Consider the following 72,089-nt stretch of genomic DNA (forward strand, 5'->3'; position numbering starts at 1 on the left):
TACATTAAACCAACACGTGAAAATCCCTTCCAAAATCGCCTAAAATCGAGCTCTCTAACTCAAAAAGTGAAAGAATATCAAAAGACCTCGAAATAGAGTACATATAATCTGCCCAGTGATTTACTCATCACGACCGCAGAAAAGAACTCGCGATCATAGGGACAAAATGATAACTGCTGAAATATAATTTAGTCCATTCTTTCTTCCAATTAATTTTCTTGAGCTTCTAAGTTATTATTACATCGATCATAGGGACAAAATGATAACTGCTGAAATATAATTTAGTCCATTCTTTCTTCCAATTAATTTTCTTGAGCTTCTAAGTTATTATTACATCAAACACTTTATTTCCCATGCTAATTTTCATTTACTATAATTTAGTCCATTCTTTCTTCCAATTAATTTTCTTGAGCTTCTAAGTTATTATTACATCAAACACTTTATTATTATTATTGACCTGGAAAAAGTATTTTACAAGGTCCCTAGGGAAGTTCTTTGGAGATGTGTGGAGGTGAAAGGTGTTCCGATGGCTTATATTAGAGTGATTAAGGACATGTATAATGGAGTTAAGGCTCGGGTTAGGATATTGGGGGTGACTCGGAGCATTTTCTGGTTGTTATGGGGTTAGACCAAGGATTTGCGCTTAGCCCGTTCTTATTTGCTCTGGCGATAGATGCACTGACATATCATATTCAAGGGGTGGTTCCATGGTGTGTGTTAACTAGAGGTTGGAGGTTTGGAGACAGACCCTTGAGTCTAAAGGTTTCAAGCTGAGCAGGACTAAGACAGAATACATGGAGTGCAAGTTCAGTGGCGGGTCGGGAGAAGCGTACATGGACGTGAGGCTTGCCTCTGAAGTCATCCCCAAGAAAGGGAGCTTCAAGTATCTAGGTTCGGTTATCCAGGGGATAGGGCGATTGACGAGTATATCACACACCTACAGGGGTGGGGTGGATGAAATGGAGGCTAGCGTCTGGCGTCTTCTGTTACAGGAAGGTGCCCCCCAGAAATTAAAGGGAAGTTCTATAGAGCGGTGGATAGACCGGCCGTGTTGTATGGTGCATAGTGTTGGCCAGTCAAGAATTCTCATATCCAGAAGATGAAAGTTATTGAAATGTGGATGCTTAGATAGATGTGCGGGCATACTCAGTTGGATAATATTAGGAATAAAGATATCCAGGTGAAGGTGGGCATGGCTCCCATGGAAGACAAGATTCGGGAAGCTAGGCTTTGATGGTTCGGGCACGTGCATATGAGAAGCATGGATGCCCCGGTAAGGAGGTGTGAACTGTTGGCCTTGGGGGGTATGTGGAAAGGTAGAGGGCAGCCTAATAAATACTGGGGAGAGGTGATCAGGCACGACATGGTGCGACTGCAGATTTTCGAGGACATGGCCCTTGATAAGAAGTTGTGGAGGTCGGGTTGTAGGTTAGGATATAAGAGGCTAGTCTGATAGTGTTTTGTTTTAGGTTGCTAGTGGTTAGGTTGTGTCCTTAGTACAACATTAGGAATGTAGGTTAGGTTGTAATAAGCTAGTCTGGACGTATTTTGTTCTAGGATATTAGTGGCTCTTGTTGCGTCCTTATTATTCCATCGCGTTTGTGGTACTGTGTTGTTGTTACTGCTTAGTATTATTACTTGTATCTCTATTTTCTGGTTATTACGTTACTGGTGTTATCTTTCTGGATTCCTTTGTTGTTACTGCTACATTGTCTCGTTTCATCTTATTGTGCCGAGGGTCTATCGGAAACAGCTTCTCTACTCCACCGGAGTAGGGGTAAGGTCTGCGTATACACTACCCTCCCCAGACCCCACTTGTGGGATTTCACTAGGTGGTTGTTGTTGTTGTTGTTGTTGTTATTATTATTATTATTATTATTATTATTATTATTATTGTTATTATTATTATTATTAATTCTACTACTACTAGTACTACTATTGTTATCAATTTTATTATTATCATCCTTAGTGTTGCTACTACTGCAGTTTTAATTTAATTATTAATATCTACTTAATATATGATTAAAAAAAGTTAATTAGAAACCCGGGAAATTGATTTGAAGAAAGAAAAGGGCCATAAATTCGGCCAAGACAAGGCCCAATTGTTCCTCGCCAATTAGTTTGAGGAAATAACACTAAATGCCTGTCACTCCCAAAATATTTATCCAGAGTTTTCCATTTGAAAATTAATTACAACTCTTACCTAGGCATTCTACACTTATTACCCGTAAATTCACTTACCTTTCCCTTTTAATTTGCTTTACGCTTTTACCTAGCATGAGGGGCAAATTGAAAATGTAAATCTTTTTTTTCGTTCTGTTTTATTTTATGACTTGAATTCCAAGACTTGTGACTTTTGCAAAACATTAATCTGCCATTGGAGGACCTTACAGCTTGAAACTCATAAAATTGGGTTTGTTAAGTTTGTGGTAATTTTGATCCGATTCTGACTGGGTAAGTTCGAAATGTTAATTGGAGGATGTGGCTATATTCCGAGTCAATTTGGTAAAGATTTTAGAGTAGATTTTTAAATTTTGGGTTGAAGTTGAGTTGAACGAGCATAGAAGACAGATTTGTACTGTATACCAAAATGCTATATTGTATACTATATTGGTATATAATAATTAATTCAAGAGTGTATAATTAACTACAATAATATACTACTAATTATTTTTTGAAGGAATGAACCAATCCTCTATATACCAAAATAACATATTATAAACCATTTTGGTTAATTCAATAGTGTATAATTTATTGCGTTGAACTAGAGAAGAAGAATTTGTAATGTATACCAAAATGATATACTATATACCATTTTGGTATACAGTTCATTCCAATGATATACTATTATAGTACACTATATAATGTAATGGTATACTCTTACAATTAGATCCTTTTAGAATTCTTTTGAAAGTTTTATTGACAACTGATATTTTTTCAGTTTAATAATTGAATTAAAAAAATCCTTTTTAAACTCCTTGCATACAATTATATACCCTGTTGGTATAGCTATATACTATACTTGTATCATATGTTAGTTGGAACATTTTTTGGTTGTATTAGCTACATTTAATTGGCACACTATTTGATTTTTTTAGTAATAGTAGAATAGTACAATATCCTAATTTTTTTTTCCTTTATGCATGTATATTATGTATTCATTTTAATTTTTTCTTTATGCGTTTATTTTATATAATAGTATTATAGTATAATATCTTGAAATACATAATTATATTAATATATGGTACACTAGTTTTTTGATTTTTCTCTTTATGCATGTGTATTATGTAATAGTAGTATAGTCATATATAGTTGCCTAGAATTAATTAGTAGAAATGTATACCCTATTGGTATAATTATATGTCATATTGATATCATATGGTAGTTGGAATATATTTTGGTTGTTTTAGCTGCATTTTAAGTGAATTCTATTCTGAAATGATTTATATGATCATTTTTTGTTGTGTTGGATTTTCTTGTACTTATGGACACGGATTTTGGTATTATGTAATAGTTTTTATAGTTATATGCAGTTGTTGGAACGATCTCTTACAACTATATATATCCTATTAGCAAAGCTATATACTATATTGGTATCATATGCTAGTTGAATTATTTTTTGGTTGTATTAGCTGCATTTATTTGGTACACTATTTGATTTTCTTTTAATAATAGTAATATAGAATAATATCTTGAAATACTTTATTTTATTAATATGTGGTACACTATTTTTTTATTTTTCTCTTTATGCATGTGTGTTATCTAATAGTAGTATAGTCATATAGTTGCCGGGAATTAACAAGTAAAACTGTATACCATATTGGTATAGTTATATGCCATATTGGTATCACATGGTAGTTTGAACATTGTTTTGGTTGTTTTAGCTGCATTTTTAAGCGAATTCTATTATGAAATTATTTATATGAACATGATTTGCAGTGCTGGAAATTTTTTGTGTCGATGGACACAAATTATGTGTATTATGTAATACTTTTTTTTTATAGTTATAGGCAATTGTTGGAATGACCCCATACAACTATATAGCCTGTTAGTATACAGAATGAGCAAGTTGCTTTGCGAATATTTATCTTGCAATGTGAGTATGTAATTTTCTCATACTTTTATTGCACCCTTTAATGCTTTGGTACAATAGTATAGTCACAGATAGTTGTATCAATATTCTAGAGCAATCATATACTCTGTTGGTATACATGTATACCATATTGGTATCATATGGTACTATAATTCTTTTTTTCTACTTATACTTTTATTGCAGTATCCAATATTTTATTATCATTTCTATTCTAACTAGTATATATAGAGATTTGGTGACCGTAAATTATGTTTTCTTACTCCATAACTGGTTATATTGGTAGAGTGTGTACTGATATTTGTAGGGAAGGAGATCAAGGTTTGCATGAAAATCACGTGTTGATTCTTAAAATCTAATTATGTAATCTATGGTGCTCAGCAGCAGCCAGTATGATATTCAATGAATTAGATCAAGCGACAACTGAGAAAAAAGACAAAAGGTATATTATACAAGTTATATTTAAAAAAAAGTGAACAAATTTTTACTATATCAGTTATTTTTCTTATTGTATAAAAATAAGAATAATAAAAAATAGTGAAAAGAGTAAATGTCATTAGATTATGAAGAGAAAAGTAATATAAAAAAAGAAGTTCAATGAAATTAGAAAAGGAACAAGAAATAGAAAAAAAATAAAAAGAAAAAAAATAAAAAAATAAATAAGGAGTCAAAAATAAATAATACGATTTGGGAAAAAATAAATGAATAGAAAAAGAGAATAAAGAAAAAAATAAGAAGAAAACGAGAAAAAAGAAAAGGAGAAATGAAAGAAAAAAGGAAAAAAGAAAAGACTCATAGAAATAAAAAAGAATTGGTGAAAAAAGAGAAAAATCGCAACAAAAATTACTATGGATAGAAAATGTAATTAGTTTGATGGGTAGAAAAACAAATGGGTAGGTAACGATAAATATTTTTATTTTTGTGGATAACTATGTCATTCACACTATTATTTCCTTTCAAGCCCACAAACGAGCCCAACAAGATCTGCCCAAAACTTAACTAGGTTCTCCCTTTCATTTTGATTTTTTCTCTTCAAAGCCATTCCCACCATCTTCCTCTCTCCTCTTCTCCTTCTTCCATTTTTATGCAAGGTCAAGCTTTACATTAGCCAAGGACAAACCTCTTCCCTTCCATTTTTGAGCAAGTTCCTTGTCTCCCTTTTGTCTTAAACGATTTAGTCACCACAAGATACCAAAGAACCTTTTTTTCAATTCTAATTTTTATGCAAAGAATCACTAGAGCAGAGATTTAAACGGCTCTTTGTGAAGCCCAAGATCGACCCGTGATCCTTCCCTGCCAAGGGATTTTGTATTTCAAAATCAAGAGCATGAACCCTAGATCTACATCTCCTATAAATACTCACATTCGAGAGGGTTTAGACACCCTTGAGCCACCTTTACTGGACACAAGAATCATAAATACCATTTTATCGCTCACATATGATATAGTCTAAAATACTCAAGAGTCGCTGACAAAAACCTTTCTTTTCTGTCTCGGTGTACTTTAGCCGTGACAGAGATATTGGAACTCATTCGGTTCGAAGTTCGGATATGACTGGTTCTAAATATGTGTTCATCTAAATATTTAGGCCTAGTGAAGCAGAATCTCAGTATGGAACTTTTATAAGAAATACTCTTATACACCAGTAACTAAAAAGCTTAACGAGCTATGTTCTCATATACGTGCTAATTTATGATAACGATTCCATGATACCACTACTTACTTTATTTCTTTTCATCTTCCGTGCCTGAGTATGTATGTTGGCTTTAATGCCTATCCTCTATGCCTTTTTTTTATTTAAAAAAACAAATACAAAGTCATTGCATGATTCTTCTTCGAAAAATCTTATATGTTCGTGTATTGTTGTTTAATGTTTTGATTTTTGTATTTTTTTGGGGTAAATTTTCTTTGTTCAGTAGTTGATATCCCCAAGTGTTATCATTGTTCATTGTTTTTACGTAAAATTCGTGTAATAACCCGAGCGGTCGTTTTGAGTATTGTAGTCCGTTTTCCCTATTTAATATTTATTTTGTGCTCATTTGTTGTTATGTGACTTGCCGGGGAGTTGGTTTAGTTCCGGGTGATATTTCAGAATTTAATGGGACACTTAGTCCCAAAGTTGGAAGCCAAAGTTGAAAGAGTTGATCGGATATTGACTTATGTGTAAATGATTCCGGAATAGAGTTTTGATGGTTCCGATAGCTATGTATGTTAATTTTTTACTAAGGAGTGTGTCCGGATATTGATTTGGAGGTCCGTATATGAATTTGGCTTGAATTGACGAAAGTTGGAAAAGTTGAAGTTTGGAGAGTTGAATAGTTTGACCGAGAGTTGATTTTGTGGTTACAAGGCTCGAATTTTGGTTTCGGAAGTTGGAATAGGTCTATTTTGTCATTTATGACTTGTGTGCAAATTTTGAGGTCAATCGGAGTTGGTTTGACAAGTTTCTGCATCGATTGTAGAAGTTGAAAATTCATTAGTTTCAATAGGCTTGAATTGGGGCGCGATTCATATTTTTGATGTTATGTGATGTGATTTGAAGCCTTAACTAAGTCCGTATGATGTTTTAGGATATGTTGGTATGTTTGGATGGGGTCCCGGGGGCCATGGGGGCCACGGGTGTGATTTGGATTATGTTCGGCTCATTTTTGGACTTGCTAGATTGTTGTTATGTCTATTGTTGGTTTCATTATACGCGATCGTGAGTGGAGGTCCGCGAACACGAAGAGTTGTTTGGGCGACTGGTGAAAATTGTTCTATGCGATTGCGAGAATTGGTCTGCGATCGCGGAGCTATGGTCAGTGGTACCGCGTTCGCAAAAAAGGAAGGAGAGGTGGCTTGGAAGCCACACGTTTGTTCATCTGGATCGCATGAGGAGGCGTACGATCACGTACATTTGAGTTTTTGTGCACCGCGTTTGCGTTGTTTGTTCGCGTTAATTTGGAGGGCAGTGATTTTTGTTCTTCTCGATGGCGAGGGGCTTTCTGCGATCGCGAAAAGGAACAACTGGGCAGATTATTTAATTTCAAAAAGGATGGTTAGAGTATAATTTCACATTTGAACTTTGGGAGCTCGGATTGAGGTGATTATTGGAGGGATTTTCAAGGAATTGATTGGGGTAACTGATTCTAACTCGAATTTGGTTAATATATATGAATCTATCATTGTTTTTACCATTTAATTACTATTTTAAGTTGGAAAGATTGTATAAGCTTCATAAATTGTAATTTGAGGATTTGAAGGTCGAGTTGAGATCGGAATTGAGTAATTTTGTTATGGTTGGACTCGTTGTTGAATGAGTGTTAGGATTTTGTAAATTTTATCGAATTATGAGACGTGATCCCAGAGTTGAATGACTTTTGTTAAAGAACCTAGCTTTATCATATGGAACTGATTCTTATAGGTTGTGTTGATTATATTAAGTTGTTTATGGCTAGATTTGAGTCGTTCGGAGGCTGATTCGAGAGGCCAGAGCTTGTTGGAGTAGATATTTGCACTGTTTGAGGTAAGTAACACTTCTAAACTTAGTTATGAATCCCTGAAATATGAGTTATGTGGTTAGTGTTGAGGTGACGCACATGCTAGGTGATAGGCATGTGGGGTACACCGTGGTAATTGTGAACCAATCGATTCCTTGGTACTATGTAGTTATCCGACCCTCTTGATATTCATGTGAATCCTATGTATTAGAGTAATTGAGCTGCAATCCATGTTAGAAATCATGTTTACGCTATATGCTTCTTCTGTTGGGACCCGCTGGGGTCATTTCTGCTATTGATTTATTTGCTTGAACGGTAATTATGTATTCAGTCACATCCATCATTTTCATATCATATCTCAATCTTAGTTGCTATTCATTGTTGCATCATGTATCAATGTTTAGGTTGTTTGGCATGAGATAGGTGAGCCCGAGAGACTAGAGAGATTGATGACTAAGTTGGGTCCTGCGAGCTTTATTGTGAGTGAGGTGTGGATCGGGTTGTACGTTGCAACATGCCTTCTTGGCTTTATATATATTATTATTATTATTATGGATTGGGCTGCACGTCGCAGCAAGCCTTATAGTCTATATATATTATTATTATGGGATTGGGTTGCACACCGTAGTAGGCCATATTGGCTTTATAGTAGTGCTTGGGCAGGATCCACCCCTCTGGAATCTGACATACCAACAGTGAGCGCATGTACCGTAAAATGCTGAGTGATTGAGTGTGATGAGTGAGAGTTGAGACAGTCAGATTGAGTACTTTGAGAGTGTGAGTACATGAGGTTATAATTGTGATGCATTACATGTGACATGCATATTTGACATGTAGATATAGAGATGTAACATTCCTCATTCAGTGACACTTGGCATATTTTATCTGTGTTGAACGTAAACTATTAAACTTGAAAGCATTTCTACATTTCTGTACAACTGTTCTATTTTTCAAGATAGTTATATTAGAAGTTTCGACTATGTTGATATTTAGTAGCTTATGTATTCAGTGACACCCGAATTTTGGGAATTTTGTATTTGAGTTGCAGTATTTCTTGTTGATTATTTATGAGAGTTATTACTGTTAAACTTGTTTCATCTTGTTTTCAATTAAACAATGCTTAGTTATTTGTGGTTGTCGGATTTCCTAGTACTATGATAGGCGCCATCACAACATATTTAATTTTGGGTCGCGACAAGTTGGTATCAGAGCCTAGGTTACATAGGTCTCATGAGTCATGAGGGAGTTTAGTAGAATCGTCAGGACATGTGCTACCAGATCGGGCGGACGACCATCAGTACCACCAGTTAGGGCCACGAGGGGCTTGGGCCTTGGTAGAGGCCGATGTGCACCTCGTACATCAAATAGAGCAGTACCTGTAGACCCACCAGTTGCTCCAGCTTAGGTGCAGATTCCAGATGTGGTCGAGCCGGTGAGACAAGCTTAGGTACCAGTTGTGCCCATTGTGATTCCAAGCGTTGAGGAAGCTTTGGCCCAGATATTGATTGTATGCATTAGCCTTGCTCAATCCGTTTCAGTTCCATCCGTGCCAGCCACATCTCAGACCGGGGGATGTGCTTAGACTCTCACCTCCCATACTCCTAAATAGGTGGTTTAAGGAGTTCCGACACCGGGGATACTACCAACCCAGCCGGTTGCAGTTTCCCAGGCCCAGGTGGGTCCACCGATGAGTGACGAGGAACAGAAGAGGCTGGAGAGATTTGGGAGGCTCGGGCCTCCAACATTCAGTAGGGCTGAGTTAGGGGATGCTTAAGATTTCACAGACTGATGCCAGCGGTTTCTTCGCACGTCAGGTATTCTGGAGACTAGTGGAGTCTTATTTACTACTTTTTAGCTTTCGAGGGCATCCTTCAGATGGCGGGAGGGCTATGAGTTGAGAAATCCAGTCGGTGCTGCACCATATACGTGGCACGAGTTCTCTTTTATCTTCTTGGAGAAGTTTGTTCGACAGACCCACAAGAAGGACTTGCGTAGGCAGTTTGAGAAACTACACTAGGAGGGTATATCCATGACCCAATATGAGATTATATTTTCAGAGTTGGATCGTCATGCAATATGGTTGGTTCCCGCAGAGAGGGAGAGTATTAATATGTTCATTGATGGCCTCAACTATAGACTGCTATTTGTTATGACTCAAGAGATTGCATCGGGTGATAGGTTGGACGAGGTGATTGATATCGCTAGGCGGATAGAGCAGGTCTGTAGCCAGGAGCTTGAGGAGAGGGAGGCCAATAGGCCTCGTGGTTCGGGTGGTTAAAGCGGTGTTTCTTTTGGAGGTCAGTCCCACCACAGCAGGGGTCGCCCTTATAGGCCCGCTCAAATGACTCGTCCGGTTTATTGTGGTGCATCACCTAGACTTTGTTCATACAATGCTCATCCGAGACAGTCATCTCTCAGTGACCTCCCAGCTCAGAGTTCATCTCGTGCTCCATCAGTTTAAGGTTTATCTGTACCAGGTTCTTCTAGTAGCTATTCTGGTTCTCGGGGTCTGATTCAGTCTCCACCACCATTGACGTTCGTAGTTGCTACGATTGTGGGGAGTTTGGATATGTGAGGAGGTATTGTCCCTATTTCTTGGGAGGTCCAGTTCAGTAGAGGGGTACGGTTATGACTTCTGCACCATTTACTTCATCACCCGCCTAGCAAGCTCAGGGTGGGACTTAGGCAGCTAGAGGTCGCCCTAGAGGGGGAGGCCGATTAGGTGGTGGTCAGGCTCAATGCTATGCTTTCCCTTCCAGTCCATAGGTTGTTTCTTCAGACGTAGTGATGCCAGGTATTGTCTCAGTATGCCACAATGATGCTTCTATATTATTTAATCCCGGCCCCTCTTATTCGTATATGTTATCATATTTTTCTCGTTATCTGGATATGCCCCGTGAGTCCTTAGTTTCGCATGTTCATGTATCTACGCCGGTAGGCGATTCTATTTTTGTGGACCGTGTGTATTGGTCATGTGTGGTAACCATTGGGGGATTGGAGACTAGAGTAGATCTCTTATTGCTTAGTATGGTTGATTTTGACGTGATTCTGGGCATGGATTGGTTGTCCCCATGTCATGCTATTCTAGATTGTCTCCTAGACTGTGATGCTGGCGATGCAGGGGTTACCTAGGATCGAGTTGAGAAGTTCTCTAGACTATGTTCCCAGTAAGGTGATTTCATATATGAAGGTGAAATGGATGGTTAGGAAGGGTTGTTTGTAATATTTGACTTTTGTGAGGGATGTTGATGCTGATACTCCTACCATTGACTTAGTTCCGATAGTGCGAGACTTTATGAATGTGTTTCCTGCAGACCTGTCGGGCATGCCACCCGACAAGGACATTGATTTTGGTATTGACTTGAAGCCGGGCACTGGCCTAGAAATCCCACTTTGTTACCGTGATTGCGCCTAACATTTCACTTGCTAGGCAAGCCAACGTTACAATCATTTATCCACTTTTAACATTTCAACTTAAATAATAAATAAGAAACCGAAATAACTGAAATAAATTCAGAAGTAAGGAGCGGAAAACGTAACAACTAAATTCTCTACTACAGCCTGAATCTGGTGTCACATGTGCACGAGTTAAGGGTACAAATAAATTCACCCTTATTTCACCATATTAATCAATCATCTATGATTAATGGATACGAAGCGGAAACAGAAAGGGAATCTCATCTCAAATTAAGAATCTACCATAATGAATACTAAACAGCAAGACGGTTCAAATAGATGACAACTAAGGGTACAAATAAGTCATTTCAAACAGTAATAGTAAATCATGGAAGCACGGAAAAATCTAACATTCTTAACATGAGAGTAATAAGTGACAAGTAGAAAATAAGGCATATGAATTAATTAAAATATGTAACAATTAAGGCATGTAATGAAATAATTCAGGAAATGCGAGACAAACAGGGAAACAAGTATTTTGGCGACATATATACACTTGTCACCTCACATTTACGCGGCAACACATGAATTTCATATAGCACATAACTCAAAGGTTCCTAATTTCCTTAAATCAAGGTTAAACCCAACACTTATCTGACTCCACAATCAAGTCAAAATTCAATCACGACCTTGCCTTTCGAACAAGCCTCCAAACTAACCAAATCTAGCAAATTATTAACTAAACAATTCAAATTAATCTTTAGAAACTACTCATGAATGAAAGATGTTCAATTTAGATCATTATTGAAAAAAAACAAAAGTCAACCCCCAGGCCCGCTTGGTCAAACCCGAGGTTCGGATCAAAATCCGATCACACATTCCCCACCGAGCCCGATTACGCAATTTGTTTCGAAATCCGACCTCAATTCGAGGTCTAAATTCAAATGTTTTTAAAATCATCCCTAATTCTACCTAAATCCGCAATTTCTACCATGAAAGTCCTAAATTAAAGGTTGAAATCTTATTAAATGTAGTGGGTAATAGAAAGAAAGTAGGTTAGAGTCACTTACCAATGAATTGGATATGAAAAGCTCTTGGAAAAATCGCCTCTAGGGTGTTTAGGGTTGAGAATTTGAGAGAATGAGCTAAACTCTCGTCTATATCAGCTTTTGACCAGGTGCAGATGTCGCAATAGCGACATGGGGTTCACAATTGTGAACCTTGCAAATGCGAACTATGGTTCTTCGCAAATGCGACCCTTTTGATCGAAAATGCGACCTCAGCTGACCCAACCCCTCTTCGCAAATGCGAAGAGTTTCTTCGCAATTGCGAACTTAGCATCAATTTAGTTTTTCGCAAATGCGAACATTGACCCTGCAATTGTGAGGTCAGAGACCTGCACAAGAACAAATTTTTCACCAGCTATTTTCTAAGTCTAAAACCACTTTAGAAGCCTATCGGGAACTCACCCGAGCCCTCGGGGCTCCAAACCAAACATGCTCGCATGATCAGAGACCTGCACTAGAACAAATTTTTCACCAGCTATTTTCTATGTCTAAATCCTTTTTGAAGTCCAAAAACATCATAAAAACTCGCTCGCATGATCAAAACATCAAAATAACACATAGAACTACGAATCAGACCCAAAACCAATGAAATTTTTAATAAAACTTAAGACCTTTTATTTTAACGACCGGACATCCGAATCACGTCAAATCAACTCCGTTTTACACTAAAATTTGCAGACAAGTCATAATTACAATAATGATCTAATGCTAAGCTCCAGAACAAAAATCCGGACTCGGTAGCAATAAAGTCAAACTTCTGTCAAATTCATAAATTCATTAAACCTTTAAACTTCAAATTTTCAACAAATTTTCATAACTATGCTAGGGACCTCTGAATTCGATTCCGGGCATACGCCCAAGTCCCAAATCACGATACAGGCCCACCGCAACCGTCAAAATAAGTATCCAAGTTTGTTTGCTCAAAACGTTGATCTAAGTCAATTCAAATAAATTTTTAAGGCACGAATTCACATTTTAATCAATTTTCTCAAAAAAGCCTCCCGAAAAAAATACGGACTGCGCACGCAAATAGAGGAAGGCTAAAAGGAACTATTTAAGGTTCTGAAATACAAAATTAAGGGTTAAAACTCTAGATGACCTATCAGGTCATCACAAGTGACTTGTCACATCATGAATGTTGTCATGTCAGATATTGACGAGATATTGGGTCTAGCTCTATTTGATCCGTATTTTTAGATAAATTCTACCGGCTTCCATGTAATTACTAGATTGTGTTATAAGTTAGAAAATTATTATTTAATTGAAAAATCTTATAGTATATATTTAAAATATGTCTACTACAATTGTGTTGTAAGTATTAGTTTATTTTTTAAAGGTCAATAAAGTGATAGTGGAGAAAGGATGACATAGTGGAGAAATGATGATATTTTGAAGATTGTGACCGAACTTTGTTTTTCGAGTTGCCTACATTTCTCTGGTTGCATGAGAATCAGGTCGCAAGTAGTTTTGGAAGATTGAGTGCTACTTGTGAATTGTAGCCTCATGGAGTGGAAGACAAATATTCGAGGATGAAAGGTTCATGTGATATCGACATTGCTTCCAAGATTTCCACAGTGTCAGACTGTGGTAACACTGGCACATAGACGTTGAATGATGGACGCATTGATTGAATAGATTTTTGATGTGGATACAGCCGGGCTCTGTGTCGAGTTTTCCTACATATCTCGGATGTAACGAGAATTAGGTTGGTTGTAGTTTGAGATAAGGTTATTTGATTTTTGATTTTGATCTTGAAAATTGTCCCAACATCAGGCTGTGATAACACTGTGTATTTTATTTTTACCTTGGGGGTTCAGATTACCTACACACCGCATGTCAAATGGGATGTAAGAATGATAATTGGGGACATGTCGCTGATTACTATTGGACAGCTCGACGTCCGTCCTATTAATCTACCCCACTTTATTTGCTAGAAGATAATTCCACGTTGTGCTACCTCTTTGATCAGTAAAGTTGACGATGTGTGGACTACGCTTCTATTTGACTTGAGAAAGATGGATATGTGATATTTGGACGAAATAGGGTCCCAAATTGGAACTCTAATTCGAAGGAGATCCGGGCTAGATACCAGTATGAAGTGATCAGAGCATTTTGGATTTTTGAAGGAATTCCGAGTTGGGTAACAGTATGAAGCAATATCGGAGCACTTTGATTGTTGAAGGAAATCCACGTTGTATACTGGTTCGAAGTGATATCATAGCAATTGAATATAAAAAGGAAATCCGGGCTATGTACCGGTCTGAATCAATATCGGAACATTTAAATCTAAAATGCCCATATTAGAAGGTGGGTGCTTGTAAAATTTGAACTTGAAATGAAATGCCCATTGTTTAGGAGTCCGCCTTGAAAATTTGACTTGAAATGAAATGTCCATTGTTTAGGAGGGTGCATGGAAAAGCAAGAAGCTATATTTTTCTATGTAAGAAAATTGATGAAAATGGTTTTGTTATTAATGAATCAAGTAGGTAATAGATGCAAAATGATAGAATTTTTAAATGATATGGCCAGGTCTGACTAAGACTGCCTACGTATCCTAATGGAATTAGACCAAGATGTAATTCGATTACAAAAGATGACTGAATCTGATGTGGATTGCCTACGTATTCCTACCAAAGGAAATCAAGTCACGATGTAGTTCCAAATATATAGATATAATTTTTGGTTTTCTATAACAAGAGGGGGACCGAACCCTATGTGGCTTGCCTACGTATCCCCTTGTGGGAACTCAGGTTGGAACGTAGTTCTGTTACAACAAGGCCTAACTGTACTGTCAATAAACTTGACTTTTTTTTCTATGTCTTTTGCTGTTTTGTAGATTTTGTAGAGAATATTATAGAGAAAGACTGTTATTATCTTTATCGATTATCTTTTGACTTGAGTTTGGTTGGTACCAACCATTAGTATTGTGCATTTCCACCATATTCTTTCCAACAAACCGAGATCAGCTTATGTGTAATTCCTATAGCTTAGAGCGATAGCTCGTGTATACCTAAGTATCAACAAGATTTGTTCTTCTTAATTCAATCAAAGGTTTCGAATTCTACTTAACTCATGTGTCATGTTTCCTCACCACAAAGAAAGTCCTAATTTTCACACACATATTTGATGTATTTGTTATTATTTTAGGACATTTTGAGAAGTACAGTCACACTCAAAAAGATATTCAATGCATGCGATCAAGATACCATATGCTTGACCTTTATGTGAGTATCCACTAATGTGAGAACTCTTAGAATAGGATCATGTAGGGCTTTGCTATTGGCTTGTTAATGTAGGCTTGGGGACAGATATGATATTCATTAAGGATAAAGAGTGACTAAACCCTCCATGAACACTGCACTATATCTGTGTCTTTGGAGTTCAAACCATGCTTCGACTCTTGTTCTTGTTTGGCTCGATGTCCCTTTCTTTTGTTTGGCTTCTTTTGAACTCGTCTTCTTGTTGGAGGTTCTTCTTCCTTTTCAAGAGATTATTTTTTCTTTTGAACTTTCACCCGCTTTGTAGGAGGTTTTTTCTTCTTTTGTTGGAGTTCCTCCTCTTTGAATTTGTAGAGTATTCCCCTTTTCTCATTTTTGTTTTTGATTTTCCTTTGAATTTGCAGAAGTTCTCTCCTTCTTGTTGGATTCTCCTTTGAATTTGCGGAGTTTTGTCTTTCTTTTCTTGAAGCCATGTCTTCGATTTTCCTGGAATTAGCAATTTTTGCCTTTTAATATTTCTCGCCTTCACTTTGGTCTTCATCCGAAGTTACATATTTTCAGTGCACACATGGAGGTTGGGCTAAGAGAGGGATGGCACATTTAAGCACATAGAAGCGTATGGGCTAATAAATGGTTGTCCAAATAAAGGCTTAAGTCTGAAATGGGGAATGCTAGGGATTAATGTCAGGCTTGAAAGGCTCAAATGTGTAAAAGAAGGCCTACGATCCTTTTCCAAACCAAGCGTTACTCAGGATTTTGCTTCAACAGACATTCGGGCCAAGTTCTAGATCTACAATGCAATACAATAAATTTTAATCTAGGCTCACCACAAAATGCACATGAAACGATGAGGTCGGCTTTGTTCTTACCCCAATTATAAGCACGACTTCGTGAAGATTAGGCATAGAGGAAGATGTTTCAGATTTTTGAAGTTCCTCAAGGAGGAATTATGCAAGGATATGATTTTGGATTTTGATTTTTCTTCGACATTTACAGAAAGACATTTAAGCAACAGGGAATGACCCGTTCGCAAGGATCTTTGGTAAAGTGTGACCCAAGTGGCCATACTTGACTAAATCATCCAATTAAGGACGAGGAATACCAGACCTATGATGGGTTGCCTATGTATCATAATACAAGGTTAGGAATCAGGTACGCGTAGTTTGTGAAGGTTGGAGAGTATGAGATGTATGATTTTCAACACTTCTTTTACTCTCCTATTTCAAGGCGTTGCAACTAACTATATTAGTATATAAAAGATATGTATGAAATGCAAGGGTATAGATAAACTCGGAGCTATGCTTCGTTGTACCCATATTGGGTGTGGTATTTTTGGAGTTTAAGAGTGACTCCCTTCAAAAGGCGTGCCCCAGTTGCTCCTTCGAACAATAGCTTCGATGCCTTTGACTGTTTGCGATACAATTGTTGTAGTTGTATCCCAATTGACTGCATGGATGTTTTGTTGTGACCTTCCAATTGTCCATTGTAACCTTTTGGTGAGCGTCCCCAGCTATTAGCCGGGGCGATTATCTGATGGAATTAAGAATTATAAGTAACACTCCCCTGATTGTTCGGTTGATGTACAATGTCGGATGTTATTTCCCATTCAGTCCCAGGATGACGAACGTTTCAACTGTCCATAGGAACCATTTTACGATCGTCCCCGATTGAGAATCACAAATGATGGAGTTCATCGTAAAACTACTACTCCCCTAATTATCTGAATGATGCTCCACCAAGTCTGAATCCAGATGATATCTCCCGTGAAGGGCTCGGGATGTTATTCGTGCAAATCTTAGAAGAGAAAATGTTAGAGTCTCTCTCAGGTAAAGTTATAACATTAAGAGGGTGTATAGTTAGGCCGTGCAGCTAGTGGTGTGTCCGATAGTGATTAGGAACGCGATATCGGCATTACATGATGGTTTCAGAGATAATGTCCTTCCTATGTCCAAAGAAGTGTTCTTAGATTTCAGGGAAGGGAATCATTTTGTATTGATTCGAGGCTGTGCTTTTCCTTCCTTGTTTATCAGAGTCGTGCACAGTCCGGGCGTGTTTCCAGAAAGTGTTTATGTGAAAAACTGTGAAAAATATGAAATTTTGCTTTGAAAACCATTTGAGTTGACTTTGGTCACCGTTTTGAGAAAACAGACCCGGATTCATATTTTGACGGTCCCGGTGGGTCCGTATCATGATTTGGGACTTAGGCGTATGCCCAAAATCGAATTCGGAAGTTCCTAGCCCGATATATCGGACTTTGTTGAAATTTGAAAGTAAAAGGCTTAATGATTTGAAATGTTTGACCGATGTTTGACTTTTTGGATATCAGGTCCGTATTTTGGTTCCGAAATCTAGTATAGGTCCAATACCATATTTATGACTTGTCTGTGAAATTTGATGAAAAACGGAGTTGGTTTGACGTGATTCGGACGTCCCGTTGTAAAAATAGAAGTTTCAAAGTTTTCTTGAAAATTTCATTTGATTTGGTGTTCAATTCGTAATTTTAGGTGTTATTTTGGCGGTTTGATCACGCAATCAAGTTTTTATGATGTTTTTAGACTGGCGTGCATGTCTGGTTTGGAGCCCCGAGGGCTCGAGTGAGTTTCAGATAGGCTACAGAGTGAAAATTGTACTTAGAGCATTGCTGGTGTTTCTGTTTCTGGTGTAGGCCTCTGATCTCGTAAATGCGAGATCAGGCATCGCATTTGCGACCTCTACAGGTTCCGCATTTGCGATCTATTTCTCACATTTGCAAAGAATAGCTGGGCCTCATGACTTTCGCATTTACAAACAATCCTTCGCAATTGTGAAGTGGGACTAGGGAAGGGAGGGATCGCAAATGCAATCGTTTGGTCGCAATTGCGGAAATGGTCAGGCTCGCATTTGCGAGATTTTCTTTGCATTTGCAATGACAACAGGAATGTGGAAACCTTCGCATTTGCGATTAGGTTCTTCTCATTTGCGAGGGTCGCATTTGCGAAGACTTCTTCTTCCCCAATAAGTATGAAGACTAACATCGGTGGAGTAGTGACGAGGTATAGTCAAGACACTCACTAGTCAAATAACCTGTACAATATAACAGTATACAATAGTATTGAAAGACAACTAGCAGGGATAGCAACAAAAATCATTGGTAAGTGATTCCAACCTATTTCCTTTCAATCTTTCACTACATTTCACAAGTTTTCAACCTCAAATCTAAAGTTTTCATGGTGGAAATTGAGGGTTTTGGGTAGAATTAGGGATTTTTGAAAAATAAGGATTTAGACCTCAAATTGAGGTTAGATTCCAATACAAATTACATAATCGGGCTCGGGGGTGAATGGGTAATTAGGTTTTTGTCGGAATTTCAGGTTTGGACCAAGCGGGCCAGAGAGTTGACTTTTGTTAACATTTTCAATAATGGCCCAAATTGAATTCTTTACAATCGTGGGTAGTTCCTAAGGATTAATTTGAATTGTTTGGTTGGTAAATTGATAGATTATTTTGGTTAGGAAGCTCGTTTGACAGGCAAAGTTGTGATTGAGCTTTGAGTGGATATTTAGAGCGAGGTAAGTGTCGTGGCTAACCCAGACTTGAGGGATTAGGAATTGGTTATCTAATTGCTACATGTTTAGATGTTGGGTACACCGTATATGTGAGGGGGTGATTACTTATGCGGTGTTGTCGAGTTCAAGCATGAGGGTGGAACTTGTTCCTTATAGTTTATTGCTTACTTGATCTTGTTATCCATGCTTAGACTAGTTACTTACTAAATTGATCGTACTTATCGTGTTTACGGGTTTTGTGATAATTTTTTATTGATTCCAGAGCTGAGATTTGTATTGTGGAACCATTGTGGAAGTAAGGCTTATTTTTGTTGATTCTATCTCCCTGCTATTACTTGTTCATTGCTATGTGGTAAGGGAGAGTGTTAATGCACGAAGGGTGATATCGTGCCATATTGTGAGTGTTAATGCAGAAGGGTGATGCCATGCAATAATGTGAGTGTTAATGCATGAAGGGTGATGCCGTGCCATGTTATGAGACTTAATGCACGAAGGGTGATTCCGTGCCGTATCTATTGATTTACATTGTGAGACTGAGAGTAAAAGCACAAAGGGTGATGCCGTGCAATATTCTCCATTGTATTTAGTTGTTTTCACTGGTTAGAAGCATGTTGACTGTTCTAGTTATCATTTTCACTGTATCTCCTATATCCTGTGCCCTTTAGCATGTCCCCCTCCTTATTGTACATGTTTAGCGGTTATTTTTGTTTTCTTGTACATATACTGTTATCTGCACAGGTTTATTATGTGGGTGTCTTGTCATAGCCTCGTCACTACTTCGTCGAGGTTAGGCTCGACACTTACCAGTACATGGGGTCGATTGTACTGATACTACACTCTGCACTTCTTGTGTAGCTTTAAGTACCGGTCCTAGATGACCGTGAGGCTTAGCAGCTTGGATTTGCTATCAGGAGACCCAAGGTAGATCTCCTGGCATCCGTAGACCCCAGAGTCTCTTCATAGTTTTATCATTTACTATTTCCTTACTTCAAAATAGTGTATTTTTCTTTTTCAGACTCGGTTTGTAGTAAACCATAGTAGCTCGTGAGTTGTGATTCTAGATACGAGTTGTAGTAATTAATTAAGTTTTTATATCATTCCGTACTCGCTGAATTTTATTTTAGCTTATTCGCTGTTATTTACTAAATTGAACAAGGATTGTATTAATAATTCCCTAATGTCGGCTAGCCTAGCAAGTGGAATGTTAGGCACCATCACGGTCCCGACGGTAGGAATTCTGGGTCGTGACAGCCCCGCTCTGCTTTATTAAAAGCAAGGACCACTACTGGAGGTCAAACCAAGGATATACTGGGGAAAAGATCGTAAAGTTCCCTACCGAGACAAACTCTCAACGGATCCTCCGCACGCTGGGAATACCTCTTCCGTGCGTCTTTCTTGTAAGAGAAAGGCTTACTAGTGGATTGAGTAGCGTGTTTTGAGGTAAGTGTCTTGACTAATTTTGTATGGGTGAATTACTCCTTAGGATTGGTGTTGGTTTGTGTTAATTGTGATATGTGGAAGCCGTGTACGCAAGGTGACGAGTGTGTACACGGGCTAAATGTGGTAGATGCCAGGTTTTAGTTATATATATTTCTTTCATGCCTTTAATTGAGTTACCATAACATGTTACATTCATCATCATTAGTCTATCTTCACATGCTCTAATTGTCTTATATCTTACTTGTTAATTATCTTTACATGTTTAGTTGAAGTTATTATTTCCTCTATTCCTTATTCATTATTTAAATGCTGAGTACTTTACTTGGAGTTGTTATTCTTGGAATATCTTGCTGTTGAAATTGGTATCGAGTTATAAAGGTCATGATTCACATTGAGGCAATGTTGTAAAGTTGTGAAATACTATTCTTGTTGCGTTATTCACTTCGAGTTGTTATTGTTGAGACTCTTGTGCATATTGTGGTTGAGCCATGTGCTATTTATTGTGAAAACACCATTATTGTTGACTTCTCTGGAAAGTTGTGATATTGGGCACTTGAGGTGCGAATTATGATACATTGTGATATTGATACGCATGCGGTGGTATAAGGATTTGGGGTTGAAATGCACGCGTTGAGATAAAATGGGCTTGATACGCGTGTTGCTAGTAGGGGAACTACTTGAATCCACGTGGTGTGATAAGGTGGGCTAAAACATAGGAAGTTATTTCGGGACCTGAATTGTTTTGTGGTTTGAGACTACGAGGCGGTACCTCGGTAGTGATTCTTCTTGATATTTTTCTATTACTTCACTTGTGTTTTGGTTGCTTGGTTTCCTTGGTATATCATTCCTAGTTTTCTTCCGTGATGCATTATTTGCCTTTTTCCAGTGCAACTAATCAAGGTATATTTCTTTATTGCTTCAATTCCATTGTTATCATTATTATATTGTTATATACTTGTTCCATTTCTTATTTATTCTAGTAGGGCCTTGACCTGACCTCGTCACTACTCTACCGAGGTTTGGCTTGGCACTTACTAGGTACCGTTGTGGTGTACTCATGCTATGCTGCTACACATCTTTACATGTAGATCCAGGTACATCCTACCAGTCCAGGCACCAGTGAGTCGATCTCAGCTTCGGAGACTTCAAGGTATATCTGCTGGCGTCCGTAGGCCTCGGAGTCATGCTCTATCTAGTCTACTTCATTTCCTTCAATTTTTTATAGACACTGTTGTATAGGGATGATCAGTACTTACTCGTATAGCATGTGACTTGTTATCACCAAATTTTGGGAAGTTTATTTATGCGGAGTTGCGATGCTTCCTTTATGATACTTGTTGAGTATTTGAGAGTTTTATTGTTATTCCAGTGATATTTTGCATGCATATTAGGCTTACCTAGTCTTAGATACTACGTGCCATCACGACATTCTATGAAGGGAAATTGGTGTCGTGACAAGTTGGTATCAGAGTTCTAGGTTCATACTAGGTTCATAGGTGTTATGAATCGCGGATCGCTACGGAAATGTCTATACTTATATTCGGGAGGCTATGGAACTGTTAGGAAAAGCTTTACTTATTTGATTCCTTATCATGCTAATTTGTTTACTTCAAAATTCTAAATCTCTGTCTTTCTGATCTCTCGCAAATGGTGAGGACACGCATAGCTGGATCTAACGATCAAACACCTGCGCCCCCTGCTAGAGTCGCGAGATACCTGGGCGAGGGAAAAGGCCGAGGACGAGCAGATGGTGCAGCCAGAGCACCTGCCCAAGCAGCTATAGAGGAGTCCCCAGTAGCTCCAGTTAGGGGCAGGCAATTGATGCGTCTGTTACTTCCCCTGCACTTCAGGAGACCCTCGCCCAGTTTTTAAGCATGTTTGGAACTCTAGCTCCTGCCACTCATACCCCATAGCAGTGAGTCCAAGTTGACCAGGTCTTAGAGGTCATATATTGTAGACGGTTATCCCATTTAAGCCCGAGGTTAGGGCAACAACATCTGAGGGGGAGGTGCTCAGGCTCGAGAGGTATCAGAAGTACCACCCCCTACTTTTAGAGGCTTAGCTTAAGAGGATGCACATGGTTTTCTTGAAGAGTGTCACCATATCCTCCGTACTATGGGTATTGTGAAGATGAGTGGGGTTTCATTCATAACATTCCAGCTTAATGAAATGGCTTATCAGTGGTGGCGAGCATACGAGTTGGGTAGCTCGGCCAAGGTAGCTTCACTCACATGGGCTCAATTTTCAGATATGTTCATGAGGGAGTTTGTTCCCAGAGCCTTGGGGACACATGGCGCATGGAGTTTTAGTAGTTGTGCCAGGTGCTATGACCATGTTGGAGTATGCTGTCAAGTTCAGCGAGTTGTCAAGACATGCACCAGCCTTAGTCTCCACAGTTAGAGAGCGAGTTTGTCTATTAATCAAGAGGCTTATCTATGGTATTAGATTCAGCATGGCTCGAGAGCTGGAGACCGATACCCCATACGAGAAAGTAATAGAGATTACTTATAGATTGGAGGGTATGTGGTGTTGGGGAAAGAGAGGACGGGGGGCCCAAGAAGCCTCGAGATTCTGGCACATATAGTGGCGTTTGTGCCCCAGTTGCAGCCCGTCTAGGTAGGGGCTGTGTGAGACGCCCAGTTTATTCGGCACTTCCAGCTTGCAGTGGTATTTCAGCTACCTCAAGGTATCAAGTTGCCCATCATGCACTGCCACTGTCTAGTGAACCTCCTGCACGGTGTGCAGTTACCGCACTAGTTTCCATTCCATTTGCATATCCAACTAGAGGTGGAGTTCGAGTGGGTAGGGGTCACCCTAGAGGGGGAGTCCATGGCAGATGTTATGATCTACCGACTAGAACGGAGGCTGTTGCATCAGACTCAGTCATCACAAGTATTGTTCCGGTTTGTCGTGGAGATGCATCCGTTTTAGTTGATCTAGTCTCCATATATACCTATGTATCATCTTACTTTGCTCCATATTTGGGTATATCCCGTGATTCCTTGAGTTTTCTTATCTATGTGTCCACGCCAGTGGGAGATACCATTGTTGTTAACCGTGTGTATCGGTCGTGCCTAATTGTTCTTGGTGGTTTTGAGACTAGAGTTAACCTATTGTTGCTCAGTATGGTATATTTTGATGTTATTTTGGGCATGGACTGGTTGTCGCCCTATCATGCTATTCTTGATTGCCACACCAAGACAGTGACGTTGGCTATGCCAGGTTTAATGCGGTTGGAGTGGAGTGGTACTTTAGATTACGTTCCTAGCAGGGTGGTGTCTTTCCTTAAGGCACAATGGATGGTTGGCAAGTGGTGTGATGCATATCTAGCCTTTATAAGGGATGCCAGTGTTGATACACCTACCGATTAGTCAGTTCTGGTAGTGAGAGACTATCTATATGTATTTCCAGCGAAACTTCTGGCATGCCGCGCAATAAGGATATCAATTTTGGTAATGATTTGTTGGCGGGCACTCAGCCCATTTCCATTTCACCATATCGTATAGCCCCAACGGAGTTGAAGACGTTAACAAAGCAGTTGTAAGAGTTTCTTGATAAGGGCTTCACCTTGGGGTGCTCCGGTCTTGTTTGTAAAAAAGAAGGATGGTTATATGCGCATGTGTATTGATTATCGACAGTTGAAAAAGGTTACAATGAAGAACATGTATCCATTTCCGCACATTGATGACCTATTTGATCAGTTATAGTGTGCTAGAGTGTTCTTAAAGATTGATTTGCGGTCAGGCTATCATCAACTGAAGATTCGGGATCCAGATATTTTGAAGACTTCCTTCAGGACTCGGTACGGTCATTACAAGTTCCTTGTGATGTCCTTTAGGCTGACCAACGCCCCAACTGCATTCATGCACTTGATGAATAGTGTATTCCAGCCATATCTTGACTCATTCGTCGTTATGTTTATTGATGACATCTTGGTGTACTACCGGATCTAGGAGGATCTTGAGCAGCACTTGAGGATTTTGCTTCAGACCTACAGTTTACATCGCGATTCTGGAAGGCCGTATAGCGTGAGTTAGGCACATGGGTTGAGTTGAGTACATCATTCCACCCTCAAATAGATGGACAGTCTGAGTGCACTATTAAGATATTGGAGGATATGCTTCGTGCATGGGTGATGGAGTTCGGGTGTTCTTGGGATCAATTCGTTCCGTGTGGGGAGTTTGTCTATAACAACAGTTACCAATCGAGAATTCAGATGGCTCTGTGTGAAACCTTGTATGGGAGGCGGTGTCAGTCTCCATTGGGTTGGTTTGAGTCAGGTGAGGCTAGGCTATTGGGTACTGGCTTGGTTTGGGATGCTTTAGAAAAGGTTAAATTGATTCAATATCGGCTTTGTACAACTCAATCTAGATAGAAGCATTATGCAGATCGGAAGGTTTGTGATGTTATATTCATGGTTGGAGAGTGGGTCTTGCTCCGTGTTTGTTATGAGGTTCGGGAAGAAGGGCAAGTTGAGCCCTAGGTATATCGGACCTTTCGAGAGTTTTGAGAGGATTGGAGAGGTGGCCTACAAGCTTGCATTTCCACCTAGTTTAGCTATAGTTCATCCACTATTCCATGTTTATATGCTCCGCAAGTACCACAGTGATCCGTCTCATGTGATGGATTTCAGCTCAGTCCAATTGAAGAAGGATTTGTCTTATGTTGAGGAGTCGATGACTATTTTGGACAAGGAGGTCCGAAAGATGAGGTCGAAGAGCATTGCTTCAGTGGAGTGGTGAACCAGTCGAGGAGGCGAATTGGGAGACCGAGCATGATATGCGTAGCCATTATCCTCATCTATACACTACTTCATGTATGTCTTTATACTTGTTGGAGGTCGAACGTTTGTTTTAAGAACTAAGAGACCTATATTACACTATTTAATGTACACTTCGACTAAGGTCTATTGAACCGTTGAGATTCTGAGTAAGCGTTCAAGTTATCTCGAGAGAAAGGTGTTAGACATCCCTTAAGATCCACAAAATGTGGTTCCTGCAGACTCAATCAAATAAGGGAGGAAAGGTTCAAAGTTAATTAACAAATACTCACAACCAGTACAGAGAATAAAAGAGGGATTAACGTGTACTAGAATGAACAATAATGATATTAAATATGAATGAATTATGTGCAGATAAAGTATGCAAGTATTTTTTAGTATTTTTGAAATAAAATGATTAAAATATATATTTACTCATATGAAATATATGTAAAGTGGACAAGGGAATCATATCCCAAAAGATAAGCTGAGTATAAAGTGAGTTCTAGATAAGAATAGAAAAATATTTGACAAAATATATGTGCAACAAAATGTAGTATGTGAAAGAATAAAAAGGAATATTAAAGAATGGTATTTTAGTGTAAATTGAATAATATGAGAAGAATTGCATTTAAAGAATGCATGTGAACTCAAAGAGTTTGAACAAAATCTTGAACTTACAAGAATAAACCAGAAACGACTCATAATTAGAGTTTAAAAGTTTAGATGGATGACTACAACAAGGAGAAACTTATATTAAAGGATTGAGAAAAAAAGGGGAAAGAATATTTATTTGCATCAGAGTAGATATTTAACAAGTAATTTGACCAAAGAGTGTTGAAAGAATTATCTCAATATATAATGAGCAAAGTGAAAGAATTGTTTTAATGAGTAAGGAATGGATATGTTGTAACGGCCCGACCAGTCGCTTTGAGCTTATTTAACAAGTAATTTGACCAAAGAGTGTTGAAATAATTATCTCAATGTATAATGAGCATACTGAAAGAATTGTTTTAATGAGTAAGGAATAGATATGTTGTAATGACCCGACCGATCGTTTTGAGCTCTAACACTTCGTTCGGCGGTTTGAAGCCTTGAATAGCTTCACCTCAGGTATTGTGTCTTGTACATGTGGTCGGAATTGAATTTCGAGAAGTTCAGAGTTGTTTTGGAAAGAAAATTCTAATTTCGGAAGCTTTAAGTTGGAGGAATTGACTATGCTTGAATCTTGAGTAAACGACCTCAAAAACGGGAATTTAAGGTTCCAATAGGTTCGTATGATGATTTCAACTTGGGCGTATGTTCGGTTTGAGTATCGGATCACCGGGAGCATTTCAGCGCTTATTGTAGAAAGTTGGCATTTTTGAAAGTGTTAGAATTTCATAAGTTTGGTTTGAAGGGAATTTTGATGTTATCGATGAACATTTGTGTTCCGAGCCTTGGAATAGGTTCGTATTGTGATTTTTTACTTTCACGCAGAGTTTGGAGTCATTTCAGAATGTTTGATATGGTTCAGAGGCATTGGTCAAAGTTTGAAAAATTGAAAGTTTAAAGAAGTATTTCGGCCGTCGATTCGTAGTTTCGATGTTGCTTTGTGTGATTTAAGTACTCGTCTAAGTTCGTAATGTATTTTGGGATATGTTGGTATGTTTGGATGGGGTCCCAGGGGCTTCGAGTTTGAAACGGATCGTAAACGGATTGAAATTGTGATTTGAAGAAGTGTTGGTGTTGCTGAAGACTGGTGCATTCGCACCTGCGGAAGAAGTGGTCGCAGGTGCGGTCACACAAAAGCGGCCAAAGGGTTGCAAATGCTTCACAAACGTGAGAAAAATCCACCACACCTCCGAGCCCGCAGGTACGGGCTATAAGACGAAGAAGCGAAATGGAGGAAGAAGAGGTAGTTCTGCAGAAGCGAAGAATCGGGTGCAGGTGCGCCTTCACATGTGCGAAAGCCTGCGCGCATATACGGAGGTGGAGGGGCCTGAAGGGAACCGCAGAAGCGGAGGTTTTGGCCGCACCTGCGGAACCGCAGAAGCGGTCAAGCGACCACATGTGCGGTGATCGCTGGGAAATTGTGCCTTTTAATCGAGACCTAGCTCTCATTTCTCTCATTTTCTCTTGGGTTAGCCGAAGTTGAGGAGCTAATTTGAGGGGTTGTTCATCGAGCAACATGAGGTAAGTAATTTCTACAAGGTGTGAGTGAAATATATGAATTTGGGCTTGTAAATACATGAAAAAATAGTGAAATTGTGGGATTTTAAGAGAAAACCTAGAAATTGGTATTTTTGAATTTTTATCACGAAATTGGACAAGGAATTAGGAATAAATTATATATTTGAGTTCATAATATTAGAGGTAATGTTCATCTTCAAAAATATTCAGAATTTGTGCACGTTGACACAAGGTTGAGTTTATTGACTTTTCAAGTGGAGTTAGAAATTGTTATAAATTAATTAATTATGGGTAATAGAGTATATTATTATGAATTTGCACATTTGTTTGACTAATTTTGGAGAGACGGACATCAGTTTGAGGTGTTTGAGAGGTGTTGGAGTCGATTATGGAACTTCGGAGTGAAGTAAGTCTCATGTCTAACTCTGTGAGGGGGGAAACTACCCCTAGGTGATGTATTTGATATGTGCTACTTGTTCCGGGGGCTATGTACACACGAATTGACGAGAGTACGTATGTTGCAAAAAATTCATGTTATTGCCCAGGTAGACATAGGTTCACACCATGCTATAACTGTACTATTTGAGTTGTTCCTCATGTATTAAATTCCTTTATTTTACGTTACGACTTGAGAATAGACTTGCGTAGAGTGATAGATTTGCTATTGTAGAGATTTGACAGGCTTCATGATTAGCCGCAGCATAATAGTACCCTTCTTACGAATTCCTCCCGCGCTATACGTTTTCATCGAAAAGTTTTCCTTAAATTTCATAACATGCACGTTTATTCGCGAACGAGATCAAGGACCCTTTAAAACTTATTATTCTAATAGGATCAGACTGTTGGCCTTGGCAGTATAATAGATACATCTATGGTTCATGCTGTTCGAACCTCGGCAGTGCACACATTATGATATGATCGGGTCGTTCGCCTTAGAAGGGTTATGTATCACACTCTCATGAAAGAGGGTTGTTCGCCTCAGCAATATAATAGATGTATATATGGTTCGTGCCGTTCGACCCTTGGCAGTGCACATATCATGTGCAATATTTGACTAGAAGCCAGTGTATCTGTGAGTTTTTGTGATTTGAACTGTGACGACCTATTTGGTGAGGTCCATTATATATATACTCCGATTGAGGAGGTAAATGCTTAGTGAGAGCTTCAGTTTACCGTTCAAAGGAGGATTGTACCTCGTAGTTATATTTTGTCATACCATTTATCTGCTCTGCCCCATATTTATTTACTTCTTACTGTACCTATCTTATTGGACCACTAGTAAGTGTCGATGTTGACATCTCGTCACTACTTCTCTGGGGTTAGGCTATACTTACTGGGTACGCATTGATTTATGTACTCATGATACACTTGCCGCAGTTATTGTGCAGGTATATATATATATGTTTCTGGTGGTCCTCTAGGCGCAGAGGCACGACATTTGCGGGGACTTTACGCTGAGCTACATTCCAGGTTACGATCCGCAACATATAGATTCTCCATCAGAGATATTTATATTCTCATGTCTAACTTGCATTCTAGACAGATATTGTATTTTATTATATTTTCTAGTTAATGCTCATGCACTTGTGACACCGGATTTTGGGGTTATACTAGTTGATGCTTATGGTTTAATATATTATTATCGCCTTCCATTTCTTTTATAAACTACAAATGTTGTACGTTCCTATGGATTTAGAAGTGTAAATCTCATTCCTTATTAAAATCTATATTTTCAAAAGTAATAAAATGAGTAATTAAATTGATAAACTACCGTTGGTTTGCCTAACAACGGCGTTAGGCACTATCATGACCTATAGTAGATTTTGGGTCGTGACATATGCTATAAAATGTACAAATTTAAAAGAGAAACATTTGTAAATAAAATAGACATAATATAATGAATAGTGAAGGACTATTTTGATATACCAATTGTTTGGATCAAGCCCAAATGAGTATAAGGTCTAGAAATTCCAAATGTGACAATTCAACTATGATTTTTATAAGTTATGTCAAATTGGAGAGTAATAATTAAGAAATAATATACAAGTAGATTGGTTTGAAAAGCATCCTAGTATAATTATAAAAAAACAGGTAATGTTATTTGTTTTGATAAAAGATACAATACTTTTGTTTTTATTATGTATGTATATAATTCAATTAATTACATGCATATCTATCCCAGTTAACCAAACAAGTTACGAAATATACTCGATATCCTAAATATGTAAATATAAGCTTAACGAGTTATATAATGCACAACTTCACAAGTTAACCTGATTATTAACTAGATGCGGCTCATCCTAAGTGTTGGCAAATATGCAAATATCAAATAAGGTAGCAAATACGATACCTATCTACGATTTCACTATACTTGCGTGTTGTACATCCAAGAAGGGAAGTTATGAAGCGGGAAGCTTGGTGGGGATTTGTCTTTTCGTCTTCGAGTGTCATCTTCCGAAAGCAACATCGTGTGATAGTACCTCGCAAGACAAGAGGAGTGAAATTATTAATAAAATATAAATTAAACAATAGACTAATTTGTTTTGAAATGATTTTAGTTGAAAATGTTTTTGGAAGATTATTTTTGGAAAATAGTTTAAAAAATAATATAGGAAAATACTCATTTGAAAATGATTTTAAAAATATTTTTGGAGGCTCAGATGGTGTATGCCCATTAGCAATAAAACATTAGAACACGAACGACGACTTGGTAGAAACTCTGGTGGCCAGTCGTGCAGCCTTCCAAAGCGCGTGTCGTCACATTCTCGTCTTTTATTTTTCCTTTGGCTTTTGTCATCGCTTAATAAATATATTTTGTTCCGGATCCAAGGGACGGTGTAGTATCTTGTCCTTTATCTATCGAAAAGCATCACGAGACCTCAAAGATTTATTCTCATTGGCTCGTGTCCAACAATACAAAATTCTATCCAAATTAATGTTCATCAAACACAAGAAGATGGTTCCACAACATCAACCATATACATCTTCATGGATGAATACTCGTTGAACCCAGAAGAGTCAGTAGAATCTTGAACGAACATGAAGGTTTCACACTGGACTTGACCAGACCTTCTTGGTCGATGATTTAAACACCAGCATGACGGTTGTCACTTCCGATGGCGGCGCGACATCAGGGAGTGGGGAAAATTATGAGAGATGGAGAGACAGTGGAGCAATGAAGGGGAGCGATCATTGGTGGCTGGCCGGATTCCACAGTGACAGACCTTGAGAGAGAGACGAGAGGGTGGATGGGGAATGGGAGTTATGCGGCTGAAGCTCAAAAGAAAATGAGAGGGATCCCTTTATTTTTAGGATTTCATCCCTATTAAACAAAAATATCTGATGGTGTTTGTAAGTGGGGTGGGGGTTGTGTAGATATTTTAAAATATGTGGACTCAAATTAAAGTACAAAAAGATAAAACCTAAAAGAAAATACGCGGTAAAAAATAAAAAGATGGCATGTCACATCATAATATTTTGTCACGTATGTTGTCATGCTAGATGTTGCCAAGATATTGGGTTTGACTGTATTTGATCTGCATTTCGAGATAAATTCTATCGGCTTTCATGTAATTACTAGACTGTGCTATAAGTTAGAAAATAATGTTTTAATTAGAAAATCTTGTAGTATTAATTTAAAATATGTCTACTATAATTGTGTTGTAGTAATTATTATTTTATTTTTTATAGGACTATAAAGTGATAGAGTGTTATAGTAATTGAAAAATAAGACAATTATTAATAAATTGTTTGAAATTTATAAAAATGCACAAAAAAGTAGTATTTAACTAATTGCAATAAAATAATAGAAATTTCCATATTTCGTAAAAATAGGAATAATCATCAATAAATTGCATTAAAGTTTAATAATGTGCAAAAATAACATTTTTATCGTTTTTTATTAGGAAGCCAGCAAAAGTTAATTTAAAATACGGAGGGTCAAAATTGAGTGTCAACACTTATCAACCCTCTCCTCACTCTGAATACTCTCTAACATCCTGGCAATCTCCACCACCTGCTGAATCTAAGATCATAACTAAGCCCCTCAATAAATCCGCGGAATCACTCTCTGACTGTAGGAACCAAAGTAGGTGCATAACAGGATAACTCACTGAACCAGATGGCATACTCTAACATTGTCATGGTGCCCAGACACAAATGCTCATAATCTGTGCGCCATGCATCCCGGAGGGTCTGGGGAACAAATTCCCTCGAGAACATCTCGGAAAACTGATCCTATATGGGTGGTGCCGCATCAGCTGGTCTACCATCCTCATAAACCTGCCACCACTAACACGTTGCTCCCGATAGGTGAAATGTAGTAAAAGCAACTACGTTCGCCTCCACAAAACCCATGGTGCGGATAATACGATGACATTTATCTAGAAATTCCTATGCATTCTCGGTAGTTGTGCCACTAAAATTAGGTGAACAATACCTCTTGAACCTCCCAAGCCTCTTATGTTCCTCCTCTGATGCCCCTGGCCTGACCTCAGGCTGAACCGGAATAACAGGTTGTACCGGCACCATACCTGGAACCTGACTAATGTGAGCCCGCTGCTTTCGAGTATAGGGACTGGGAGTCTGAGCTCCTCCCCCAATCTATGAAGTGGCTAGAGCAACAAAGATCATTCCCACCTAAGCCAATGTACCAAACATGCTCGGGAACTACGCTAAAGTCTCCTGAAGTTCGGGGGTAACAGAATGAGCCTCTGGTGCCTGTCCCCAAAACGGAGCTACTATAGGCTCCTCTACTACTGCTCTAGTTGGTGCTCTAGTTGTGGTGCGTGCCCCTCCTCGGATTCTACCTCGGTAGCGCGTGTCCTCACCATCTGTGAGAGAATATAGATACAGAGGCTCAATCTTCAAAATAAATAACTCCGCACGACATGAATGAAAGAAGTGGAATTGTTCTAATATTTCCATAACCTCTCTACTAAACTCGCTCATGAATCATAGAACCTATTAACCTAGAGCTCTGATAGAAATTTTTTACGGCCCCAAACTCCATCCATAGGATGTCATGATGGAACCTAGTCTCTAACACTCCATGATACTTCAGCTCATAGTCACAAGTCACGGGTGTCAACCCACCGTTACATACTCACGGCACCGCATGCCCACATCTTGAATCGCAACTGCACGGACAACTCATGTTCCAATATCTCAATTCGCCCAGCATGATCATAGGCTCACATTCACAATCCGCCCGGTGTGGTCACATGCTCAAAACCACAATCCACCTCGTATGGTCACAGGATCAATAGCAACATAAAAAAGAATAATACAAGAACACATCAAGTTTCATACTCCTCAGCTATTATAAGTGGCATGATACAGTGTATGCGTGTGCGAGATGCATGATGTGACCTACATCTTTTCACTCAAAGCAACCCTTCAGCTGATGTGGTTGTTGAATATGAAGCTGTTGGTGACAACTCAAAGGACCACCATAGAAACTCTGTATCGAGGGTGCATTAATAGGACCCCGAGCTAGAAGTGCACTATATGATGACTGCCCCGAGTGAGAAACAATAGCACCATGGCCACCTGATGTACCATGAGAAACCTGGAGCATTGACTGTAGTGATCGAATAGTATGACCTCTGCCAAAAGAACCCCTACCTCCAGACGAGGCCCCACTAAAACCACCAAAATGACAAGGCCTCTTGTCAGATGTCAATTCTCTCCCACAACCATGAATCCACATAATCATCCTAGCAATCTCAACCACCTGAGTGAAAGAAGTCACTATCTCGACTTCTCTGTCCATCTGAAGTCTGATACTATAGGTAAGACCCTCTATGAACTCTACACCATCTCACTTTTAGTAGGGACCAGCATAACTGCTTGACGAGACAAATCAATAAATCTTGTCTTACACTGGGTGACTATTAGGCTACCCTACTGAACACACTCAAACTGACTGCGTAGCTCATCTCCCTAAAAGAGGGGAGTAATCTTCTCCAAGAAAAGCTGTGAGAATTGAGCCTAAGTGAGAGGAGGTGATCTTGCTAGCCTACCCATCTCATAAACCGGCCACCACCCATTAGTTTAACCATGCATCCGAAAAGCGGTGAAATCCATTCCTTTGGACTCAACTAGTCCAAACATTTCACAGAATCTCATGACAATGGTCCAATAAGTCATGGGCATCCTATGAAGATGCAGCACTAAAATAAGGAGGAGACAACTTTAGGAACCTATCCTTCCTCTTCAGCTCATCAGATAACATAGCGGGCCTAACCTCAGGTTGTGCAAAAATGATAGGCTGAGCAACCCAATGGGTAACACTCTTAGGGTTTGATATCCCTAAACCATTTTCTCTAGGGTACGAGTGGCGGGAGTATGAACTCCTCCCTCAACTAAAGAAGCAGCCGGTGCCATAAGAAACACACCTGCCCGAGCCATACTCTCCATAAGGCCCACCACACAGACCAAGGCGTCCTGAAGTACTAGAGTAGCAGTAAACCCCTCTAGGACCTGTGCTGCTTCCACTAGATCAACATGAGTCAGAATCTGATCATCTAAATCCATATGAGGCTTAGTTAACACTGCTCTAACACGAGCGTGAGTGGCTACAGGTGCTGCACTACCTGTCCTGGGTTAGGGTCTAGCCTTGCCCCAGCCTCGCCCTCTATCCCATGTAGCGGCTAGGACCTGGGGTGTAACAACCCAACAGGTCGTTTTGAGTATTATAACCCTGTTTTTCCATTTACTGCTCAATTTATGCTGTACATTTGTTATGTGACTTGCCAGGGGTAATTGGTTCCGGTCTGATGAGGTTTTGGAATGATTTGGAACGCCTAGTTCCAAGGTTTCAAAATTTAGTTGAAATGGGTGACCAGATGTTGACGTATGTGTAGTGACCAGGAAAAGCTTTGCTAAAGAAATGAAGGTTTTATGGGGTCGAGGTAAAACAATTAGTACAAAAATGAACAATGCACCGGGAAGTAAAGGAAAATTTATTGGCGGAAATAGACGTTTCTGTGGTACATTATGTGACCGCATAATCACTTTGTGGGCCGCATAATGGCCACAAAAGTGAGGCAGAAGAGGGCCAGTTTGGATGAAATTTGCGGTCGACTATGCGACCGCATAACTGTTCGGCGGTCACTATGCGACCGCATAATAGGTATGCGGGCCACACAGTGACCGTATACATAGACAGATGTTTGCCAGTATTGATCACCGATTATGTGACCGATATGTGATCCACATAAACATTATGCGGCCGCATATGCGATCGCAGAACCTATTCCGGAGCTTCATTTTTCTGGTTTTATAAACCCGACCCCATTCTTATAAAACACTATTGGGGGTCATTTTGAAAAGTTTTCATCTCATATTTTAGAGAGAGGTGAGAGCATTTTAGAAAGAGAAAGTGAAGACTTAGTCATTTATCCATCAATTCTTGTTCAAGGTTTGAAGATTTCACAAGGATCTTGCTAGGGCTTCAAAGAGGTAAGAATTGCTTTCCTCAATTCTTCAATTTCGGGTTTGGAGTAAAGATGGGTGATTAATAGTATGATTCTTGGGTTTAAGATTATTATGTATACATACCAATAAGGTTGTCGAACGATTGTTAAGTTCAGATGGGTAAGGATTGGGTTGAAAATGGTAGAAATCTTCATAGACTTTAGTTGAAGATATGAGGGTCGAGTTGATGTCGTACTTTGGTGAAATTTATATGGTTGGACTCGTGGTTGGATGGCAGTTCATATTATGTAACTTTTGTCGGGTTCCAAGACATGGGCCTTACGAGAAATCTTTGAGTTAATTTCGGATTTTATTAGAAAAATTAGTATTTCCTTATGGATTTAATTACAATAATTTGTATTGTGTGAATCAAATTAATTGTGGCTATTTACGAGGCTTTGGGAGACTAATTTTCGTGGCGAAGGCATAGCGGAATAAATAATTACACGGGTTGAGGTAAGTAACAATTATAAATCTGGTCGTGAGGGTATGAAACCCCGGATTTTGGTATCATGTGATTATTTTGGAGGTGGCGCACATGCTAGGTGAGGGCGTATGGGCGTGCACCGAGGGGATTGTGACTTAGTTCATCTCGGGAAACTGTAAAGTTGAATAATTTATTGTTAGCTATATGTCTCTATGTGTTGAAGAAATTTGACTATAAATCATGTTAGAAATCATGCTTAGGCTATGTTATAGTACTTTTGAGACTCGTAGAGGTCGCGTACTTGTTGAATTATTTGCTAATTGTTGTATTGTACTCAGTCATGATGTTTCTTGCATATTATACCTTAGTATTTCTGGATATTTGTTGATATACTATGTTATCTTTGATTGGGCTGATCTTTGGGATTTCTGAGAGGCCGAGAGACTTGAGAGGTTGAGGACTAAGTAAGGTCAAGGGCCTGTCAGTGAGGTAAAGATATTATGGCACGTGAGTTGTCCGTGCAACACCTGAGTTGTCCGTGCAGATTATGGCGCTTGGGCTGTTGGAGCCCCTCCAGAGTTTGTACACACCCCCTAGTGAGTGCGGGTACCCATTGAGTGTGAGTGCTGAGGGCTGAGAGCCGAGTGGTTGAGCTGTTGTGATGCGCTGAGTGATTGTTGCCTAAGAGGCTGTACTTGCTTTGCTTTTGTTGTTGCACTTGGTTGCTATCTGTCATTGTTGTGAAATCTCTGAAAGAATTTATATCTGGATTACTTGAAATTGAACTGTATTAAATTTATTTGACTTAAAGTGCCGGATTTGAAAGCATGTCTATTCTTTGCTGGAACTACTGAAAGTGAACTATAATTGTGTAGCTCTCCATTATCTCCAGTTCCTTAGTTATTATTGTTACTTATTGAGTTGGTTGTACTCATACTGCACCATGCACTTTGTGTGCAGATGTAGGTGTTCCTGAACATAGCGGGTGTTGATCATTTCGCGCAGTTGATTTTCAGGAGGTTTTGAGGTAGCTGTCGTGTTCCACAAACCTTGTATTTCCTTCTCTATCTCTTTGTTTACTGTATTTGGTCTCAGACTATTATAGACCATATTTTTCAGACTTGTACTCATATTAGATTCTCATGTACTCAGTGACATCAGGTTTTGGGAGTGTTGTATCGAAAATTGCTAGATTTTTTGGTATTGTATTAAACGTTACATTTTAAAATTTAAAGGAAATCATGGGTTATTGATGTTGTCGGCTTGCCTAGTATTTAGATAGGCACCATCACGACAGGTTAGGAGTTTGGGTCGTGCCAAGTTGGTATCAGAGTGTAGGTTACATAGGCTCACTAGTCTTGAGCAGGTTTAGTAGAGTCTTGAGGATCAGTACAGAGACGTATGTACATATCTTCGAGAGGCTGCAGAACCCTTAGGAAAATTTCATTTTCTTGTATTCTGTCATGCAAAATTATTGATTCCGGAAACTAAATTATGTTATTCTATTCTCTCACAGATGGTGAGAACACATACTACCGGATCGGACGGTCAGCAACCAGTGCCACCAGTTAGGGCCGCGAGAGGTCGGGGCCAGGGTCGAGGTAGAGGTAGAGGTCGAGGTGTAGCTCGTACCATAGTTGGAACAGCACCTGTAGTACCACCAGTTTCTCCAGCTCAGGAGAAGATTCTAGATATGGCTGAGCCGACAGGATCAGCTCATACACCAGCTGTACCCATTGAGATTCCAGGCCTTCAGGAGACTTTGGCCCAGATATTGGCAGCTTGCACTGGTCTAGCTCAGGTGGTTTGGGCTCAGGCCGCACCTGCCACTTCTCAGGCCGGGGGAGGTACTCATACCCCTATTGCCCGTACTCCAGACCAGGTAGTACAGGGACTTTAGATACCGAGGGCACTAGTAGCCTAGCCGGTTGTAGCTGCTCTGGCCCGAGTAGTTCCTGTTATGGTAGATGATGAGCAGAGAGATTTGACAGATTTGAGAGGCTTCGACCTTCATATTTTAGCGGTGCTGAGTTAGAGGATGCCCAGGGTTTTTTGGATAAGTGTCAGCGGATGCTTCAGACAACGGGTATTCTGGAGACCAGTGGGATCTCATTCACTACTTTTTAGTTTTCTGGGGCTGCCTTCAAATTGTGAGAGTCTTATGAGAGGTGTAGGCCAGTCGGTGCAGCACCCCTTACCTGGCAGCAGTTCTCCGGTCTATTCCTGGAGAAGTTCGTACCTCAGTCCCGCAGAGAGGAGCTGCGCAAGCAGTTTGAGCAACTTTGTCAGGGTGATATGTCCGTGATGCAATATGAGATGCGATTTTCTTAATTGTCCAGTCATGATATCTGGTTGATTCCTACAAACAAGGAAAGGATCAGGAGGTTCATAGATGGTCTCACTTTTTAGCTGCGATTACTTATGACTAGAGAGAGAGTGTGTCTGGTGCTACTTTCGATGAGGTTGCTGACATTGCTCGTCAGATTGAGACAGTTCGTAGCCAGGAGCGGGATGAAAGGGATGCTAAGACGCCTCATAGTTCCGGTGATTTCAGCGGTGTTCCTTCAGGGAGGCTGAGATGGTTTTTACAATGCTCACTCAGGCCAGTCTTCGTTAAGTGAACTACCAGCGCAGAGTTCTCATCAGGCCTCCTCCATGCAAGCTTCTACAGGTAATTCTTTAGGTTATCAGGAGTAGCAGTTGTGTCAGAGCAGGTGTTGTTTCAAGTGTAGAGAATTATGTCATTTCAAAGAGATTGTCCTAGGCTGTTTAGTGAGGCTCCACAGAAGAGTTCTCGACCAACGGCACCAGCACCAGCAGTTACACCACCCGCCCAACCAGCTCGGGGTGGGGGTCAGGAAGCTAGGGGTTGCCCAAGAGGGGGAGGTCGATCAGGTGGCGGTCAGACCCGATTATATGCTTTTCCTGCCAGGCCAAATGTTGTTGCTTCGGATGTAGTGATCACATGTATTGTTTCAGTGTGCCACAGAGAGGCTTCTATATTATTTGACCCTGGTTCTACTTATTCATATGTATCATCGTATTTTGCTCATTATCTGGATATGCCCTGTGAGTCCTTAGTTTCACATGTTAGTATATTTACACCAGTGGGCGATATTATTATTGTGGACCATGTGTATCGGTAGTGTGTGGTAACGATTCGTGAACTGGAGACTAGGGTTGATCTTTTATTACTCGGTATGGTTGATTTCGATGTAATCCTAGGTATCGATTGGTTGTCTCCGCATCATGTTATTATGGACTGTCACGCAACAACCGTGACATTGCCGATGCCGGGGTTGCCGAATGTTGAATGGAGGGGTTCCATAGAGTTTGTTCCTAGCAGGGTAATTTCTTATTTGAAGGCCCAACGTATGGTTGGAAAGGAATGTTTTTCATATTTGGCCTTTGTGAGAGATGTTGATGCAGATACTCCTATTATTGATTCAGTACCGGTCGTGCGAGACTTTCCAAATGTATTTCCTGTAGACCTGCCGGGTAAGCCACCCGATAGGGATATTGATTTCGGTAGTGACTTGGTGCAGGGAACTCGGCACATTTCTAATCCTCCGTATCGTATGGCACCAGTTAAGTTAAAAGAATTGAAATAGCAACTTCAGGAACCCCTTGAAAAAGGGTTTTCTTAGGCCTAGTGTGTCACCTTGGGATGCAACGGTTTTGTTTGTGAAAAAGAAAGATGGTACTATGCTGATGTGCATTGATTATAGGCAGTTAAACAAAGTGACAATCAAGAATAAATATCCTTTGCTGCGTATTGATGACTTATTTGACCAGCTTCAAGGAGCGAGGATGTTCTGCAAAATTGATTTGAGATCTGGGTATTACCAATTGAAAATTTGGGATTCGGATATTCAAAAGACGGCATTCAGAACTCGTTATGGCCACTAAGAATTTCTTGTGATGTCTTTTGGGCTAACCAATGCCCCGGCTGTATTCATGCACTTGATGAACAGTGTATTCCAATCATATCTCGACTAATTTGTCATAGTATTTATTAATGATATACTGGTGTACTCGTGTAGCCAGGAGGAGCATGCACGATATTTGAGTATTGTACTACAGAGGCTGAGAGATGAGAACCTTTATGCCAAATTCTCTAAGTGTGAGTTCTGGCTTAGTTCGGTAGCATTCTTGGGACACATAGTGTCTAGTGAAGAGATTAAGGTGGATTCAAAAAAAAATAGAGGCAGTTTAGAGTTGCCCCAGGCCATCTTCAGTTACTGAGATTCAAAGTTTTCTTGGCTTGGCCAGTTATTATCGTCGCTTCGTGGAGTGTTTCTCGTCTATTGCATTGCCTATGACTAAATTGACCCAGAAAGGTACTTAGTTCAGGTGGTCGGATGAATGTGAAAAGAGCTTTCAGAAGCTCAAGACATCTTTGACTACAGCTCCAGTACTGGTGTTGCCTATAGGTTCAGAGTCTTATACTATGTATTGTGACACGTCGCATATTGGTCTCGGCGCAGTGCTGATGCAAGACGGTAGGGTGATTGCCTATGCGTCCAGACAACTAAAGGTACATGAGAATAATTATCCAGTCCACGATCTTGAGTTAGCAGTTGTTGTTCAAGCCTTGAAAATTTGGCGGTATTACTTGTACGATGTCTAGTGTGAGGTGTATACCGATCATCAGAGTCTACAACATTTGTTTAAATAGAAGGATCTTAACTTGCGGAAGCGAAGGTGGTTGGAGTTGCTAAAGGATTACAATATCACCATTTTCTATCATCCCAGAAAGGCCAATGTGGTGGCCGATACCTTGAGTCGTAAGGCGGAGAGTTTGGGTAGCTTAGCATACTTACCGGTAGAAGAGAGGCCTTTAGCCTTAGATGTTCAGGCCTTGGCTAATCAGTTTGTTAGATTGGATATTTCTGAGCCGAATCGAGTTTTGGTCTGTGTAGTTTCTCGGTCTTCTTTATATGATTGCATTAGAGAGCGCCAGTATGATGATCCACATCTGCTTGTCTTTAAGGACATAGTTTAGCACGGTGATGCCAAGGAAATCACTATTGGAGATGACGCTGTATTACGGATGCAGGGCAGGCTATGTGTGCCTAATTTAGATGGTTTACGCAAGCTGATTCTCCAGGAAGCTCACGGTTCACAGTAATTTATTCATGCAAGTGTCGCGAAGATGCATCAGGATTTAAGGCGAAAGTATTGGTTGAGGCGAATAAAGAAAGATATAGTTGGGTTTGTAGCTCGGTGTTTAAATTGTCAACAGGTAAAGTACGAGCATCAGAGACCAGGAGGATTACTTCAGACACTTGAAATTCCGGAGTGGAAATAGGAGCATATTACCATGGACTTCGTAGTTGGGCTCCTACGGACCTTGAGAAAGTTTGATGTTGTTTGGGTGATTGTAGGTCGGCTAACCAAATCTGCGCATTTTATTCCAATTGGTACTAATTATTCTTCGTAGCGGTTGGTTAGGATTTATATTCGCGATATTGTTCTCCTACACGGCGTGCCGATGTCCATTATTTCAGATCGGGGTACGCAGTTTACCTCACAGGTTTGGAGGGCAATGCAGCGAAAATTGGGCACACAGGTTCAGTTGAGTACAACATTTCACCCTTAGACGGATGGACAGTCCGAGCGCACTATTAAGATATTGGAGGATATGCTACGCACTTGTGTCATTGATTTTGGGGGTTCTTGGGATCAATTACTAACACTCGCGGAGTTTACTTACAATAATAACTACCAGTCAAGCATTCAGATGGCTCTGTATGAAGCTTTATGCGGGAGACGGTGTCGGTCTACGTTGGGTTGATTTAAGCTGAGTGAGGTTAGACTATTGGGTACTGACTTGGTTCAGGATGCTTTAGAGAAGGTTAAAGTAATTCAGGAACGGCTTTTCACAACACAGTCTAGACAGAAGAGTTATGCCGACAGGAAGGTTCGTGCACTTGTTCACATGGTTGGGGAGAAGGTTCTGCTCAAGATTTCACCCATGAAGGGTGTGTTGAGGTTCGGGAGGAAGGGAATGTTGAGCCCTCAGTATATTGGGCCTTTTGAGATACTTAAGAAAATTGGATATGTGGCTTATGAACTTGCTTTGCCACCTAGTATATCAAGTGTTCATCCAGTGTTCCATGTATCCATGATCCGAAAGTATGTCGGGGATCCGTCTCATATTATGGTTTTCAGTACAGTGCAACTGGATGTTAATTTGACTTATGATGTGGAGCGAGTAACTATTTTAGACCAGAATGTTCAAAAACTGAGGTCCAAGAATATAGCATCAATGAAGGTGCAGTGGAGAGGCCATCCAGACGGAGAAGCTACTAGGGAGATTGAACAGGAGATGCGGAGTAAATACCCACACTTATTTAAGACTCCATGTATTATTCTAAACCCGTTCGAGGATGAACATTTGTTTAAGGGGGGGAGAATGTAACGACCCGACCGGTCATTTTGAGTATTATAACCCCGTTTCCCCATTTACTGCTCAATTTATGCTCTACCTTTGTTATGTGACTTGCCAGGGGTAATTGGTTCGGGTCCGGTGAGGTTTTGGAATGACTTGGAACACCTAGTTCCAAGGTTTCAAAATGTAGTTGAAAAGATTGACTAGATGTTGATGTATGTGTAGTGACCCGAAGAATATTTTCTATGGAAATCAAGGTTTTGTGGTGTCGAGGTAAACAAAAGGGCTCGGACCTTTTGGGTTCAAAAATGCACCGGGAAGTAAAGGAAAAATATTTGGCAGAAAAACACATTTTTGCGGTCCATTATGCGACCGCATAATCACTCTGCGGGCGCAAAATGGCCGCAGAAATGAGCTAGAAGAGGGCCAGTTTGGATGTAATATGCGGTCGACTATGCGACCGCATAACTATTCTGCGGTCACCATGCGAACGAACAATAGGTATGCGGGCCGCATAGTGACCTCATACACAGACAGATGTTTGCCAGTATTGGTCACCGATTATGCGACCGATATACAGTCCGCATAACCATTATGTGACTGCGTATGCAACCGCAAAACCTGTTCCAGAGCTTCATTTTTCTGGTTTTATAAACCCGACCCCATTCTTATAAAACACTATTGGGGGTCATTTTAAAGGGTTTTCATCTGATATTTTAGAGAGAGGTGAGAGCATTTTAGAGAGAGAAAGTGAAGACTTAGTCATTTATCCATCAGTTCTTGTTCAAGGTTTGAAGATTTCACAAGGATCTTGCTAGGGCTTCAAAGAGGTAAGCATTTCTTTCCTCAATTCTTCAATTTCTGGTTTGGAGTAAAGATGGGTGATTAATAGTATGATTCTTGGGTGTAAGGTTATGGAAGGATTGTTAAGTTCAAATGGGTAAGGATTGGGTTGAAAATAGTAGAAATCTTCATAGACTTTAGTTGAAGATTTGAGGGTCGACTTGATGTCGTATTTTGGTGAAATTTATATGGTTGGACTCGTGGTTGGATAGGCATTCATATTCTGTAACTTTTTTCGGGTTCCGAGATGTTGGCCCTACGGGCGATTTTTGAGTTAATTTCAAATTTTATTGGAAAAATTGATATTTCCTTATGTAATTAATTAAGATAATTTGTATTGACTAAATCGAAATAATTGTGCCTAGATACGAGGCTTTCGGAGACCAATTCTCGTGGCAAGGGCATAGAAGAGTAAATAATTATACGGCTTGACATAAGTAACAATTATAAATCTTGTCCTGAGGGTATGCAACCCCGGATTTTGGTATCATGTGATTATTTTGGAGGTGGCGCACATGTTAGGTGACGAGCGTATGGGCATGCACCGAGGGGATTGTGACTTGGTCCGTCTCGGGAAACTGTAAAGTTGAATAATTTATTGTTAGCTATATGATCTCTATATGTTGAAGAAATTTGACTATAAATCATGTTATAAATAATGCTTAGGCTATGTTATAGTACTATTGAGACCCGTAGAGGTTGCGTACTTGTTGAATTATTTGCTAATTGTTATCTTGTACTCAGTCATGATTTTTCTTGCATATTATACCCTAGTCTTTCTGGATATTTGTTAATATACTATGTTATCTTTGTTGGGGCGGATCTTTTTGATTTCTGAGAGCCCGAGAGACTTGAGAGGTTGAGGACTGAGTAAGGCCGAGGGCCTGTCGATGAGGTAAGGATATTATGGCACGTGAGTTATCTGTGCAGGATATTATAGCACGTGAGTTGTCCATGCAGATTATGGCACTTGGGTTGTAGGAGCCCCTCCGGAGTCTGCACACACCCCTAGTGAGCGTGGGTCCCCATTGAGTGTGAGTGCTGAGGGCTAAAAGCCGAGTGGTTGAGCTGTTGTGATGAGCTAAGTGACTGTTGCATGAGAGGCTGTAATTACTTTGCATATGTTGTTGCACTTTGTTGCTATCTGTCATTGTTCTGAAATCTCTGAAATAATTTATATCCGGATTACTTGAAATTGAACTGTATAAAATTGATTTGACTTAAACTGCCGGATTTGAAAGCATGTCTATTCTTTGCTGGAACTACTAAAAGTGAACTATGACTATGTAGCTTGTCATTATCTTCAGTTCCTTAGTTATTATTGTTACTTGCTGAGTTGGTTGTACTCATACTACACCCTGCACTTCGTGTGCAGATCCAGGTGTTCCTGAACATAGCGGGTGTTGATCATTTTGCGCAGTTAATTTTCAAGAGATTTTGAGGTAGCTGTCATGTTCTGCAGACCTTATCTCTCCTTCTCTATCTCCTTGTTTACTGTATTTGGTCTTACACTATTATAGACCATATTTTCCAGACTTGTACTCATATTAGATGCTCATGTACTTAGTGACACCAGGTTTTGGGAGTGTTGTATCGGAAATTGCTAGATTTTTTGGAATTGTATTAAACATTACGTTTTTAAATTTAAAGGAAATCGTGGGTTATTAATGTTGTCGTCTTGCCTAGTACTGAGATAGGCGCCATCATGACAGGTAAGAATTTCGGGTCGTGACATGGGGCTCCGGCTCCTGATTAGCTATAGCCGAAGCACGTGTCCTCACCATCTGTGAAAGAATAAGAGAATAAAGATTCTAACTTAGTCAGAAAAAAGTCGCATGATAGATAAAGAAAGAAATTAAAGTTTTGCTAAAGCCTTGTAGTCTCTACAAGATAAGTACAGACGTCTATGTAGTGATCCTCACAACTCTACCAAGCTTGCTCATGACTTGTGAGACCTATGAAACCTAGGGCTTGATACCAACTTGCCACGACCCAAAATATCATTCAAGGAGTCGTGATGGCATCTAACACCACTTGCTAGGCAAGTCAGTACATAGCAACAATAAGTAAAGCAAGTTTAACAGTTATAATAAAGATAAAGAACGAAACTCATAAATATATAATTAGGCTACAACCTAATGTTGTCTATCCTCTTCCCAATATTTGGTCACAAGTACATGTGCTACTAAGGTCACTTAATACAAAGTCTGCAAGAAAATACAGTATTGTCTAGTACAATGAACCGTGATAAAAGGATAGGAAGGGGACTCCAGGTCTGCGAACGCCATTTAGCACTATCTCAAGTCTCCTGAATAGTCTGAGATAATCACCCATAGGAGCACTGCTAGGACCAACACTAGAAACTGCCCAAGAAAGTGAAAAAGTATTACATGAGTGCAACCGACCCCACGTACTCAGTAAGTATCGAGCCTAACCTCGACGAGATAGTGACAAGACACTTACTATAAACCTATACAAGTAATAAGTAGAAAGCAATGGCTAAATAGAAAGAAGTGTATGGTCATAAAATATAAATAAGTCAATAAATGACGAGGTTCCCATAAATAATATCATGGCACAATCTTATAAACAAACATTATAGCGGAGAACAACAACCAAGAATAAGTACAATACATTATATCTGATGTGTCTTGCATCCCGATCCAAACATATACCGTTGTAGCGTACAACCCGCTACAATAAAAATACCATCAATACTCAATACCGTTGTGGCGTGCGACTAATCCAACCTCAATATTATCGACAATAAATACCGTCGTGGCATGAAATCTGATCCAACATATCAATTCATATGACAACATCCAAAAACTAATCAAGTATAGAGAAACTCACAACATAACATAAAAGAGAACTAAAACATATCATTCAGAAAGTAAATATGAACGCGACCAAAGAATGATAGACAATCCAGTGTTCAAGAACTAGCCTCATACTTATATATAACAACAAAGACTTCAACAAGTTATAAATACAAGAACAATCTAATGGTCACACAATACATTATAGCATAGTAGAGTAAGATAAACAAAGTAAAGGCATAAGGCAAGTAAAGGCATAGGATAGGTAAAGGCATGAAGCATGTAAAGGCATCTATCTAATAACATGTATGGGCATGTAACAAATAAGGGCATACAAATAGTAAATCATGAAGCAAGTAGAAGCATGTGACAAATAAAGCATGTAAAATAGTCATTATAACAAGTAGAAGCATGAACTAAGTAAGGACATGGTATATTTAAAGGCGTGAAATAAAATAGTTCCTCCACATGCTTTAACCCATGACAAAGCATTTACACTTTTCACCTTGCATATAGGACGTCCCCACATATAGATCACCTAGCAAACACACCAATCACCTTCTAATTCCCTCAAATCAAGGTTAACCACGATATTTTGCCTCTTTCCGAAACAAAATTAACAATCCAGCACAGCTTTTCCGTTAGAACAAGCTTCCAAACCACTTATATCTAGTCAAATAATGCCCAAATAAGTAAAAATAAGTTTTAAAAACTATCCTAGTACCAAAAAGGTTCGATCTTTAATATATTTAAAAAGAGTTAACATTAGCCCACATGGTCGAAGTTTGAAATTATGACTGATTCTCGTTTAGCCCCTGAGTCAAAAAATGTGATTTTCATCAAGATTCGACCTTAAAACTCAAATTTCTACACTTTAAAGCACTAGATTCAAGTATAAAAATCTATGCGAATTCATGAGAATAAATCAAAACTAGATAAATATTACTAACTTTAGAAGTTGGGATAAAACTCCTCTCAAAAACCACCCAAATACATTGTCTAGGTCTCAAAAATAGTGAAAAGTGGCTAAATCCTGATTTCAACCCTTTATAGACCTCGACGAACTTTACTAGTGGCCAGTGACCATCGTGTTCGAGAGCCCAACTCTTATTTGTGTAAGCCAAACCCCAGCCAAGCCTTCGCATTCTTGGCATACCTCTACGCGTTCGCGAAGAGAAAATCCCACTACCTCCCAGAAGACTTGGAATCCTTCGCGTTTGCAATTTACCATTGCGTTCACGTAGAACAAATGTTCCATGGCCCAACTCTTTCGACCTGATTGCTAGACCACCATCGTGATCACGGAGAACATTTTCCCCCAGCGGCAGAAGACACTACGGATCGCGGTACTAGCAACGCGATCGTGTAGAACAACCTGCACCCAACCACAATCGCATTACATGATCACGAGACAAGCTCTGTGATCCAAAACTTTAACACTAGCAGATCAGCTAACTTAACGATGCCAAGAATGATCTGAAACTAACTCGAGCGCTCCCTCCCCCGGCCTACTCCAAATATCAACATAAGTATAGAAATCTCACATGGATTCGCTCATAAGCTGAAAACATTAAATTAACATCAAGTCAAGATTCGCACATCAAAATGCAAAGATTTCAAAGTTCTTAACCTCAAAATTCTAAATTTTCACAAATAAGAGGTGAAACAGTCTTGGGTCACCAGAACCCAACCAAACATGCGTACAAGTCCAAAATTATCATACAAACTTACTCGAATTTCCAAAATAATTAACCAAGGTCGTTTATCTACAGTATTGACCGTGGTCAACTCCAACTATTTTAAAGTTGAAAAAGCAAGTTCTCTGTCAAAAATCATATTTAGACTTTTAGGAAATCAAAACGGACCATAAACAATTCATAAATCATCAAATAAAGCTACATAAGTTCTTAAATCATTAAATGAGAAGTTAGAACTCAAAATGACATGTCGGGGTCGTTACAGTTGAATTCATTTTATTGTGCATGCCATAGAGATATTTGGATAGAAGGGTCGATAGATAAAGTGTAGTTCGGTTCTTAGTTAGTTGCCAAGTTAGACTTGCTAGTAGAGCTTTATTTTTTTAAGTTAGTTTCTGAATGCGTAAACCACTAGAGTACTTTGGTGTAGTTATAATTTTTAAGTTTAGATGATGTAGTTTCATTTTGGTAGTTGTCGAGCCGTCAAGAAAATCACATTCATATTTCTCGAATTCTTTTAGCAATCGAGCATGGGATCAAGATGTACTGCATAAATTAGTTTGAAATACTACTTAGTGAGACACATATTTATCAAAATAAGTGTTGATGCCCATGTCGAGGAAGCTAGTTTTTCAACCAACAAGTTGCATTTTGAAATAATATATGATAAATCAAGTAATTTTTCAAGGGAAAATGGCTGAAGATAGGAAACCTACATATTTACCAAATGAATTTCCTTCAGTAATGTTAAAGGAACAAAGCATGTAAATTCTATCTCTTTCATTGCAATTTTAGATCAAAAGATTTTTTGTAACGACTCAACCGGTCGTTTTGGGCTTTAAGGTTCCGTTCAATGGTTCGAGGTCTTGAGCGGAATCATATTGTGTATTATAACTTGCGAGCATAGTTGGATTTGATTTTTAGATGTTTTGAGAGGTATTTGGATGAATGATTATTACTTTAGAAGCTTAAGTTGAAAATATTAACCAAGGTTTGACTTTTTGTTGAAACGACCCAAGAACAATATTTTGATGGATGTGCTAGGTTTGTATCGTATTTTGGACTTAGGCAAGTGCCCGAAATCAAATTCAGAGGTTCGTAGGTTGATATGTGTTATTTTGCCGCATATTGGCAATTTGAGGTTTAGAAGTTTGATTGTATGTTGACTTCATAGTTATCGTGTTTGGATTTCTTTTTCGGGACTTGGAATAGGTCTATTTTGTTATTTGGAACTTGTTTACAAATATTGGCGTAATTTCGAGTTGATTTGATAGGAATCGGACGTGCTGTTGTGTTTTTAGAAGTTCTTGAGTTTCTTGTTGATTTCATGTGTTTTAGAGGCCTGGTTCATGGATTTAGATGTTATTTTGATGATTTGATCACACAGGCAAGTCTGTGTTATGTATTTAGATTTGTGTTGATGTTTATTGTGGAGCCCCGAGGGATCTGGTGAGTTTTGGAGGCGTTTCAGAGTGTTTGATAGAGTTTAAGTTCTATTGGTTTTGCACAAGTACTTCACGTCTCGCATTTGTGAGATATGGATCGCATTTGCGAGATTTGGCTGGGGTCTGCTAGATTCGCATTTGCGAACATTCTGTTCACTTTTGTGATGGGGATTTGGGCTAGGAAATGGTAGCATTTGCGATCAATTTGATCGCTTTTGCGATACATCCACAGTTCGCAATTGCGAATTATTCGTCGCATTTGTGATGACAACAAGGGTGTGAAGGTATTTGCTTTTGCGATCATTTCCTCTCATTTGCAAGGTTCACATTTGTAGGGTTCACATTTGCGAACCCCATTTCCCATTTGCGATACTTGCGACTGGACATAAAAGTTAAGGGGCGGGACTTTTGTCTCATTTTCATATTTTGGAACCCTAGACTCGGTAAGAGATGATTTTAAGGAGGGATATTCATCTATAATCATTGGGTAAGTGATTTTGATCAATTTTTAACTATTTTATATGAGATTTAATAGGAAACCTATGAGAATCAAAGTGAAATTTTTAGAAATATTGTATATGTTTTGAAAATAGAGGATTTGAGTTTTTAGAGTCGGTTTGGACTCAGATTTTGAAACAAAACACACACATGGACTCGTGGGGCTATGGGTAGTCGGAATCTACCCTTGGACCCAGATTTTGACTGGACAAGTCCGGATTGAGTTTTGTTGACTTTGGAGAAATTGTGTAAGGAGAAATTGACTTTGGACCCAGATTATGTCGATTTTGGTTAGATTTGAGCTGACCGGAGGTGAATTGTAAGGGGAAAGCTGTATTAGAGTAATGATTGCGGGCGTTCGAGGTATGTATCTTGCCTAACGTTGTGTGGGGAAACAACCCCGTAGGGATTGGTTTGTTTGCACTATTTGAACTACGTAAAAGACGTTTACGCAAGGTGACAAGTGTGTACACGGTCTTATATGTGGAAATTTGACCGATTTAGGCTCTTAGGTTTCTTATATCCATTAAACTGAAGTTGTTCCATCGTGTTATGTGACCCATTGTTAATTTACCCTTATATGCTTTATTTGAATTTGTTGGTTCATGTTCTATCTTATATTGCAAAATTTACTCATACATGCTTTAATTGTAATTGTTGCCACTTTATTGTTACATGTTATCTCCTCAGTAGTTGATTATTCTTATTTGAAGATATTGTTACATGTCATATCTTCAGTAGTTGGTTATCCTTATTTGAAGTCGATGTTACATGTTATCTCTCTTATTGTCAACCTACTCTTACTTGAAGTTTTTCTTACTTGTTATCTATTTCATTGTGGAGTTTAACCTTTTGTTTCATTGTAGTGTTGTAATTCTTGTGTTGATTTACTTGTCGTACCCCCATGTTATTAACGTTTTTGTTGTACATTGTGTTGTTGAGCCGTGGGCTATGTGTGGTCGTGGTATTTGAATTGTTGTTATGAAAATGTTGTGGTATATGAGCATATGTGGTGTTGGTTGTTATATTGTACTGTTATATTTTTAGCACATGTGGAAGTGTTGAGAGGATTGTCGGGGTATTCGCACGTGAGTTGTCCGTGCTTTTGTTACTATTGATATTTTGCACAGGTGACGGGACAAGGCGTGATATTTATGTTGAGATTGCACATATGGCCAGACAAGGTGGGATAATTATTATGCGCATGTGGCGAGACACGGCAGGCATTTACTTTTTTGTAGCGCACGTGACGAGACAAGGGGGCATTATCAATAATGATCTTTTTGTGGTGATGTGCCTATTTTGTGTGAATCATGCATACTGCGGGTTTATTTTTTTATTTCCAATGTTCCATTCGTTGTCCCTGATCGTACTTGTTGACTCGAGTTGTGATAGTACACTTGCACAAGCATACACGTAATCCATCACTTATATTAGTCCAAGAACATGAACCTTGAATTTTTTGATCATTTACATGCATGCTTGTATACCTTCCTTCTATGAATGAGTTGTACTATTGGAATGTGAGTTGTCCGTGCAGACATGAGCTATTGTAATTATTAGCACATGAGTCGTCCATGCAGATATGAGGTATTAATGGTATTGGCATGTGCATCGTTCATGCAACGCGTGAGTTGTCTGTGCGGTTGTGATTTGTACTATGGGCACATTATTGGGTTGTTACTTATTCCTTACATGATTTCATTGGACTTTAACTGTATTATGCTTACTTTATGATGTCATTACCTGCTTGCTACTTGTTTCTAATTATTACTTTTAGTTTCCATTTGCAAGTAATGTTATTGTTATTACCATGTTTCACTTTATATTGATATTGTTCCCTGTTAGTTTTATATTCATACTCGTACAGGTTATTATGTCTAGTTAGTGTCTTGACCGTTCCTCGTCACTACTCCACCGAGGTTAGTCTTGGTACTTTTTGGGTACCGTCGTGGTGTACTCATGCTGTTCTTATTGCACATTATTGTGCAGATCCAAGTATCTCGAAGCGTGTTGTTCATTATGTTACTGACCGAGTATTGCTGTGGAGACTCCATGGTATAGCCTGCAGGCCTCGGAGTCACCTTTAAAAGTTTTACTTTGTACTGCTTATTTCTATTCTGGAACAGTTGCACTTAGAGATTTTATATTGAACTCAGTAGAGCTTGTGACTTGTACTACCAATTTTGGGGTGTTGTATTTCTACTTTGGAATGTTGGCTTTGTATAGAAAATTCTGGTTCATGTTTAATAATGGATTGGTTAAAATCTGTTATTAATTCCTTAACTAGTCTTAGAGACTATGTGCCAGCACGATTCCTAAGGAGGGATTTTGGGTCATGACAAGTTGGTATCAGAGCTCTAAGTTCATAAGTTCTACGAGTCATAAGAATGTTTAGTAGTGGCTTGCAGATCGTTATGGAGATGTTTGTACTTAAGTTCGAGAGGCTACGAAACTATTAGGAAACTTCACTTTTTTTAATTCCTATCGAGCGAGTTTATTGATTGGGTTTGAGCCTTTGTCATTCTATTCTCTCATAGATGGTGAAAACACGAGCTGCAGTTACTGATGATAATGCACCCATAGTCGGTGTTGCTAGGGGTCGGGATAGAGGCAGAGGTAGAGGCGGAGGCTGAGGCTGAGGAGGAGCACATGCTACAGCTAGAGCACCTACCAAAGCAGCGGCTGGGGAGCCACTAGTAGCTCTAGTTGGGGGACAGGCACTCAAGGCGCATGTTGCTACCCCTGGACTTTAGAAGATGTTAGCGCAGTTCTTGAGTATATTTGGTACATTGGCTCAGGCAGGATTGATTCCAGCTCCACCAGCTACTTCAAATATCGGGGTAGGAGCTCAGAGTCCCGCCGCCCGTACTCCAGAGCAGCGGATCCATATTGGTTAGGTTTCGAGTGTTATGCCAGAACAACAGGAGCATCTGATGAGGAGAAGCAGAGACTCTAGAGGTTTAAGAAGTATCACCCTCCTACTTAGAGTTGCATAGATACCGAGGATGCGCAGAGCTTTTTAGAGAAGTGCCATTGTATTTGTAACGTCCCGGCTGATCGTTTTGAGAGTTGTAACCCCATTCCCCCATTTACTACTCATTTTATTTTTTATAGCTATATTGTCACTTACCGTGGTAGTCACTTTGAGTCCGAAGAGATTTCGGAATGAATTGAGACACTTAGTCTCAAGGTTGAAAACTTAAGTTAAAAAGGTTGACCGGATATTGATTTATGTGTAAATAACCGCCGAATAGAGTTTTGATGATTCGAATAAATTTAAGTTTGAAAGTTTGACTGGGTAGTTGACTTTTTGATATCGGAGTGGGAATCCAGTTTTTAAAAATTTCATACCTCTGTTATGTCATTTATGACTTGTGGGAAAAATGTGAGGTCAATCGGACTTGATTTGAGAGGTTTCAACATCGAATGTAGAAGTTGGGGTGTGATTTGTGATTTTAGCATTATTTGATTTGGTTTGATGTTTCGACTAAGTCCGTATGATGTTTTAGGACTTGTTGGTATGATTGGTTGAGGTCCCGGGGGCCTCAGGTGAGTTTCAGAAGGTTAACGGATCAATTCTGAATTTGGAGAACAGTTGAAGAATTTCTGTTGTCCAGCTCTGGTTTCCTTCTACGCGTTCGCGAGAGAGGTCTCACATTCGTGAAGGGGAACTGGGGCAGGCGAGTGTTTGTTTTTCACGTTCACGAATCAAGGGACACGTTCGTGACGGGTGAGGACCAGTGTGCATTGCAAACGTGAGAGAGGCCACGCGTTCGCGAAAAAGAGTGAGGGTTGGGGTGTACTTTACGCGTTAGCCTATGCATTCGTGAGTGAGGCATCGCATTCACGAAGGCATGGGACCCCTGGTCATCGCATTCGCGAAGAGGAAATTTTGGGCAGCACATTTTGTGCTTCGCGAACGCGAGGAAATTGTCGCGTTCGCGAAGAAGAAATCCCTAGGCAGAAACTTTAAGTTTTGAAAATGGGACTTCTATTTTTACCGATTTGGAGCTCGGGTTGAAGCGATCTTCTTGAGATTTTCAAGAAAAACATCAGGGTAAAAGTTCTTAACTAAATTATGGTCAAAGTACCCGAATCTATGGTAGTTTTTAACATTTAATTGGCGGATTAAGTTGGAAAAAATATGAAAATCCCTAAGTTTAGATTAAAGATTTGAGGATCGAATTGATGTCGGAAATTTAGTGATTTTTGGTATGGCTGGACTAGTGTTGAATGGGCATTCATATTTTGTAACATTTGTCGGGGTTCCGAGACGTGGCCCCCACGGGCGATTATTGGGTTAAATTTTGGATTTTGTTAGAAAATTTGTATTTTCATATGGAATTTATTCTTTTAATTTGAATTGATTGAATCGAATTAATTGTGACTAGATACGAGGCTTTCAGTGGCCAATTCACGAGGCACAAGCATAGCAGAGCAAATAATTACACAAGTCGAGCTAAGTGATTTGTCTAACCTTATGTGGGGGAAATTCCCCTTAGGATTGGTATTGATATGATAATTGTGATATGTTGAAAGTCGTGTACGCGAGGTGACGAGTGTGTACACGGGCTAAATGTGGAAAACTTTGGTTTTAAATTGTGTAGATATCTGTTACACATTAATTAAATTATTTTATCCGGTTATATTCATCTTCATTGATCTATTTTTTTATATTTTAAATTTTCCTGACATTTTTCTTCTAATTGCTTCACTTGTTTAGTTGAAACTTTGTTTCTTTTATTTTGTGCGGATTATTTGAAAGTTTAATTTTTAATTTAATTATTATTAATATAAAATATTTGACATTAATTTTTTTTTGTATTGAGGCATGATGTTAAATATTTGAAATATTATTTTTGTTGAGTTATTCACTTCTGAATACTTTTGTGATATTTTATATTCATTGTGATTGAGTCGTGAGCTCCTTATTGTGGAAAATAATGTTGTTGTTGATTTATTTTTGCAAACTGAAATACTTGGGCCCTTGAGGTGCAAATTATGATATAGATACGCATGCGGTGGTATAAGGTCTGGGTGTTGAAACATATGCGGTGAGATAAGGGTAGCTTGATACGCGTGGATAGTTGGGGAACTACTAGAAGTGATGCGGTGTGATAAGGGTGGCTAAAACGCGGGATGCTATTTCTGGAAAAATATTTTCTTTAAAATTAATTGTGAAGGCTCCCATGGTGAATTTATTTATAATTTGGGACTACGAGGCGGTACCTCGGGAGTGCCCCTGTTGATTAATTCTTTTTGGCAGCATTTGCCCTTGGTTGTTTTGTGACTTTCTTTAAAGTTGCAAATTTCTATTTTCTTTCAGCGTCCGCAGACCTCTGACTCCCCTTCTATCCTTTTTATATTGTTTTCCTTATTCTCTTTAGACTCTGATGTATAGAGACAATTAGAATAATTTCTTAGAAGCTTGTGAATTGTTTCTACCGGATTTTGGGAGTTGTAATTTGTTAAATTTGCAGTACTTATTTAGTTCATCTGTTAAGGATAGGATTTCAGATTTATATTTAGTTATTCCGCAAATTGTTAAGCTTACCTAGTCTTAGAGACTAGGTCCCATCACGACATCCTACAAAGGGAATTTGGGGTCATGACAAGTTGGTATCAGAGCTCTAAGTTCATAGGTGTTATGAGTCACAAGCAGGTTGAGTAGAGTCTCGCAAATCGGTACGGAGACGTGTGTACTTATCTTCGGTAGGCTATATAACTGTTAGGAAAATGTTCACTTCTTTGATTCCTTATCGTGAGCATTTGTTGACTTCGAAATTCTAAACCATTGTCTTTCTATTCTCTCAGAAATGGTGTGGACACACACAACTGGATCCGATAATCAGACACTGACGCCCCATGTTCCAGCGGTATTCCAACTACTCCCAGACCTCAGGTTCTATATTATGCACTATCAGTGTCTATTGTACCTCATACGGGGTGCTTTCAGTAGGCAGTCCAGTCGATTAGGCCCAAGCCAGTCTCAACAACCACATCCTCCGAGGGCTTGTTTTGAGTGTGGTGACACTCGTCATATCATGAGGGATTTCCCCAGACTTAGGAGTGGTGCACCTCCACAGATATCTTAGGCCCCAACCATTCCACAGGGCCCTAAGGCTTCTCAAGCCATGATTATTACACAAGTTGCTACTCCACGTGCACAGCCAGCTAGAGGTGGAGGTCAGACAGGTAGAGGTCGCCCTAGATGGGGAGGCCAGGCCAGATATTATGCCCTTCCTTCTGCGATGGAGGCAGTTGCATCCGATTCTGTTATCATAGGTATTGTTCTGGTCTGTCATAGGGATACATCAGTCTTATTTGATCAATGCTCCACTTATTCTTATGTGTCATCTTATTTTGCCCCGTATTTGAGCATATCCCGTGATACTTTGAGTTCTTCTGTTTATGTATCTACACCCGTGTATGATTCTATTATTTTTTACCGCGTGTATCGATCTTGTTTGATTATTATCAATAGTTTTGAGATAGAACAAATTTATTATTTCTCATTATAGTGGATTTCGATACTATTTTGGGCATTGACTGGTTGTCGCCCTATCATGTCATCCTTGATTGTCATGCCAAGATGGTGATGTTTGCTATGCTAGGTCTACCGCGGCTAGAGTGGAGAGGTACCTTAGATTATGTTCCTAGCAGGGTTATTTCATTTCTTAAGGCTCAACGAATGGTTGAGAAGGGTGTGATTCGTATCTGGCTTATGTGAGAGATGTTAGTGTTGATACTCTTACCGTGGAGTCAGTTCCTAAAGCAAGGGATCTTCTAGATGTATTTCCAGTGGATCTTCCGGGTATGCCGCCTGGTAGAGATATTGACTTTGGCATTGATTTGTTACCGGGCACTCAGCCCATTTCTATTTCACCAAATCGTATGGCCCCAGCAGAATTGAACGATTTAAAAGAACAGTTATAGGAACTACTTGATAATGGTTTTGTTTGGCCCAGTGTATCTCCTAGGGGTGCTCATGTCTTGTTTCTGAAGAAGAAGGATGGTTCTATGTGGATGTGTATTGATTACCACTAGTTGAACAAGGATACAGTGAAGAACAAGTATCCATTGGAACGTATTGATGACCTATTCAATCAACTTTAGGGTGCCAGAGTGTTCTGTAAGATCGACTTGCATTCAAGCTATCATTAGGTGAATTTCGGGAGCCATGTATCCCAAAGAATGATTCCAGGACTCGGTATGGTCATTATGAGTTCCTTGTGATGTCTTTTGGGTTGACCAACACCCCAACAATATTTATGCATTTGATAAATAGTGTATTTTAGCCCTATCTGGATTTGTTTGTCATTAAGTTTACTGACGACATTATGGTGTATTCCTGGAGTTGGGAGGATCATGAACAACACCTGAGGACTGTGCTTCAGACTTTGAGAGAAAAGAAGTTATATGCAAAATTTTGAAAGTGTGAATTCTGGCTTGATTCAGTGGGATTTTTAGGACATATAGTTTCGTGCGAAGGGATCAAGGTAGATACGAAGAAGATCGAGGTAGTGCAGAGTTGGTCCAGACCATCCTCAGCTATGGAGATCTAGAGTTTTCTTGGTTTGGCGGGGTATTATTGCCGATTTGTAGAGGGTTTCTCTTCTATTGTCGCGCCTGTTTCAAAATTGACCCAGAAGGGTGCTCCATTTAGGTGGACCGAGGAATTTGAGGAGAGATTTATAAAACTTGAGACATTTTTTACTACCGACCAAGTATTGGTATTGCTCACCGGAGTCTACAACATTTGTTTAAATAGAAGGATCTTAATTTGTGGTAGCAGAGGTGGTTGGAGTTGCTTAAGGATTATGATATCACCATTATCTATCACTCCACAAAGGACAATATGGTGGTTGATGCCTTGAGTCGTAAGGCAGAGAGTTTGGACACTTTAGCATACTTACCGGTAGCAGAGAGCCCTTTAGCCTTGGATGTTCAGGCGTTGGCCAACCAGTTTTTTAGGTTGGATATTTCCGAGCCGAGCTGAGTTTTGGCTTGTGTGGTTTTTCAGTCTTCTCTTTATGATCGTATGATTGTATCAGAGAGAGTAAGTATGATAATTGTGTATTACAGATGCAGGGCAGGCTATGTGTGCCCAATGTAAATGGTTTGCAGGAGTTTATTCTCTAGGGGGCTCACAGTTCGCGGTACTCCATTCATCTAGGTGCCGCGAAGATGAATCATGACTTGAGACAACACTATTGGTGGAGGTGGATGAAGAAATACATAGTGGAGTATGTCGCTCGGTGCCTAAATTGTAAATAGATGAAATATGAGCATCAACGACCAGGTGGATTGCTTCAGAAGTTAGAGATTCAAGAATGGACATGAGAGCGGATCACTATGGATTTGGTTGTTTGATGCATTTTGGGTGATTGTGGATAGATTGATCTAGTCAGATCATTGCATTCCTATAGTTACTACTTACTCTTCGGAGCAGTTGTCTCAGGTTTACATTCGCGAGATTGTCAAGCTTCATGAAGTACCAGTATCCATCATCTCTGACCGAGTTACGCAACTTACATCATAGGTTTGGAGAGTTGTACAGCGAGAGTTGGGTACCGGGTAGATTTGAGTACAACATTTCATCCTCAGACTGATGGGCAGTCCGAGCGCACTATTCAGATACTGGAGGATTGCTTCCTGCGCGTGTGATAGATTTTGGGAGTGCTTGGGATCAGTTTTTGAAACTTGTAGCGTTTACTTACAACAACAGTTATCAGTCGAGCATTCAGATGGCGCCGTATGAGGCCTTACATGGTAGGAGGTACCGGTCTCCAGTGGGTTGGTTAGAGCCGGGCGAAGCTAGACTATTAGGTGCAGACTTGGTTCAGGCTACTTTGGAAAAGGTTAAGTTAATTCAGAATCGACTCTGTACATCCCAATCTAGACAGAAGAGTTATGCGGATCGAAAGGTTCGTGATGTTGCATTCATGGTTAGTGAGCGGGTCTTGCTCCGGGTTTCGCCCATGAAGGGTGTTATGAGATTCGGGAAGAAGGGTAAGTTGAGCACTAGGTATATTGGGCCTTTTGATATCCTTGAGAGACTTGGGGGGGGGGCTTATAGACTTACATTCCCACCTAATCTCACTGCAGTTTATCTAGTGTTCCATGTTACCATGCTCTGGAAGTATCCCGATGATCCATCTCATGTGTTAGACTTCAACATAGTCCAGTTGGACAAGGATCTATCTTATGTTGAGGAACCCATGGTATTTTGGACAGACATGTTAGAATGTTGAGATCGAAGGGCATTGCTTCCGTAAAAGTACAGTGGAGGGGTCTTGGGAGACCGAGCATGATATGCGTAGCTATTATCATCATATTTTCACCACTCCAGGTATAATTCTAAACGCATTCGAGGATGAACGTTTGTTCAATAGGGAGAATATGTAACGACTCGACAGGTCGTTTTGAGAGTTGTAACCCCATTCCCCCATTTACTGTTCATTTTGTACTTTTAAAGTTGTATTGTGACTTTCCGGGGTAGTCAGTTCGAGTCCGGAGAGATTCGGGATGAATTAACACGATTAGTCTCAAGGTTGAAAACTTAAGTTGAAAAGGTTGACCGGATATTGATGTCGCGAGCCAATTTATCAATTTAAATCTCATTTACAGGAGTAACAATTAATTTCATAAACAAGCAAGAATAATAATTCATTTAATTCCAAGGATTTTCCAATTTATTAATTAGCTTCTCAAGCTGAAATAAATTACTAAAGTATAGTGTAATTAATATTATTAAGCACGATTTCTGTCGAGGACGTATGGCCCGATCCAGAGTGTCATGTACACTGCCAAGGGACGTGCGACGTGATCCATAGATGCATCTATCCTGCCGAGGCGTTCTGCCCGCTCCACAAGAAAGGAGGACATTTTCTTATGTGCCTCCGGAAGGACAGTATGTTTATTATAAGATAAATTTGGGAGGAGAACAATTTTTTTAACAATTAATTGATTTAAATAGAAAATCAAGCCTATGAGATTTCCATCCTTTAATATCTTTATCAAACAATTCACAATATATTCATATATATATATATATATATATATATATATATATATATATATATATATATATATATATATATATCAATTAATATTAATTAATCAAAGAATACAATTTACACAAGTAATACATGCTTTGAGTCCTAAACTACCCGAACTTTAGCAATAATAGTACCTACGCACGGACTCTCGTCACCTCGTGCGTACATAGCTCCCACAATAAGGAATAATTATTTAATCTTAATCACCTATGAGGTAATTTCCCCCTCACAAGATTAGACAAGAGACTTACCTCGTCTTGCTCCAATTTAATCCACTATAAGGCCTTTTCCATGATTATCAAACTCCGTCTGGCTCGAATCACGCCAAAATAATTCGATACAATCACTAAATATTATAGGAATCAATTCTATAAGAAAATACTACATTTTAAAGAAAAGATCCGAAATTAATTAAAATTTCACCTGCGGGGCCCACATCTCGGAATCCGGCGAAAGTTATGAAATCCGACAACACATTCAATTACGAGTCCAACCATACCAGTTTCACTCAAATCCGACTCTGAATCGATACTGAAATCTCAAAATTTCGTTTCTATGAGATTTCTAAACTTTTTCCAAATTTTAATGTCAAAACACTAATTAAATTGTGAAAAGAATGATATATTCGTGTATATTGATGAAATCCGAGTTAGAATCACTTAACCCAAATGTCTTTCCTTGAAAATCTGTCAAAAGTCGCCTTTGTTCAAGCTCAAGTTTGTCAAAAATGACAAATAAGTTGAATGCTTCTGTTTTTATAACTTACAGATCTGCCCAGTTCGATCTTGGGAGCTCGATCTTTCCAGTTCGATCTTGGGAGCTAGATCTTGGGATTCGACTTTTGTCAGGGACCTCGATTTTGTCAGGGGGTTCGAGTTGTCAGGGTCCTCGATTTTGTCAGGGACCTCGATTTTTGTCAGGGGTTCGATTTTTGTGAGGCAGCTCGATTTTGACAGCAATTCCAGCAGAACAATTGCAGCAGCTTTTGCAGCAGCTAAGTCCTACTTTTGATCCGTTAACCATCCGAAACTCACCCGAGGCACTCGGGACCTCAACCCAAAACACCAACAAGTCCGAAAACATCATACAAACTTATTTGAAAACTCAAATCACATCAAACAACGCTAAAATCACGAATCATGCTCCAATTCAAGCTTAATGAAACTTAGAATTTTCAACCTTTACATTCGATGTCGGAACCTATCAAATCAACTCCGATTGACCTAAAATTTTACACACAAGTCATAAATTACATAATGGAGCTATGAAAAGTTTTGGAACTTGATTCCGACTCCGGTATCAAAAAGTCAACTCCCAGGTCAAACTTTCAAATTTTAAATTCCTATTTTAGCTATTTCAAGCCTAATTTCACTACGGATTTCCAAAGAAAATTCTAATCACGCTCCTAAGTCCAAAATCACCATACGAAGATGTTGCAATCATCAAATTTCTATTCCGGGGTCGTTTTCTCAAAATGTTGACCGAAGTCAAACTTAGCACTTTAAGGCCAACTTAAGGAACCAAGTGTTCCGGTTTCACCTCAAACACTTCCAAATCCCTAACCAACTATCCCCGAAAGTCATAAATCATTACAAGCACCTACAGAAAGATTTATTTTAGGGAACAGGGTTCTAAAAGTTAAAATGACCGGTTGAGTTATTACATTCTCCACCTCTTAAACAAACGTTATCCTCGAACGGGTTTAGAATTATACCTGAAGTGCTGAATAAGTCTGGATATCTGCTCCGCATGTTTTCCTCGGTCTCCCAAGTCGCTTCCTTGACTGGTTGGCCCTTCCACTAGACTTTTACTGCAGAAATCCTCTTGGATCTCAACTGGCGAACCTGTTTATCAACAATGGCAATTAGCTCCTCTTCATAACCCAAGCTATTATCTAGCTGAACTATGCCGAAGTCTAACACATGTGATAGGTCGGCATGATACTTCCACAGCATAGATACGAAAAATTAGATGAACTCCCGATAGGCTGGGAGGCAAGGCAAGCTCATAAGCAACCTCCCCAACTCGTTTCAACACCTCAAATGGGCCTATAAACCTTGGGCTCAACTTGCCCTTCTTCCCGAATCTCATAATTCCCTTCATCGGCGAAACCTTCAAGAGAATTTTTTCACCTACCATAAATGATATATCACGCGCTTTCTGATCCGTGTAACTCTTTTGTTTGGACTGTGTTGTACGATGTCGCTCCTGAATTAACTTTACCTTTTCCAAGGCATCCCTTACCAAATCAGTATCATATAACTTAGCATCACCTGGCTCAAACCATCCGATAGATGAACGACATCGCCGACCATATAAAGCCTCAAATGGAGCCATCTCGATGCTGGATTGGTAACTGTTATTATAAGCAAACTCAGCCGAAGGTAGGAAATGATCCCACTGACCTCCAAAGTCAATCACACATGCCCTCAGCATATCCTCCAAAATCTGAATTATCCTCTCTGACTGTCCATCGGTTAGCGGATGAAAGGCTGTGCTGAGCTCTACACGGGTCCCCAACTCACTTTGTACTACTCTCCAGAAATGTGAAGTAAACTGAGGGTCTTTATCTGATATGATGGAAATTGGCACACCGTGCAACCGAACTATCTCCTGAATATAAATCTGGGCCAACCTCTCTTAAGTATACGTAGTCACAACAAGAATAATAAAATGTGCCGACTTGGTTAACCTGTCAACAATAACCCAAACTATATCAAACTTCCTCAAGATCCGCGGCAACCCAACTACAAAATCCATAGCAAATCGCTCCCATTTCCACTCTGGTATGGTCATCTGCTGGAGTAGGCCACCTGGCCTCTGGTGCTCATAATTAACTTGCTGGCAATTTAGACACCGAGCTACATACTCAACTATGTCCTTTTTCATTCGTCGCCACCAATAATGTTTTCTCAAATCACGATACATCTTAGTAGCACCTGGATGAATAGAATATCGAGAACTGTGTGCCTCTTCCAGGATCTTTTTCCTCAACATATCCACATTGGGAACACATAGATGATCCTGGAGACGCAGAACATCATCCGATCTAATAGTAACTTCCTTGGTATCACCTCGTAGTACCATTTCACGAAGAACCACCAGGTGTGGGTCATCATACTGGCGAGCCTTGATATGCTCCAATAGTGAAGATTGGTCCACAACACATGCAAGAACTTGGGTGGGCTCTGAAATGTCCAGCCTCACAAGTCTATTAGCCAAGGACTGAATATCTGAGGCTAATGGCCTTTCCTCTGCTGAATTGAATGCCAAACTACCCATACTCTCCGCCTTTCTTCTCAAGGCAGCTGCGACCACATTTGCTTTGCCCGGATGATACGAGATAGTAATATCATAATCTTTTAGTAACTCCAGCCATCTGCGTTGTCTCAAATTTAGGTCCCTCTGCTTGAACGAATGCTGCAAACTGCGATGATCAGTGTAAATTTCACAAGATACCCCATAAAGATAATGCCTCAAAATCTTAAGAGCGTCAACAATCGCAGCTAACTCCAAATCATGTACCGGATTATTCTTTTCGTGGGGCTTCAGCTAACGTGAAGCATATGCAATAACTTGCCCTTCCTGCATCAATACACAACCCAAGCCAACTCGCAAAGCGTCGCAATACACTGTATACATCCCCGAACCGGAAGGCAACACTAACACTAGTGTTGTAGTCAATGATGTCTTAAGATTCTGAAAGCTCACCTCACAATCATCGGACCATTGGAATGGGGTACCCTTTTGGGTTAATTTGGTCAAAGGTGCTGCAATAGATGAAAAACCTTCCACGAATCGACGATAATAACCTGCCAAACCCAGAAAACTCCTGATCTCAGTCGCCGAAGTGGGACGATGCCAATTCTGAACTGCCTCAATCTTTTTGGGATCAACTTTAATACCTTCGCCCGATACAATATGTCCCAAAAATGCTACAGACTCAAGCCAGAACTCACATTTAGAGAACTTAGCATATAGTTTTTGTTCCCGCAATGTCTGAGGCACTAATCTCATATGCTGCTCAAGTTCCTCCTTACTGCGTGAATAGATTAATATGTCATCAATGAAGACAATGACAAACAAATCAATATATGGCATGAATACCTTGTTCATCAGATCCATAAACGTTGCCGGAGCATTAGTTAAACCAAAAGACATTACCAGAAACTCATAATGACCATATCTAGTATGGAAAGCAGTCTTCGGAACATCCGAATCCCGAATCTTCAACTGATGGCACCCCGACCTCAAGTCGATCTTAGAGAATACCCTAGCACCCTGCAACTGGTCAAATAGATCATCAATACGCGGCAACGGGTACTTGTTCTTAATAGTGACTTTGTTCAATTAGCGATAATCAATACACATCCGCATTGTTCCATCCTTCCTTTTCACAAATAATACTTGTGTACCCAAGGCGATACACTCGGTTTGACGAACCCTTTGGCTAGTAACTCTTCAAGTTGTTCTTTCAATTATTTCGGAGCTATGCGATACGGTGGGATAGATATAGGTTGGGTATCTGAAGCCAAGTCAATACAGAAATCAATATCACGATCAGGTGGCATACCTGGAAGATCTGACGGGAATACATCGGGAAACTCCCGAACTACAGGCACTGAATTAATAGCCGGAGTCTATGCAGTAGTATCCCGAACATAGGCTAGATAAGCCAAACAACCTAGAATAGCATGATATGGAGATAACCAGTCTATGCCCAGAATAATTTCAAAATAGGTCATCTCAAGCAATAGGAGATCTGCTTTAGTTTCATAACCACAGAATGTAATAATATAGGACCGGTAGATCTAGTTCACAACAACATAATCGCCCATAGGAGTGGACACATATACAGGAGTACTCAAGGACTCACGAGAAACACTCAGGAATGGAGCAAATACAGATGACACATATGAATACGTAGATCCTGGATCAAATAATACTAAGGCATATTTGCCACAAACAGAAATAATACTTGTAATCACAGCATCTGAGGCCTCTGCATCTGGTCTATCCGGAAAAGCATAGAACCGAGCTGGAGTGCCAACTGTTTGGCCTCCGCCTGGCTGACCTCCACCTCTAGGATGACCCCCACCCACCTATCCTCCACCTCTGGGTGGTCGGACTACTGGTGGAGCAACTGGTCCAGTAAGAATAAGTTGCTGACCCTGATGTACTGGTCTACCTCGAAGCCTGGGGCAAAACCTTCGCATGTGACTGGGATCCCCGCACTCGTAATAATTCTTCGGTGCGATGGGCTGCTGACTAAATGTCTGGCCCTGGGGACCTGAATACCCACTGGGAGGACCCTAAATAGCTGGTGGGCGGTAAGAACTCTCTGGGATAGCACTGAGATAAGGTCACATTGGAGCACCTCAAGGAGGTGGTGGTGGTGGATATGGGGGTCTGCTGGACTGCCCCCTCACGAACTGACCTCTGCCCCCGGATGGAGCACCTCTGAACTCTCCAGAGTACCTGAACCGCTTATCTCTCATAATCTGCTCTCGGCTCCGCTGACGTACACCCTCAATCCTCTGGGCTATCTCCACAACTCGCTCATAAGAAGTACCCATCTCAACCTCTCGAGCCATAGTGTCCTGAATTCCAGTATGTAAACCGGCTATACACCTTCGCACTATCTCCGCCTTAGTAGGGAGTATCATTAGTTCATGGCGAGATAATTCAAAAAACCTCGCCTCGTAATCAGTCACTAACATCTGACCCTGCTGGAGCTGCTCAAACTGAAAACGCAACTCTTCCCTCTGGGAGAGTGGAATATATATGTCCAAGAAGATACGGGTGAACCTGTCCCAAGTCATGGGAGGAGAATCTGCTGGTCTACCAAGAGCATAAGACTGCCACCATCTACGGGCTCTACATTCTAGTTGAAAAGTAGCGAAATTAAGCCCATGGGATTCTAATATCGTCATGCTGTACAGTCTATCATTTCAACGATCAATGAAATCCTGTGGATCCTCGTGTCGCTCACCCCCAAAGACTGGAGGATGTAGTCTAGTCCATCTGTCCAATAGTTTCTTAGGATCGGCGGCTACAGCTCGCCTGGGCTCAGGTGTAGCTGCTGCCATTGGCTGGACTCCACCCATGGGTAGTGCACCATGGGTCTGATATACATCAGCTGCTTGTCCATGAGCCTGCGCGTTAGGGGTCTGTGCTCCCCCGCCCACCTGAGATGTGGCTGGGTCTATCGGAAATAAACTGGCCTGAGTCATATTATCCATGAATCGCAGCATACGACCCATGACATTCTGAAATCCCGGTGCAGATGTGAAGTCCACCGGAGATGGATCTACCACAGGCACCTCACCCTACTCCTCAATAATGGGATTCTCTGCTGCATCCACTGGCGGCATAACCGGAATAGTCTTGGGACATACTCTCCCTCTACCACGGGCTGGAGCCCTCCCTCGGCCTCAGCCTCAGCCTCTAGCAATTGGGGGAGTAGCTCTTCCCTGGTCTGGAATCTCATTAGAGCGTGTTCTCACCATCTGTGAGAGAATAAGAGAAGGATATTTAGTACTAAATCAATTTCACGATAGAATATGAAGAAAGGTAGTTTCCTAACACCATATAGCCTCTTGAAGATAAGTACAGACGTCTCCGTACCGATCTGCAAGACTCTATTAGGTCTGCTCATAACTTGTGAGACCTACGCGAACCTAGTGCTCTGATACCATGTTGTCACGACCCAATTTCACCTATAGGTCATGATGGCGCCCAACACTACAGCTTGGCAAGCCAACTAATAAGTCATACGTACATTGGTTAAACTTTTATTCCAAGAAAATAATAAAATACCAACTTCTACCAATGTGTGTGTGCGAAGACCCGGTGTCACAAGTGCATGAGCATCTGGTAGATTATACAAAACTCCAAATACTATCTGAAATGAAATAGACAGAATATAAATATAAGAAGAGACACTGGTAGCTGCAGAACGGCTCAGAAAGGCAGCTCACCACTATGCCTCGGGATGACGTGGGTATGTGATGATAGATCCTCCACTAGTACCTGTCTCAGATCCTGTACAAAAAAGTGCAGCAAGTGTAGTATGAGTACGTAAACAACGTGTACCCAGTAAGTATCAAGCCTAATATCGAAGTGGTAGAGACGAGATGGCCGACTTTGACACTCACTATGGGTCAATAATAATAACTGAAATATAACTAGAATATTTAAATCAGCATGATTTACATAATTTACAATAATTTGTTTAATCAGCAAAGATAATCAAATTCCTTTGAATGTAATAATTCTTAATAAATTAATTAAATTCCTTCAATTCAGAAAAATTCCAATTTATTAATTAGCTTCTCAAGCTGAAATAAATTATTAAAGTATCGTGTAATTATTATTATTAAGCACGATTTCTGCCGAGGACGTACGACCCGATCCAGAGTATCGTGTACACTGCCAAGGGACGTGCGACGCGATCCATAGATGCATCTATCCTGCCGAGGCGTTCGGCCCGCTCCACAAGAAAGGAGAAGGACAGTATGTTTATTATAAGGTAAATTTGGGAGGAGAACAATTTCTTTTAACAATTAATTGATTTAAATAGAAATTCAAGCCTATGAGATTTCCATCCTTTAATATCTTTATCAAACAATTCACAATATATTCATATATATATATATATATATATATATATATATATATATATATATATATATATATATATATATATATATCAATTAATATTAATTAATCAAAGAATACAATTTACACAAGTAATACATGCTTTGAGTCCTAAACTACCCGGACTTTAGCATTAATAGTAGCTACGCACGGACTCTCGTCACCTCGTGCGTACATAGCCCCCACAATTAGCAACAATTATTTAATCTTAGTCACCTATGAGGTAATTTCCTCCTCACAAGATTAAACAAGAGACTTACCTCGTCTTGCTCCAATTTAATTCACTATAAGGCCTTTTCCATGATTATCAAACTCCGTCTGGCTCGAATCTTGCCAAAATAATTCGATACAATCACTAAATATTATAGGAATCAATTCTATAAGAAAATACTACATTTTAAAGAAAAGATCCGAAATTAATTAAAAATTCACCTGCGGGGCCCACATCTTGGAATCCGGCGAAAGTTATGAAATCCGATAACCCATTCAATTAAGAGTCCAACCATACCAGTTTCACTCAAATCCGACTCTGAATCGATACCGAAATCTCAAAATTTCGTTTCTATGAGATTTCTAAACTTTTTCCAAATTTCAATCTCAAAACACTAATTAAATTGTGAAAACAATGATATATTTGTGTATATTGATCAAATCCGAGTTAGAATCACTTAACCCAAATGTCTTTCCTTGAAAATCTGTCAAAAGTCGCCTCTCTTCAAGCTCAAGTTTGTCAAAAATGGCAAATGGGTTGAATGCCTCAATTTTTATATATTACAGATCTGTCCAGTTTGATCTTGGGAGCTCGATCTCGGGAGCTCGTTCTTGGGAGCTCGATCTCGGGAGCTCGATTAAATGAGATTTTTGTCAGGGACCTCGATTTTGTCAGGGGGTTCGCATTGTCAAGGTCCTCGATTTTGTCAGGGACCTCAATTTTTGTCAGGTGTTCGATTTTTGTTAGGCAGCTCGATTTTGACAGGCAGCCAGATTTTAACAGCATTTCCAGCAGAAAAATTACAGTAGCTATGTCCTACGTTTGATCCGTTAACCATTCAAAACTCACCCGAGGTCCTCGGGACCTCAACCCAAAACACCAACAAGTCCGAAAACATCATACAAACTTATTTGAAACCTCAAATCACATCAAACAATGCTAAAATCACGAATCATGCTCCAATTCAAGGTTAATGAAACTTAGAATTTTCAACCTTTACATTCGATGTCGGAACCTATCAAATCAACTCCGATTGACCTCAAATTTTACACACAAGTCATAAATTACATAATGGAGCTATGAAAATTTTCGGAACTGGATTCCGACTCCGGTATCAAAAAGTCAACTCCCCGGTTAAACTTTCAAACTTTAAATTCCTATTTTATCCATTTCAAACCTAATTTCACTACGGACTTCCAAATAAAATTCTGATCACGCTCCTAAGTCCAAAATCACCATACGAAGCTGTTGGAATCATCAAAATTCTATTCCGGGGTCATTTTCTCAAAATGTTGACCGAAGTCAAACTTAACACTTTAACGCCAACGTAAGGAACCAAGTGTTCCGGTTTCACCTCAAAGACTTACAAATCCCGAACCAACCATCCCCGCAAGTCATAAATCATTACAAGAACCTACGGGAAAGTTTTATTTTAGGGAACGGGGTTCTAAAAGTTAAAATCACCGGTTGGGTCATTACAATTGACTTATGTGTAAAGAACCCCCAGAATAGAGTTTTGATAATTCCAATAGCTCCGTATGGTGATTTTTGAATTAGTAGCATGTCCGAAAAATTGTTTGGAAGTCTATAGGTAAATTAGGCTTGAAATGGCAAAAAATAAAAATTTACGTTTGGAAGTTTGACCGGGGAAATGAATTTTTGATATCGGAGTCGGAATCTAGTTCTGCAAATTTCCATAGCTTTGTTACATCATTTATGACTTGTGTACAAAAATTGAGGTCAATCAGACTTGATTTTGATAGGGTTCGGCATCGAATGTAGAAGTTGGAAATTGTTAAGTTTCATTAAGCTTGAATTAGAGTGTGATTTGTGATTTTAGCATTATTTGATGTGATTTGAGGTTTTGACTAAGTCCGTATGATATTTTAGGACTTGTTTGTATGATTGGTTGAGGTCCTGGGGGTCTCGGGTGAGTTTCGGAAGGTTAACGGATCAATTATGGACTTCGAGAACAACTAAAGAATTTTTAGTGTCCAGCTCTTGTTTCCTTCTTCGCGTTCACGAGAGAGGTCTCATGTATGCGAGAGAGGTCTCGCATTTGCGAAGCGGAACTCAGGAAGGCGAGAGTTTTTTCTTCGTGTTCCCGAAGAAAGGGATGCGTTCGCGAAGGGTGAGGACCAGTGTGCATCGCGAACGCGATAGAGGCCACGCGTTCGTGAAGAAGAGTGAGGCTTGGGGTGGACTTCATGCGTTTGCGAGTGAGGCGTCACGTTAGTGAAGGCATGGGACCCTTGTTCATCTCGTTCGCAAGCAGACCCTCGCGTTTGAGAAGAGGAAATTTTGGGCGGCACATTTTGTGCTTCGCGAATGCGAGGCAAGTGTCGCGTTCGAGAAGAAGAAATCCCTGGGCAAAAACTTTAAGTTCTTAAAATGGGAATATTTTCCATTTTTACCGATTTGGAGCTCGGGGAGAGGCGATTGTCGAGATATTTTCAAGGAAAACATCTGGGTAAGTGTTCTTAACTCAACTTTGGTCAAAGTACCCGGATCTATGGTAGGTTTTAACATTTAATTGGTGGATTAAGTTGGAAAATTTGTGAAAATCCCTAAGTTTAGATTGAAGATTTGAGGGTCGAATTGATATCTGAATTTAGTGATTTTGGTATGGCTGGACTCGTGGTTGAATAGGCGCTCATATTTTGTAACTTTTGTTGGGTTCTGAGACATGGGCCCCCCGGGCTATTTTTGGGTTAAATTTCAAATTTTGTTAGAAAATTTGTATTTTCATATGGAATTTATTCCTATAATTTGTATTGATTGAATCAAATTAATTGTGACTTGATACGAGGCTTTCAGTGAATAATTCATGAGGCAAAGGCATAGCAGAGTAAAGAATTACACAAGTCGAGGTAAGTGACTTGTCTAACCCTATGTGGGGGAAATTCCCCTTAGGATTGGTATTATGATAATTGTGATGTGTTGAAAGTCGTTTATGCGAGGTGACGAGTGTGTACACTAGATAAATATGGAAAACTCTGCTTTTAAATTGTGTAGATATCTGTTACATATTAATTAAATTATTTTATCCGGTGATATTCATCATCATTGATCTATTTTTTTATATTTTAAATTTGCGTGACATTTTTCTGCAAATTATTTTACTTGTTTAGTTGAAACTTTGTTTCATTTATTCTGTGCTCATTATTTGAAAGTTGATTTTCTTAATTTTATAATTATTAATATGAATTATTTTTGTTGTTAAATTTGAGGCAAGTTGTTAAATTTGTGAAATGTTATTTTTGTTGAGCTATTCACGTCCGAATATTTTGTGAGATTTTATATTCATTGTGATTGAGTCGTGAGCTCCTTATTGTGGAAAATAATGTTGTCGATTTATTTTGGCAAGTTGAAATACTTGGGCACTTGAGGTGTAAATTGTGATATATTGTGATATTTATACGTATGTGGTGGTATAAGGTCTGGGTATTGAAACGCATGCGGTGAGATAAGGGTGACTTGATACACGTGGCTAATAGGGGAACTACTAGAAGTCATGCGGTTTGATAAGGGTGGCTAAAATGCGGGATGCTATTTTGGAAAAAATATTTTCTTTAAAGTTAAATATGAAGGCTCCCGCGGTGATGTAAGGAAATGAGATATTGTGAATTTATTTATGATTCGGGACTGCGAGACGGTACCTCGGGAGTGCCCTTGTTGATATTCCTTTATGGCTACATTTGCCTTTGGTTATTTTGTTATTTTCTTTAAAGTTGCAAGTTTCTGTTTTCTTTTTACGAGGTATAATTTACCCTTATTCTGTGAAGTTAAATTGGGACATACTACTTACTTGATTCATTCCCATTATCATTTTGTTGTTATTATATTGTTGAATTTTTCACCATGTCTTTTATTATTTCCAGTAGGGCCTGACCTGACCTGACCTCGTCACTACTTTACCGAGGTTAGGCTTGGCACTTACTGGGTACCGCTATGGTGCACTCATACTATGCCTCTGCAGATCTTTTTTGTGAAGGCCGTGGTACTTCCTATCATACCAGACATCAGTGAACTAGCTGTAGAAAGAGACTTCAAGGTATATCTGCCAGCGTCTGCAGACCTCGAAGTCCCCTTCTATCCTTTTTATCTTGTTTTCCTTATTCTCTTTAGACTCTGATGTATAGAGACACTTAGAATAAATTCTTAAAAGCTCGTGACTTGTTTCTACCGGGTTTTGGGAGTTGTAATTTGTTAAGTTTGCAGTACTTATTTATTTCAGCTGTTAAGGATTGGATTTCAGATTTATATTTAGTTATTCTGCAAATTGTTAGGCTTACCTAGTCTTAGAGACTAGGTGCCACCACGACATCATACAGAGGGTATTTGGGGTCGTGACAAGTTGGTATCAGAGCTCTAGGTTCATAGGTGTTGTGAGTCACAAGTAGGTTGAGTAGAGTCTTGCAGATAAGTACGGAGACGTCTGTACTTTTCTTAGGGAAGCTGTGGAACTGTTAGGAAAATGTTCACTTCTTTGATTCCTTATCATGAGCATTTGTTGACTTCGAAATTCTAAACCATTGTCTTTCTATTCTCTCACATATGTTGAGGATATGCACAACTGGATACGATGATCAAACACCACGCCCCATGTTGGAGCCGCAAGAGGCCGTGGTCGAGGTAGAGGCCGTTCCAGAGGCCGAGGAAGACCATGTGGTGCAGCCAGAGCACCTACACGAGCCGTTGTAGAGGAGCCACCAGTAGCTCCAGTTGGAGAGCTGGTACTTGAGACACCTGTTTATACCCCTTCCCTTTAGGAGACTCTTACCCATGTTTTGAGCATGTTTAGCACTCTAGCTAAAGCAGGGTTGATTCCACTTGCTCCTGCCACATCTCATGCCAGGGGAGGAGCACAGACTCTCTCCACCCGATCCTTAGAGCCACAGGGACAGGTTGACCATGCCTAGAGGTTAAAGGAGTGCAGTTTGCGGTTAGGGCAACAGTTTTCGAGGGGGAACCACTCAGGCTCGAGAGGTACAAGAAGTACCACCCTCCCACTTTCAGCGGATTCGCTTAAGAGGATACTCAGGGTTTTCTTAAGGAATGTCACCATATCCTCCATACTATGGGTATTATGGATTATAGTGGGGGGGGGGGGGGTTCACGGCATTCCAGCTTAGAGGAACGACCTACCAGTGGTGGCGGGCATATGAGTTGGATAGTTCGGTTGAGGCAACTTCACTCACTTGGACTCAGTTTTCAGATATGTTCTTGAGGGAGTATGTTCCTCAGAGTCTTAGAGATGCATGGCGCATAGAGTTTGAGCAGCTGCGCCAGGGTTCTATGAACCTGTCAGAATATGCAGTCTAATTCAGTGATTTGGCTAGGCATGCACCAGCCTTAGTTGCTACTGTTCGAGAGCGTATTCGCCG

The sequence above is a fragment of the Nicotiana tomentosiformis genome, chromosome 1 (genome assembly GCF_000390325.3).
Source record: "Nicotiana tomentosiformis chromosome 1, ASM39032v3, whole genome shotgun sequence".
In the NCBI taxonomy this organism is placed as follows: domain Eukaryota; kingdom Viridiplantae; phylum Streptophyta; class Magnoliopsida; order Solanales; family Solanaceae; genus Nicotiana; species Nicotiana tomentosiformis.